We start from the raw sequence: 70,704 nt of genomic DNA on the forward strand, positions 1-70,704 counted from the left end.
AAATAATGGAGTTTAAATAGCAGCTACTAGTTTGCTTCATGAATGAGAGAGTGCTTCTATGAAATCACAGGCAAGTTTTGACTTGCAGTAACTCTTCTTATAAATCTTTTTTTTTTTTTCTGAGTTATTGCTAAGAATGAAGTCTTGTGCTATTTGGGTAAGTTGAGTGCAGATGCTTCTATTTAATCAAGAGCTATTTCATGATTACAAAGATTTTTCAGTTTTCTTCTGAGCACTTCTATTTATGAGTGTGTCGATCTTGATGTACTTAAAACTTGGATTTATGTTTTTTTCCTCACCAAAACCAGTAGAAGGAACTGATAAAGCCTATTCTATTCTAAACAGCCAGGGAACCTTAATTATGATGATTTCACATGAGTTTTTTTTCCCTTGACTATGCTTTTTAATTGGTTTACTACACAGAAAACCATAGGAAAAACATGTATGATCAGCAATCTGCTGGTTTGTTGGTTTTGCTGGGTCTATTTGTAAGCAAACCTGAATACTGTCTTATGTAGGTAAGAAATGTTTGGTTGCTGTCTTTTGACATTGTCTTGTTTTTAATTAATAGTGGAATAAAGGATAAAAACTTCATGCTGCATTATGAGGTGAGTTTTTACTGTTACAGCTTTCTGCATAATTCACAGGATGGCTCCATGTCTTGCTTCTAAAGGTGAAATTGATCACTTCTAAGGATATAAATTATCTGTAGATTTTCTAAAATGTATTAATTCTAATTAATATGTGAATTTGTACTGCAGTTTATGGACAAAAGTGCTGGTTTTCTAAAAAGCAGTAGGTAATTTGCAGTTTTATACAACCTTTTTAGTAACCAATATGGTTAGCCCCTGAAGAACGGGCTATTACAGAAAGCAGGGTGAACCTGCTGTATTATTTGTAGTAAACTCCTGTTCAGCTGACATACTACACCAAAAGTAAATAAGTGCTTTTACATCTTAGATCTCTCTCAGCCTTTGGAACTTGCCCAAAGTATTTCATACAGGCAACAGGCATATCTTGTTCCATTATCTGTATGACAGAAACAAGATTCCTGACATGTTGTTTGACAAGTTTAATTGGAGTAAGCTTGTTGTGGTGTTGTTAAACTACCTTGCAACTGCTTTATTCTCTCTTGCTCTGTGGAGGTAAAACATTCAATAAAAAAAATACCTAAACTTGTCTTGGTTTGGAAACTGAAGTGATTAATAGAAGTCATGTGGTGCTTTGATTTAGTCTTTTCTTTAATTTGTTTTTACCTTGCAATTCACTAAAACTTAACTTTTTTTTAAGGGTTTGTTTCAAAACTGAGGAAAAAATATTAGCTAATTTTCTATACACACTTTCTTGTTGGTTTTTTTTAAACTTCACAGTTTCCTCCTTATGCAACTAATGAGATTGGCAAAGTTACTGGTATGAACAGAAGAGAACTTGGCCACGGTAAGCAGACAAGAGAAATGCTGTTCTGTAAGCTTTAATGTTTTTGTCTGGTTGTATTTATGGATCACTTGGTGTGTTTTTCTTTTTCATCAGGTGCGTTGGCAGAAAGAGCTTTGAAACCAATTATTCCCCAGGATTTCCCGTTCACGATAAGAGTTACCTCTGAAGTCTTAGAGTCAAATGGTATTATGATTTTCTTATTTTTAACCTTGTGCTAGGCACTAATTTTGGTTCTCAAAAAAAGCTGAAGTTAGACAAACAAGGCATAGGCTTTTTAGGTACGGTATTTAAGGTACGATGTTTAATTTTTAACCTTCTTAAGAGCTCTCTAACCTGAGGTATTTAAAATAAAAAGATGTATATAGAATTAGAATTTAATAGAATAAACCAGGTCAGAAGAGACCTTCAAGATCATCGTGTCCAACCCACCTAAACAACTAAACCATGGCACCAAGCACCCCATCAAGTCTCCTGAACACCTCCAGGGATGGTGACTCCACCACCTCCCCAGGCAGCCCATTCCAATGGGCAATCACTCTCTCTGTATAGAACTTCTTCCTGACATCCAGCCTAAACCTCCCCTGGCACAGCCTGAGACTGTGTCCTCTTGTTCTGGTACTGGCTGCCTGGGAGAAGAGACCAACATCTGCCTGTCTACAACCTCCCTTATATGTTCATGGACAATGGACCTTTCTTTCCATTTGTCTAACAATGCAGTAGCAGAGAAAGGGAAGGAGTCCCCTTTGCATCTTCCTGCAAAACCCACAGATTTCTTATATAGAGTATTTTGTAGTAATTTTGATGCTTGGTGAGATTGATTTTTTGTTAGTGTTGGTATCAAAAAAAATTCAAACCATATCGCCCATTTCTTGTTAAAAACACTTCCATGACAGGAGCTTCCAAATTGTGGTTAGTTATTGTAGTATGTGTATTGCTGCACAGTATTTTCTAGCTAGCAGCAAGCTGTCAAACTGCCACTGAAGAATGTCTCTAGCAAGTTTTGTATCAGATACTTCTGACCAATGTTTAATGCTTTCTTTTTCCTCTGTATTTTAAACTCTGTAGGGTCATCTTCAATGGCTTCTGCATGTGGAGGAAGTTTGGCATTAATGGATGCAGGTACAAAATATGGCACTTACAAGGATAAACTACGTATAATAATGTGTTGGGATTTGGAAATGAGATTATAAAAAAGTATTTTTATTTACTAATATTAGGAGTTCCAGTATCAAATGCAGTGGCAGGTGTAGCAATAGGTCTCATTACTAAATGCAGCCCGGAAAAAGGAGATATTGAAGACTATCGCTTGCTGACAGACATCTTGGTGAGTATTTCTGGCATGTTCATTTTCTTACTGCTCAATTCTGTAAACTACCCATTATGGGCAAAGAATCTATGAAATGCCAAGTCATGTTTCTTACTTTTTTGGTAATTATTCAAGCTTTTTCATTTGAACTTTCAAACTCTTTCCAATAAATTTTGTCTTTTCTCTGGGGAAAAGGAGATTAGTAATTCTTGCATACTTTACTGAGAACCACAGTGTAGTGGATGGAGAGTGAACACTTGGCAGAGTTTTGGTGAAGGAAAAAGTGACATTATCATGCTGCTTAGTCTGCTTCTTGTGGCAGCCACTGATAGTACAGAATCAGCTGTGGGTCTGTTCAGAAATTAGTCCATGAAAACTCTTAATTTACAATGATAGAGGGGAACAGTGTTAATCCTGACCAGCAAAATACAGCTGAGGAAAAGCATGTGAGTCTCAGAAGTAATTCCACGTCTGCCAAAATATTTGTGCCTTATTGAAACGTAGAACATACTTGAGGTGTTGTGAAACTTCACATGGGAATAAAGTTACTCCAATTTACTTTCTTTCTGTCTGTGCTCCTAGGGAATTGAAGATTACTATGGTGACATGGATTTCAAGATGGCAGGTACTAATAAAGGAGTAACTGCCTTGCAGGTATGGTACCGTTAAATCTTCCTACAATGTAATTCCAGGAACTTACCTAAAAAAGCTTTCCTTACACGTTCATGTAACTTAATTCTCCTATTAGGTTGATCTAAAACTGCCAGGAATACCAATAAAAATTGTAATGGAAGCTATTCAACAAGCTACAGGTAGGTCTATATATGTATTTGCACACACTTAATAAAACTTCATTATAATAGGTTGAAATAGCAATATTTTAGTAAGAAAGCCTTTTTAAATAAGGGTTAGAACTAGTAATTCATATTTGGTAGTCTGTCACTTCAAGAAGTTCAGCTGACTTTCCAGGTGAGTTTATCATACTCTAACTAATGAAAGCTACACTCTGTTGTTCTTAACAGCAATCTCATTTATTTCAATAATACACCAAAACAGAACGGTGTGTGGTTTTAGGCTGTAGAAAATCAATAAATGTTCTGAAGGCATAGGTTTTGTGTACTCAGAGCAGAGTGTTGTACTGCAACACACATATGCTGCCTGAATTGTGCTGTTACAATAAGTTCTCAAGCTCGGCAGGAGGCAGATGAGTTAACCTTCATCTGCTTTGTAAGAAAAAGTTAAAAATGTATTTTAATCTTCCACCAAACTGTTTATTTTTCCTTCCTCCTCCTTTCCTTCCCTAACCCCCACAGCTGCCAAGAGGGAGATTTTACAAATTATGAACCAAACGCTGGCAAAACCCAGACCTAACAGGAAAGAAAGTGGACCAGTTGTAGGTAATGTTAGTTCTATGTTGCTAAGAATTCATGGTTTTTATAATTGTAATCTTTTTAACAATAATCTGCTGCTTAAACCTCCTTTTTTTAATGCATGTATGTTGTATGTTTCTTCCCTTTGAGGCTACTTTTCATTTGGGTTTTTGATTTTTTTATTGCCATGTGGGACAGCTATTTTGCTATACACCAGAAAACAGAATTAAACTGAGCCTATGTGAAGCTCTCATAAAATCAGACTTGGATATAGCTGTCAGTATATTGGTATGGCTTAAGGTAATTCACACTCATCAAAGTGTTTGTATCTTATGCTCTAATTTATTTTGGTAATTGCATCAATACTTAGCAAATAATACAAGTGACTATGGAAGGTTAAAATCTAAATGGATGTGACTTGGTTTTTTATGATAGCTTTCAAGATTATTATATTTAGCATTTCAAAGTATTTTTTAAATGGTTTTCTCAGAAACTATCCACGTTCCACTATCAAAAAGATTAAGATTTGTTGGTCCTGGGGCCTATAATTTGAAAAAACTTCAAGCACAGACAGGTAAGACATTCTTGCTTCCTGTGATAATTTATCCTAATGTTTTATTAGCATCTCTTCTCTATATGTGTATTAGTAGTGTGGGGTTTTAATTAGTGGATTCTGGTAGCACAGGTATTGCTAGCATAGCTATTGCTGAATCTTAACACTATCTTTATGCTCTTTCAAAAACTAAATAACTGAACAGAAATTTCCCAAATTGTTCTGCAGACCACAGTAGAACTGGTGTCTGTGCTTCAGCAGCAGCAACCTAACCAGTACTCATCTGTACAAGTCTTATCATGAATGTGCTGAAGTACAGATTAAATCTATGCAGCTTCTCTTCCTATAAACTAAATCTTTTGCTGTGGTTGAGAAGGGGACATTGAGCTCTTTCCTTCACTGCTTGTTGACTGTTTTCCTAGGATTGTGTGAGAGCTTGTGTACACTGTTAACACACTGGCATATGTTAGAAATCCAACTCACTGTCCCATGGTAGGAGTGCTCTGTACCGGGGCTTAAACTTGCAGGAAGTAGTGTGACAAAATTTTTCTGATCTTGTTCTATTTTTTGGAATAATTCTATTTTGTTTGCACAATGATTTGTCCTGCCTGACTTTAAGTGCCACATTCAAAGGTGGTGCCTTTTTCACTACCATTCCCTAAGCATGGCAACTGATGCTTTGAGATAAATGCAGACTGACAGGTCGTTCAGAATTAGGCCTAGAGCTTGACATTGTGGTTGCCCTCAGTAGCAAATGAATGACATTTATAAAGTATTAGGTATTTCTGTGATGCTACACTATTAAAAAACCTTTGTTCAAACTTTGACTTCCATCAGCTGTTAATGAAAATTATGGGTTTATTTAAAATATATCTGTGAAATTAACTTATGAAAGCCAAGATTCATTCACAAAACAGCAATTCTCCCAAGAATTTTTTCCTGACATTAAGGATTCTGATAATAATTTTGTGTTCCTTATGGAATGCAAATTTCTCCAGGTATTTGGTAAGCATATCTGTAATGTGGTTTCCATTGTTAGGTGTAAAGCTGTCCAGTGCCTCTTCTGAAGAATAGTCAAAATTATTATGACAGATCTTAATGAGTCTGTGCAAAGAATTTTGCTCTATGCAAGTCTTGACTGAGTGCCACTTTTCCTCTTGCTAAATCAGTAGCAATGTTCACCTCAAGCCTCTCAACTTCTGTTTCCAAGGTGTAACTGTAAGTCAGCTGGATGAAGAGACATATTCTGTGTTTGCCCCCACACCCAGTGCTATGCATGAAGCAAGAGAATTTATCCGTGAAATCTGCAAAGACGATGTAAGGGCAGACTTTTGTTGTTACCTTTTTTCCAATCTGCATTTGGTGAATTTGTCTTAACTGTTTTCTTTCTTTCTTTCTTTTTTTTTTTCTCCTTACAGCAGGAAGTTAATTTGGAATTTGGTGCTGTTTATACAGCTACAATAACTGAAATAAGGTATGAAAAGTACTCTGGAGTTGAATTAGAATAATTGACTTTTAAAGAATGCCAAACTTAGCTAGTGTGACATTGGCACCTGTAGCATTCCTGATGGTTTCTGTTGAAAATACTACTGTTTTTTAATAAGACTGTTCATTCTGTATTAGAATGTCACTATAAATCATAGAACTTAGGGCCCTTTTCTAGTCTTAGCATCTGAGAGAGATGGTAGGAATTTGCTTTTCCCTTTTCAGTCCCATATTAGTCTTGAAAAAAAGTTGCATGCACTTTCTGGATGCACTTATTACTAAAAATAAGTAATTACTTATTAATTACTTAAGTATTTAGTTCAGGGCAGTAATTTGTATTAACTTCCAGCCACTTCCAATTAAGAAAAAATGAGGTAACATATTGTGGTATAAAATTTTTTAAAAGGGAGGAATAAAGTTTTGCTTATGAAAGGTTTCCTAATGCTTGCTTTGGAATCAATACAGAGTAAATAACAGAGACTTGCATGGATGTATTTTGAAATAGCTATCCTGTTTTCTCTTTCAGAGATTCTGGAGTGATGGTAAAATTGTATCCAAACATGACACCAGTGTTACTTCATAATTCACAACTTGATCAAAGAAAGGTAATATGTGCTTAAACAGGTATAAACTAGACAGTTATGTTTGGTTTTAATTGAGTCTCACTACACATAGTCTCTATGAGCTTTAACACATGTATTGTTGTTCTAGAGCCCATTTTCATGCTAAAAACTTAGTTTAGCAGCACCTTTTTCTTTAATGTCTGCTTGCTCTGTATAAAAGCTGCAATCTAAATGCTACAATCCAGCTGTTCTTCAGATCTGCAATACCCTTTTCTAGATGACATTTAGAAACTGTTGTACGTAAGGTAGTGTTAAGCTGCTATGATTGTCTGAAGTGTGCTTGGAAGAATCCACAGAAGTATTTTTATAACTAAGATTGCAAAATTAACCATATATTTTTTTCCCCCCAAATCTTCCTGAAATGCACTGTGTTCTAGATAAAGCATCCTAGTGCTCTGGGATTAGAAGTTGGACAAGAAATTCAGGTAAATCTAAGTTTAAAATGCTAACAGACTTCTACTGTTCATAGAACCATAGAATTGTTTTGGCTGGAAAAGACCTTTAAGGTCATCAAGTCCAACCATTCTCTAACTCGACCAAGTCTGGTGCTAAACTCTCCCTCAGCACCATATCTAAACATCTTTCAAAGACCTCCAAGGATGTGGATTCAACCACCTCCCTAGGGAGCCTGCTCCAGTCTTTGAGAACCCTTCCAGTCAAGAAGTTTCTTCTAATACCTAACATAAACCTCTCCCATGGTGCAACTTGAGGCCATTTACTCTTGTCCTATCTCTTGTTACTGGAAAGAAGAGACCGACACCCACCTCACTCCAGCCTCCTTTCAGGGAGTTTCAGAGGGTGAGAAGGTCTCCCCCTCAGCCTCCTTTAGTCCAGACTAAACAACCCCAGTTCTCTCAGCCAGTTCTCAGAAGACTTGTACTCCAGACCCTTCACCAGCCTCACTGCTCTTCTCTGGACCTGCTCCAGCACCTCAATGTCTTTCTTGGAGTGATGGCCCCAGAACTGAATGCAGTGCTCAAGCTGTGGCCTAACCAGGGCCGAGTACAGGGGGACAATCACTTCTCTGGCCCTGCTGATCATACTGTTACCAACAGAGGCCCGGATATTGTTAGCCTTCTTAGCCACCTGGGCACAGTCAGGCTTATGTTCAGCTGGCTGTCCATCAACATCTCCAAGTTTTTGTCTTCTAGACAGCTTTCCATCTACAGTTCCCCAAGCCTGTAGCACTGTGGGGGGTGGTTGTAACTCAAGTGCAGGACCCAGCACTTGGCCTTGTTGTAGCTCATACAGTTGGCCTTGGCCCATCAATCCAGCCTCTCCAGGTCTCTCTGCAGAGCTGTCCTGCCCTCAAGCAGATCAACAGTCCCACCCAGTTTAGTGTCAAGTGCAAATTTACTGAGGGTATGCTCAATTCTCTCATCCAGATTATTGATAAAGATATTAAAATGAACTGGCCCAGTACTGAGCACTGGGAATGCCACTTGTGACCAGCCACCAACTGTGTTTAACTTCAGTCACCACCACTTTGGGCCTGGCCATCCAACCAGTTTTAACCTAGTGTTGTGTCCACCTGTCCAAGCCATAAGCAGCCATTTTCTCTGGGAGGATGCTGTAGGAGACAGTGCTAAATGCTTTGCTAAAGTCCAGGTAAACAATATCCACAGCCTTTCCCTCACCCACTAAGCAGGCCTTGTCATATACAAGGAGATCAGGTTCATCAAGCAGGACCTGCCTTTCATAAACCCATGCTGACTGGGCCTGATCACTGGGTTGCCCTGCGTGTGCTGCATGATGGCACTCAAGATCATCTGTTCATGACCTTCCCTGGCACCAAAGTAAGACTGATAGGCCTGTAGTTACCGAGATCCTCCTTCCAGCCCTTCTTGTAGGAGGGGGTCACATTTGCCAATATCCAGTCAACTGTGGCCTCTCCTGTTAGCCAGGGCTGCTCATAAATAGAAAATAACTTGGTGAGCACTTCTACCAGCTCCTATCTTGGAATTTTAACCAATTTTTAATTTTGTACTTATGAAGAAAATATTTTGCCATATCAGATTCCCTTTTTGGTGCTTTGTAAAAGCCTGATAATTCCAAGTGTGATGTATTCAGCACCATACTCTTGCTGTCTGGGCAAATGACGAACTCGACAGAGCGATACAGGCTAAGCAATGCCTATTTATGACTTTTCTGGTATCAAATTGAAAAACCCCACCCAAAACACCATGTTTTGAGGAAAATGATATTTCCAGTTCTAAGTTGGTTAGTCCCAAAGTGATTTGTGTTCTAAACAGGTTAAATACTTCGGACGTGATCCAACTGATGGTAGAATGAGGCTTTCACGTAAAATTCTACAGTCCCCAGCCACAACTGTGCTTAAAACCCTGACTGACAAAAACAGTATTGTCCTAGGAGGTACTGTTCCACAGTCATCTACTTCATCTCAGTGACAGGTAAGGCCAGAGGCACAACTTCAGGTAACTCAGTACTGCACTTTCTTTACAACTCTTGTAAAGAATTTTACCAATCATTTGTTTATATCCTACAGTTACCCTTCAGTGGTGTGCAAATACTGCTGGCCAGTCATGTAGCAGCATGTCATAAGTTAGCAACTGCCCTTTCATGTGCTGCAGTGAAGAGCCTGATACTGTAAAATTGGTTCAAATGCCTTAACTATTTAGGCATCCTAGACAGCTGACTTTCTGCAAAAGAAACTTATTTGTTAATCAACATCCGTGTAGCCATTGCCTCTTTTCTGCCTTGCTGCTAGGCAAAGAGAAGGAAAAAGCGAGGTTCTTCACAGTTTGGAGCTAGTGAACACTTCTCAGTCAATCTCAGTCAATTGATAGACTGCTCAAAGCTCTTCCCTGGAACAAGTTTCCTAGCATGTATTTTACTGTTGGTAGACTTATACCTAAACTTTTCCCAAAGCTGTTCTGTATGCTTTTTTCAATGTGTCTGGTTGTGAAGTCAAGAGTAATTAGCACAGTGAAGCTGGCAAGTGAAAATGCAATGATAACTTCACATGGTGTTCTCAGACTGATTTCTTACACTAGAAGAAAGTAAAATTCACTGAAGATATTTTTTTCAATGTGTTTTGATTTCATGCCTTGATATAATTAGTTGGTTACCAGAGTGTTTTCTGTCTCTTTCAGGGAAAAAGAGATGTGATTGTGGAAATACAAGTGACCTTTGCTAGAATCTGTAGATGTCATCACAAGAATCTGCAGGTGGAACCATATTTTAAAACAGACACTATTTATGCTTGAAAGTGATGTAGAACTTGGAAGTCATAAAATCAATTAAACACTTTCAAAATAAAAATAGAAACAACCATTGCTCTTGTCTTGTGTAGCAAGGGTGAGAAGAGAACCCAAGAGCATGGAATTTTATAGACTGAAGAGCAGGCTGTTTGAGTAGGTAAGATCCTTCTCACTACCATCTCAAAAGCGTAAAGATGAGAGGTGCTTAAGAATTATTTCTGGGCAGAAGGAATTAACTTTCATACTTGGTAGAGAGGCACAGTTGGCTGAAGTTTTACTGGATTTTCAGTGTACAAGACTGAAACGTTGAGCAAAACATAAAGATTTAGAAGTATCACCTTGAATGTGATTAAAGCAGTTGCAGAAAAATACATCAGTAACCGTCATAAAGTTCAGACTTGCTAAAATATATCAGCAGAAGGTGGACAAAACAAAGAACATGGCTGAAACATCTTTATTGTCTGAGTTCATTTATACTGAATTTTAAGATATGTAAGTAAAATAATTGTTTTGGAGTGGTTGATAAATCCTTGCCCTGAATTCCCCTCAATAAGAATGTCAGAATTCCTCTACTGATTGTTTCATCAGTGGGCACACTGATCTGTTTTGTACTTCAGAACATTTCCCAGGGGCCCACAAGAACTTCTTTTTTTCCCTACTGTGAAGTCCAGGCTGAAAATGAAAGAGGTGTCCCTTTTGATCTTCACCAATTTGTATGTAGACATAATAAGAAAATGAACTACCCACTTGATGGCAGATGGGCACTGAATCTCCTGAAAGAAAAAACAAAGCAGGAGGGAGATGAGAAATGTGAATGTACAGTAAAAATGTTTGATTTTGGTTTTGGTTTTTTCCCCCTAAGTTACAATATTAAAGAAGAAAGGAATGACTGGCCTGCTTCTTTGTACTCTGTCTGTCTTTCACCATGTAAGATTGAAACAGTTTTCCTTAGCAATTTCTTCCTTTTCTTGAAGGACTGTATTCTGTTATTTCTTAGTAAGAATTCCAATATCTTTGCTTGCTTTGACTTAATTAATTAATACCTCATTTGTTACATACCCTGGATAGTGTTAATGAAATTATGCAGGGATATGTTTCCTAAATAGAAACATAGATGTTTCTGTTTCTCTTTATTGTTCTCCAAAGCGGACTTCCCCAGACAAAGTGATTTTCCAAGATTTAGCTGTTTTTATGGAGGGCTCTGCAGAGGGACCTTGACAGGCTGGACAGATGGGCAGAGTCCAACATGATGGCATTCAACAAGCTCAGGCATCAGGTGTGGTTGGAGAGCAGCCAGGCAGAAAGGGACTAGGGGGTACTGGTTGACAGCCAGCTGAGCATGAGCCAGCATTGTGGCCAAGAAGGCCAATGGCATCCTGGCCTGCATCAGAAATAGTGTGACCAGCAGGAGCAGGGAAGTCATTGTGCCCCTGTACTCAGCACTGGTTAGGCCACACCTTGAGTACTGTGTCCAGTTCTGGGCCCCTCAATTTAAGAAGGACATTGAGACTCTTGAATGTGTCCAGAGAAGGGTAATGAGGCTGGTGAGAGGCCTGAAGCAGAAGCCCTATGAGGAGAGGCTAAGGGAACTGGGATTGTTTAGCCTGGAGAAGAGGAGGCTCAAGGGTGACCTTATTGCTCTCCACAACTACCTGAAAGACAGGTGGGAGTTGGTCTCTTCTCCCAGGCAACCAGCACCAGAACAAGGGGACACAGTCTCAAGCTGCACCAGGGGAAGTTTAGGCTCAAGGTGAGGAGGAAGTTCTTCACAGAGAGAGTTGTTAGCTATTGGAATGTGCTGCCCCAGGGAGGTGGTGGAGTCACCATGCCTGGAGGTGTTCAAAAAGGGATTGGACGTGGCACTTGAAGCCATGGTTTAGTAGTCATGAGGTGTTGGATGACAGCTTGGACTTGATGATCTTTGAGGTCTTTTCCAACCTTACTGATTCTATGATTCTAAAATACAAACTTTAGAAACTTGGTGGGGGTTTTTTGTTTGATTTTTTTTTTGTGGTATTTTGTCTTGTTGGTTTTGTTGTTGTTTTGTTTCTATAGCCAGCACATTACCAGTAGCATGCATGCATTTGAATCCATGAAAACAAATTATTTAGGAGTCAAAAGAATCCCATTCTTTCCCATTAAGGTATTTCTTGCTTGCAGTAACAGTATTAATGATTGATGTGGTCAGTGGTGGTCTCAATAAATCAGCTATTGGAGTGCTGAGGCATTTACTCTGTTAGATGACAAAGTAGGAAAAACCCTTTTGTTTCTGTGGCAGAACCTGTACAGTCAGCCTGCACTTGTAATGAGTTTTAGGCCCTATGGGAAGGGGTGGAAAAAGATACACTTGGGAACTGTCTGGGAGGAGCACAAGCCAGCAGCTCTTACCTGAGGAGAGAAGCTTGATGTGAGCCAAGAGATGACTAAGTCTGTGTTTAGTCTGAACCTTCCTGGAGGGAAGGGAGGCTGGCTTCATACATCCCGAGTTCAACTGGGAGCAGTCAGCAACAGCAGGTTGGACTGTGGCAGGACGTATTTGACATTCAAGTCCTATCAGCTATGATCAGAGAGCAGGTAGGTTAGTAATACTTGAGCTCAGCCTTATTGCAGTAGCTGTTTTTTCATGTTTGAAATAATAATTCTTTTTCTTCTTTCCTCTGCTGCCCTAGATAATTAGCCTCTGTAATGATCCATCTTAAATAGGGTCATTGAAAGAGAGTGCTCTAAAGAGTGAAGCTGGGCAGTTGCAGCATTACACCAGGTCAAGAGGGATAGAAATGCATTTATTTGAAAAAACTGCAGTTTTCCTACAGGTGCAAAGTGTCAGGAGCTGGCCTGTGTAAACAACAGCAATACATTTTACAAGTACCATAGTAAAAGTGTTAAGAGCTGGCCTAATTGTACTTCTGGGCTTATGTGCTGAAGGGAATGATAGTCTTCATTTCAGTGCTTTAGGAATGAGTTGTCTGTCTTGCTTCTGAAAACAACAAAAAAGATCTTCTTGCTGCTCCATGTTGTGACACTTGATGACATGCTCTCTCTGCAGCCCACCCTGACGAAATTCTTGGTTTTGATGAGAAACAGAATCCAAACAGCTATAGATTGTTGCTTTGTGATAATAGGGACAGATGAGCTAATGGCAGGTGCAATACCATAATGAAAAAGTCCTGCTTTGATTTCTCTGAATCTTACAGTGCAGAGATTCAAATATGTTACTTTCCTGGGCTTGTATTTATCCTGGTTTTAAATCAGCTGCATAAGAGCTGTTTGGGCAAGTCTTGCCTATCTTCTTCGGACAAATCCCCTCAGACTTGACTTGTACTGGTAAAGGTGACAAGATCATGCTGTGGTTGCTAACACCGCAGGCTGAGGAGTCCTGCAAGATGGTCAGTGCATAAAGGAGCCCCATGTCCAAAGGAATGTAAGCCAGGTGTGTTCTGAGCCAGCCTTCTTCCACAGAGGTCATTGAGGTCATGCCTGGAGAGCTCAAGGATTTATTTCACAGCTTAAACAGAGAAATGGTTTTTATGCCAGTTATGGTTCATATATCTCATACTCCTTCTATAGGTATTCACCATGATATGTAGGCATTCACTCCAGAATATTCTGCTGTGGTTTCTTGCTGTTCTGCATATCTAGAAATGTACTGCATTTGATCTTGAGTAAGAGGGATCATACTTAGTTTTATGTACTTGGTATGAAGAGCTAAAAGACACAGAAGCGTTGCAGAGGTGAGAGGAGAGTTTCCAAGTGGTGGATGTCCTGAAGCAGCACAATGCTGGCTGTTGGGATTTGTGTTTCTTTTTGTGTCTTTTCTTGATACTGAGCTTTCACTGAGGCAGATATGTTTATGATGTGTAAAACTTTGAGGGGGGTGAGGCTATGTGATACGGACAAGTCCACTGACATCTAGTAGGAAAGGTTTGAGTGGAGCTCAACTGTAAATTGCTTAATGTGACTCAAACCATAGTGAATCCCTTAATGTAATGTGACCTTCTGGACAGTTAATAACTTCAGTTTATCCATAATGATATAATTAATTTCCTAAAGTATATTCCTATATTATATATAGTAAAAGATAAGTGTATATGGTAGCTCTCAGAGGTATTACAGTTGTCGTCTTCTGCAAAGAAACCTGGTGATAGTGTGTATTCAGTGGCCTGTTTACCATTACCATTAAAATAAGGATTTGGCTGGGTTTGAACTCTGCTACAGCAAAACTCCATTAAGGGTGCTGCTCTTAACCTTTCTTAGAGGTGGGTTGTTTTACAGGTGTTGAACAAGCAGGCTGACCAGTTCTCAGACACATGAAATGGCAGTAAATGTTAAGGAGGACTGTTACAGTGCTGGAGCAAAAGCTAAAGCTTAAATGTTACAGAGATGAAAACTGGCAGCATCTACCCAGAGAACATTTGCCTAATGTATTGAAAAGTTGCAGATAGTTACTTATAGAGGCTTATTCTATAGTAAACCTTTCCTTGTACACCAGAGAAATGCCAGTCTTGTAAGAGCTATACCGGTGTAACTGCTTTCACCATGAGGCAAGAGCTGGAAAACTTTGGCTTTGTCTGGGAATGAGACACACCCTGGCCTGGGGAGCACTTGCCCTCCCCTCCTTCCTTTCAGAGCCTGAGAGATTTTGTTCTGAAACACTTTTAAGTTTCCCTTCCTCCCCAAAGTTCCCACTGTTTCATACAGCTTGGTTTCTTGCCGCTTTTATATCCGTTTTCCCTATTTCCATGCAAACACTGAAATGTAACTACTCTTTAGTATTATTCTTGGTACAGTGGAAACGTGTCGCTCATTTTCAGTATGGACAATGAGAGTTACGGACTCCACAATGCCTGGCAAGTGATCTGTCTTCAGTTGTACGGCATTTGTAAAGCCCAATTAAGCGTGCTTCTCTCATTGAGAAGCTTCTCTGATCAGCTTCATCTTCAGTTCAACTTTTTTGAGCTTTACAAAGCATTGGAACATGCAACAAATGGCACATTATAGTTTATGCATTACTAAAGGCAAAAAAGGTTACTGCTGTTTTGTGAGGCGGGGGAATCCTTTTCTTCCCAATCTTAACTCCATGTCTTGCAAGCTGTGTTACTGCTGCACGGGCTTGTCCTGAACTTAACCCTGCTGGGAATCTGTCTTTTGCCCAGCCTTTGTGTCATGGCGGTAGCCCTCTCCACACGTACAGAGACGGGGATGCTTTGTCTGTGTTCGTACCAGCCTGTAGGTTAGCCTTTAAAATAGGTATATATTACTGTGTTGTTCACACGCTGCCCAGGAGCTGAGACGTTACACAGCTGAGGAAAACGGATACGCGTGTAACTAAGGCTGCTCCCACCCTCCCTCTGTGCCGGAAAACTACGCCGTGGGGCGCTGGGGGCTGCGGGAGAGCTGGCCCCGCCTCGTCCCGCCCCACCCGCGGCCGCCGTCCCGTCGGCGGTGCGGCAGCAGCTGCCGGCCGCCGTAGCCCCTGCGAGGGGAGCCCGTGGCCGGGCTGAGAGGAAGAGAAAGGCGGCGAGAGTCGGGTTACAAGATGGCGGCGGCGCTGCGGTAGCTGCTGAGGCGGCGGATCAGCGCGAGCGAGGGCCTGAGCCGGAGCGCGGCGTCGCTCTCGCCTTGGGGGAGCCATGAAAAGCGGCGCGTTAAAGGCCCCGCCGTGCCCCTGAGCACCCCGGCGGCTCCGCTTCTTTGCCTATCCGCCATCGCTCCATCGCCCCCCGGAGGCGGAGCGGGCCCGGGCCTGGGCCCCGGGGCCGGCGCGGAGGCCCGAGGCCGGGGCTGCACCATGTCGGACACCCGTCGGCGGGTGAAGGTCTACACCCTCAACGAGGATCGGCAATGGGACGACAGGGGTACCGGGCACGTCTCCTCCACCTACGTGGAGCGGCTGAAGGGGATGTCGCTGCTGGTGCGCGCCGAGTCGGACGGTGAGAGCGTGGCCGGGGCTGCGCGGAGGCCTAGGCCCTTGCCGCGACCCGGGCCCGGGCCTTTTCCTCTCCTCGCTCCCCGCGGTACAGGCCTGCTCCCGGTGCCACTCGCCACCGTCCTCGCAGGGGTGACACCCGCCGCTGCCGGGCCTGGCTGCTGGTGTCTCCACTCGCCGCGTTTAGTGGGGAAGATCCTAGGGGGCTATTCTTGTTATTTTCCCCGGTTTTCCTTAAGTTTGCGGCTCCGCACCCCACAGGCTGCAGCAGTGGTTCCTACCGCTGCACTAGACTTTCTCCCTTACAGCCTCTCTTTTGATTGTAGAGAGATGAAGTTGCATATGACGACATCTTGTTCGCTTTCAGAATAATGTTGCTTGTTTTCCAAGTGCTCTTTTCCTCCCCATCTTTCTGCTGCTTGTTTGTTTCCCCTAGAAATTCCCCGATTGTTTACGAGTTTTATGGCGTTGCTTAGGCTTTATTGCAATTTAAAATCACCTTAAGGGTCTCTTTTGGAGGGGGAAGGGCACAGGCTCACACTTTGTCAGCCGACAGGTGCTAATGTGCTAAATAAACCACCTAAGACTGGTATAAGTTACCCTGGAGCTGTTGCCAGGCTACATAAACTACTTGTATACACAAGATAAGGTCCTAGGGTTTATAGTGTCTAGATGATTCACTTCTGAAGGACAGTTGAAGGAAATAAAAGCAGATGACCCATGTGGCTTCTGGGGCAAAAAACATAGCATGCTTGGCATCGTGTTATCACGTGTGAGTTCCTGTAGGTTTGTCAAACAGCCTTTGAACAAGCTACTTCCCACAGTATGTTTCAGGAGTAAAAAACAACCACTACTGTAGAGAATTAGTACATTTTGATATGGATATTTGTGTTAAATTTTATCTTAAGGCATCCTGTTTTAGGGAGTTATGGTTAAAGAACGTGATTAGGTTTCTGCATAGTAGGGATTAGGTTGAGCATATGTGGATGCACGTTGGTGCTTGTCCTAAGATGCGTGGACTTACCTCGTTAAACTCTTCATACCTTTTCCAGGTTCGCTACTGCTGGAATCGAAGATAAACCCAAATACTGCATATCAAAAACAGCAGGCAAGTATTACTGCTAGGCTTTATTTTTTTTCTCATTGCTGATGCTGAGAAGTTGTTTGGTGCTCCAAGTAACGGCATTTTTCAGGAAAAAGGCAGTGTCACGACATGACATAGTCAGTGGTGTTTTTCAGAGAGATGTAAAACTTGCTTAGAAATCTGTAGGTGCTATAATACTTCATGTGTTGGTCTCCTAAAAATAAAACGTTTTGGACTCAGGCTTTAAAGAGAATAGATGGATAAATACTGAACTTATTACAGGAAAAATAGTTAGAAACATACGTGCATAACTTCTGTTTCCCATCCCAAACTGTTTTGGAATTAGGAAGGAGAAAACTCTGCCAGCTGTGTTGCAGAGTGTTTATTTCTTGAGTTCTTTTTGAGTCCCCTTTGTGGGATTTCTCTCATTGTTGCTGTTTAGTTTTTAGTTTAAGCCTTGAAAACTTAGGCTATTGTAAGTAAACAGACTATCTGTGTTGAGACTTAACTTGCACTTTGGTAAAACAAAGAAGTAAACCAGTTGAGGACTATGGTAATAGGTCATCTTTGTGTAATACACTGAAATAATGAAGTTACTAATTCTCTTCTGCTTTTGTTGCTTTTTCCTTTTTCTGCATTAATTGTTGGTGTCTCTGCTTACATTGTTCTCATGGTTCTTACTTTTTTTTTCCTTTCTATTCCTTTGTTCTGCAGTAGTTGCTCTGTTCCTTTTGCTGAGTGTTTCGTGCTGCTTTTCATTGTGGTATGCAGAAGTGTTACAGCACTGGTAATCAGTAATTTTGTTCTTTGAAAATAATGAAAAGTCTTAATGATTCTGTCTTGGTGACAGGTTGTGTGATGAGATTTTGAGGAAAGACTGTTGATCACAGGTTGGCTTTAGTTTAGGAGTGAGTTGCAGTCTTGGGCTCAGCTTTTTTTAGAAGGCTGTTTGCTGTGGTTTCTGCTTTCCACTCATTGGGTATTGGTGGATTTAGTCAGGTAGATGACAGCTGTAGGCCATACTGAGGAAGGAGGATGGTCTTCACAGAGCTCTGCAGAGTTCTGCAAGTCAAGAGCCTTGAACTTCTTCCTGTTTAGTAGAGGAAACACACAAAGTGAAACACACATGCAGGTTATGATGCTGTAAAATTCTGAAGTGCCACCTGTTGCAGCCTGCTTTCAGGAACTTCATACAACTGAGTATTTAAAAGCCTTTGCTTAAATCACTTGAAACTTTGCTACCAATTAAGTAGCTTTTGTTTGGGGGGAAAGTCTTTGTATGTTGTAGTTTTTAAAAACTCAGGTTAAGATTTATATTGGTTGGCTTTTATTACTGATTCTAGTGCTTTTCTGTCCTCATGGCTGCCACTCTGGGACATGGTTTAGTAGTCATGGTAGTGTTGGGCCGACAGTTGTACTCGATCTTAAATCCAGCCTTAGTGCTTCTGTGATCCTATGATAAAGTGTTTGCTTCACTGTTTTCTCTTTGGAAGACATTTGGCTTCATTTTTTAAAGATGAGTAATGATTGATAATTTCCAGAGATGGGTTCTAGGTTTGTCTAGCCTCTGAAATCATACAGCTTTTAGTTGGCATACTGAAGTCCTCAAGTTTTATGTGCGTCCTGATGAGTGGAGTAGTGAAAAGTTAGACCTTGAGAGGTCAGCTTTCCTGAGGTCCTGTCTGGAATATTGAAGTCTGTTGTACAGGTAGCCTGAAGACTTGGAGGCTGTACTGATCCACCCAGGGTAGATGCCTGTAGGTGGGTGAAAGCATGGAGGGAGAGCTCTCTTTCCCCCTTGTCAGAGTTCAGATGCAGATTTTCATTTATGTGCTGATCATCTTGGGTTTGGGGAAAGCCTGCAGCTTGATGGAAAGGAAATGTGCCTTCATATCTGCGTTATATAAATTACTTGAATGGACTTAGAAGGTAGTTACTGCATAAGTTGTGATTTTCTTAACAACACTGTGAAAAAGAAAATGAGATGATTTTCAGCTGCTTTGCATTAGTCTGATTTACAGTATTGCACTGTATATGCTACATAGTACTGGCTGTTGACTACTGAGATGGAATGTAAGTGCCAGGCAGCTCAGCATGCAGCATAAAGAATCTCTAATTGCATGTATGCAAAGAGCATGGACCCTGAAGAGCTTTAGATCCCCCTGGATTTTGGGGCATAGGCCTTGGTAGCTACATACCTCCAGTGGACACTTCATTGGCCAAAGGGCAGCGTGGACTAAGTTCTAGAGGCTCAGGCACCAGCAGGTTAAAAAGTTGTTGCTACACTCATGTTCCACTGTCTGCTTGAGGTTGCAGTTCCCTGGCAAAACTTTGTCTTCAGTGACAAACCAGGGGGATCCTGGTGTGCTGTGTTCCAGCATATCAGTTACTTGAGCTGCTTGGCTGTATGACTTGAAGCTGCCTCAGAAGCTGTTGCTGTGAACACTGCCTCCTTTAGGTGTACTCTGTCCAGTCTCAGATTTGAGATGAAGAGCATATGCAAATACTGTCTTTTGCACAGAGTTGCCATCACTCTTGTGACAACAGAGCAATTTGCTTGAGGCAAAATCAAGAGTTAGTTGAAGCTAGGATTTGACACATTTATGCAGGTGCTGTTAAAGCCATCCTAAGCAGTTGCCAGGGGGCTGCTTCACTACTCTTTTATGCTCACATGAGTATTCATGTTACTGTCTGCTGGGTTAGATGTAGAAACTGATTCAGTTGAAATAGTTCTTGTTGCTGGATAAATTTTTATCAGCATGTATTCCTCCAACTGGTTCACTGTACAGAATGCTTGTGCTGGAGAGCTGACAGGGCATGTAGAAACAAGATGAGGTGGAGTAGCAGACATTGTGCAGGTAGTGCTAACACTGAAGAGGGATTTGAACTACTCTTGGGTTAAATTGCTCTGAGTTAATCTCTTTCGTGTTTGAGTGAATTAAGGAATATTGCTGTTGCTCAGTGATGAAGTAGCATCGCAGGTGCTAACCTGAGCAGATGGGAGTAGTAGTCTCATGCAGCAGCTAGGTGTAGAAGCTGTCTGTGGTCTTCCTGGGTTGTCTTAGGTCATGCAGGATGAGTAGAATTTATTTGTCAGACAAGTAGATTTTGTATTGGCTCTTGACAATTACTTTCTGATTAAATTCTTTTAGTCTGAAAAATATTTTTGGATAAAATTACAGAAGTTGTGCTTCGTGTGGGCAGTATGGATTGTAACAAATACTGTTCCACAACTCCAGAATTCTCTGACAGTTTCTGAGTGCAGTCTCCATGGATGCATGGAGTCAGTTACTGCACTGTATCTCTCACTTGAATCATTCTGGGCTTCTTCTTGTACATGTCCTTCTTTGTTCATTGAGGGACCTAAGTCTCAGCTTATCTGGAAGTGCATTGATGTTGAGTGTCAGAGCACTAGAAGGTTCACAAAACATTTAAAGATAAATATTTCAGATTTTGGGTTCTGTAGCAGCTGTAAAATCGTACTTAAGACTCTTCTTTTGAGGACTCTCTCAAATAGACCCAGATCAGTGCCCACAGATGACAGTCGTAGTTTTTTCCTTAGAGCCCAGTTCAACTGCTTACTCTAAAATGGCACACTGTAAACATGAAGGTTCAGCTGTCTGTGAGCTGGGGATGAGGGTGGACAGCTGCAAGCAAAAACTGTTAGCTGCACCAATTGTGCACGTGAATTGGAGCCCGAAAGTAGGGACACTACCTATTAATATTTGTGACTGTAGGACAAAAGTGTAGTACAGGCCACTAGAATAAATAAGCTAATTCTCCTGAACAGCATTAAGACCACAGTGCAGCATGCTCTGATCCTCCCAGGAAGAGAAGACTGTCCCCTCACATCCCCCAGAGGAAATACTCAGGAGTGCTCCCTGACCTGTGTAAGCCTAGATAACTGCATTAACACAGGTCTGCTGACTGACAGCAGGTTCAAGAGCAGCAGTGATCTCTCAGTATTAATTATGTATTTGTCCCTCTGTCTTTGGATATGTGAAGGGTGGTGACTGGATACTTGTTATGGATTGGCCTTTTCATGTAGCAAACTTCATTCCTTCCTGTCATTAGGTGTACAAAGGGAACAAAGAAGTACTTTTGGGTTAAAGATGTGAGAGGGTAATGGCAGCATCTCTTTCACAGTATATAACATCATCACAGTATCACCAGTATCTGGGAGCGAATCGGAGCACTGTTTGCGTTTGGTTGCTAAGCTTAAAGGTATCACTTGGAATCTTTTGTTTACAAAAAAACTATGCATAAAGAGTTAAAAGCCTTGCTAAATTGTGAGGTAAATATTGACTTTCGTGGATGTGGGAAGTGAATTGGTCTATAAGGACTGTTAAGCAAGGGCCTGCTGGTTTTAAAAATCAACAAACTTGGTGGAACATTAATCATTTTGATGGAGCTTACCCAGTGTACCACAGAACTAGCAGAAAGCCATTCAGTTTGAATGTTTAACGTCCTGTAGGATGCCCAGCACAATTTCTCACGGTGCAGTAGCAACTATCCTAATAAAACCTCATAAAAACCCCTTTTTAGTCTATTCAGAAATTTCAGTGAATTTTCCAGGTACCCTGTGCAAGTGCACAAATTCAATTGATAGAGGCCGTAGTAATAGAGGAAAATAAACTTCTTCAAATGAATGCACCTGTTGGCAAGATGTCTGTAATTTCAGTAAGAACTTCAGAGTTTTATATTACTCAGTTTGTAGGTCTTTTAACTTGTAAAAGAATCTGTTCACATTGGTTGGGCATTATTTCTCACATTGCTAAGGCTCTGTTGAATCGTTTCTGAGGACGAAACACTGTCATCTTGTTTTCTTGTTTCTACTTCATTAGACATGAAAAGACTTAAATTGTTACATTGCAGGTTTTCTGAATCTCCTGCAATTTATGCATTCTCTTGTCAAGACTTGGCTCAGAAGTATGTTGCAGAAAAATGCCATTATAAGTGTTTTGCATATGAAATACGTATGAAATTATATTCAAGTATATCATATGTAAGGTAATGGTCATAACATAGCAAAAATGAGATATGTCATTGTGCCAGAACAGGTGAGTTAATATTTTAGTTTCTTTTGTTCTTTTTTGACAAATCTGACTTCAATATAAATTTCCCCTTTAGCCACATTACTTAATAGAGTACAGATTACTATGCATCATAGACCTGTTTCAGAAACAGTTGGGTTCTTTGTTTTTGTCTTCAACAGGACACCCTGATTGTTTGGTCAGAAGCAGAAAACTATGATTTAGCACTGAGTTTTCAAGAAAAAGCTGGCTGTGATGAAATCTGGGAAAAAATCTGCCAGGTACAGTTAACTTGAAATTTTAGTGTCCTCTGTGACTTCATGTATTTGTTCTGTAATTTGTAAACCTGCTTGTAAAATAAGTGCATATTCATCATTATGTCCCAAGTTGTTAAGTTGCCACTTTTTAGAGCAGGGGTGGTTGTTTTCAGAATAGAATCCCATGCCTTTGAAAAATCACTGTGATGGTGCAACTCAGGTGCTGGGCATTTTAGGGATTTTTTGTTGTTTTTTGTGGAAGAGGGGAATGCCAGTGTGCCATGTTTTCATTCTCACAGGCAGCCTTAAGAGACTGCTTGTTGGAGTGCAGTGGAGCAAATGAGGTGCTGCTGCTCTGTGAGCTCAGGAATCTCAGTGATTGTTTGTTTTGTTTTTCCCCACCAACAAGACTTTAGGTGTTACTGACTCTGTCTCTTGTAGGTATTTGAATTTTTATTATATTTTTTTTGCTGTGAAACAGTTTAGATTTCAGACTTTCATCAGCTCTCATTTTTTGTTCAATTTCAATATTTGTGGCTTGTGGCATTTTCCTGCCTTCGTTGTTGGTCTTTTTGCTGTTTCATTTCATGTTGGTATAGCTACTGAAAGGAGGTTTTGTTATGCCATTCTTTTCTTTTTGCAGTTTGTCCTTGTCTCTAAGGTGCCTCAGACTTCATGACTGCACAGATGTTGTTAGGGTTTGGTTTAGTTTGATTTTATTACAAAATCAAGGATGATGGTAGTGACTGTGTAATGTAGAGGCAACAAGTTTACTCTTCTGCTTGGCTACACATTTTTCAGGCAGCTGAGGGTGTAAAAGTTTCTTCACACATACTAATTGCAGTTACCAATTTGATTAATTTTATTTACGTTCTGGGATGAGTGAAGTAACTGTGTGCACTCTTTTTAGGTTCAAGGTAAGGATCCTTCAGTGGAAGTCACACAGGACCTTATTGAGTCAGAAGAGGAACACATAGAAGAAATGCCTGAAACTAGTCCTTTGATCGACCTTCCTACTTGTGAACTCAACAAACTTGAAGAGATTGCTGACCTAGTTACCTCTGTCCTCTCCTCACCCATACGTAGAGAAAAGCTAGCACTGGCCTTGGAGAATGAGGGCTACATTAAAAAACTGTTACAGCTTTTCCAAGTCTGTGAGAATTTAGAGAACACCGAAGGCTTGCATCACTTGTATGAAATAATTAGAGGAATTTTGTTCCTCAACAAAGCAACTCTGTTTGAGGTGATGTTTTCTGACGAGTGTATTATGGATGTTGTCGGATGCCTTGAGTATGATCCTTCTTTGGCTCAGCCAAAACGGCACAGGGAGTTCTTGACCAAAACCGCAAAATTCAAGGAGGTTATTCCTATAACAGACTCTGAACTCAGGCAAAAAATCCACCAGACTTACAGGGTACAGTATATTCAGGACATCATCTTGCCAACACCATCTGTTTTTGAAGAGAATTTTCTTTCCACCCTCACTTCCTTTATTTTCTTCAACAAAGTTGAGATTGTCAGTATGTTGCAGGTAAGTGGGTTTTAACACGGTATCGGTGGATTATCTATAGATACATCTAGCTGTAGTTTCCAGTTTCCAGATTACAGCTCTTTAACACCATGTAAGTTAATCATACACAGTGTCATTTGCATTGTGTTTTGAATGCTTCCCCTTACTTCTGATTCCTTTTATTTTGTGTTTTAAAGGTGGCAGATTTCAGGTGAGTATATTAATATTCTTTCATAAGTTGTAAACTGTTAAATGGTCTCCTTGGTTCACAAGCAGCATACATGTTTTGAGCTGGTTTTGTATAGGTATGTATGGAACAAGCAGCTTTTTGTGTTGTATATCAGAGACGTTTGTGATGTCTATAACAAAATATCTGTGATTGAAAAGAGCATGTTCTGAGTCATTCCTGTTACACTATTGTTGCTTTATGGTATTAATTTCAGATGTTCATAATGTGTAGCAAGTAAGGAGTTGGATTTTTTTCTTCATACTGATAGCCAGAAGTAATGATAAATAAATAACCAACATGTTACTACATCAAAAAACTTAATGAATACTTTGTAGTCAGAAGCATGCTTAAAAGTAGTTGTGTATGACAACCAGGCTGGACTGTGGCAGGAGACTTGGTGAGGATTAACTTCATGACATCTTGGGTACTTTCAGTTCATATTTTGTTGTGCAAACTAATGGATGTCAGAGTGGTTTTGTTCTGTTTCTGATCCGTGTCCTCAGACACATGGCACCTGCTGGTTGTGAGTGTGGATATTCCCTATGAAACAGGAAGATGTGTTGAGGATAAGAGTGGTAGAAAGAGAGGGGCACTGGAGAAATAACATTAGCATAAGTAATATTGCTAAAGAAAGCAATAGAGGACTGGAGGGAAAGAAAGTGAAAACTAAAGAATTGCAGAGAATTGCATGAATAAGCTTTGGGGATTCTTTCTCCTTCTTGACTGAATAGCAGAAAGAAACTAAGAAGTTAAACCTGCTTGAAAAATTAATGACTTTGTGTTACATAAAGATTTCCTTTCTTTTGCATATATTACTTCCTAAAGCTAAAAATAAATTCAGTGTTACTCTACTGAGGCCACAGTCCTGTTCCCCTTTAGAGATTTTTAACTCTGTGTAGTTCTTTATTTTTCATTCAGCCTTTATTGTGCCAAATACTTAATTGTGCCTGAACAGAAACCCACGATTGCCTGTCTTCTTTAGGACTTTCTGACTAAAGTGCTGAAATCTTCTGGCACTTCTTTGCTATTATTTCACTGCTGCTTTTGCTGCAGTGGAGTGTATGGCACATAGGTTTGCCTGTCTGTTTGAAAGACTGCAATTTGATATATGTGATGATTTACAAATAATGTTGATATTTGCATCATTTGAGCTACCCTGAGAATTACAAACTAAGAAGAAAGCACACGTGAGAGATGCTAGTGTTAACATGCTTGAGGAGAATTACGTGGTAGTAGGGACCTCTGGTTCAGGAGTGTTGTCATAGTCCCCTGATGCAAATCAGCTCTAAAGCTCCTTTGGGTTTGGCAAACACAGAAATCTTGTTGCCCTAAATACACTGGCAAAGCTCCCTCGGCGTGCAGTTTATAGGAGTAACGGATTGTGTTTGTGCCTGCCACAAAGTTCCTCTCTGCGTGCTGCCAAGCAGTTGGTTCTGGCACTGCTTTCAGCAAAGGACAGCCCAGTTGGAAGATGAGTGGGAAAAACTTAGACCTGTCCTGTTCTTTAGAAAATCAGGACTGCACTGTGGGGCAGCCTTAGATAAGGAAGCGATCTTTCCCTCAGCGTGTTGCAGTGGGGAGTTTCTAGCCTATCTATTCCTGATTGTGGCACATGTGGGTGTGGTATTTTTCACAGGCTTAAGTAAGCAGTTAAACCCAGCAAAGCCTAGAATACAGCTACAGTGTGCATCTATGTTGTACTCATCTGATGTTGTATCATTTGTTTGTAAAGCACTTCTTTCCCTATAGCTTAAAATCTCGAGGAAGACAATTGTGAACCTTTTGCTGGCATTCCTGTATCTGCAAATGTTCTATATTATGTTAGGGTCATAAAACACAGAGATTTTGATGACAGCACACAGAAAAATAGAGAAGTAAGCACCCTCAACATTGTGCAATGAAGTGTTTATATACATTAATTGGAGTGCTGCTATTCTGTTTGTGTTTATTGAAGTGTTTAAGCTACAGAGTTGAATCGGTACAAAGATGCATGATTCTGTAATGCTGTAGTGTAATGTTACTACTTAGTTTAAGATTTATATTGTATTTAAAAGGTAACAGAGACATTTGCCTTGAGAGAATGCCAAGACCTTTCCATGTGAAGGAGCCCAGAGAAATCGATGTACTGAAAGGGTAGGAAGTGCCCAAACAGCTGAGATACACGATGATGCTTGTCCCAGTTTTCTTGTACCGCTTGGGTTTTAAGCAATGATGTAACTGAAATGCTTAACAAGGAGTGAAATGTTTTCCTACATATACTTTAAAATATCTCTTGGTGTATCTGAATAGAGAGAACAATATTTTTAAAAACTTCCCCTTTTGGGCAAGATGCACTTCTGCAAGTGGAGAAGCTTGTTTATTGAGAGTCAAGGTGAGGGGGACCTGGCTACAGCAAACTGGTGATGTCAATCTTGTCACCCTTGCATAGGTGAACTGAAAAAATACTTGCAACTCTGCAGGTCTGATACACGTGTAGTGAGAACAGCATAGGTGCAGCCTGGTAAAAATTGTATCTTCACTGGTGATTTATAGTGTAGAAGTGAATCTGCTACCTCCCTGGAAGGTCACATGCACAGTGCAGGGAGAGAGACTGTGACAAAGACATTTTTTGTACTTTTGATGTGTGGGGTCTATGTCACATCATAGAGTATACAGGACAAGCCATAAAGCACAGGGGCAACATGGCAGAACAGGAAAGGAAACTGCACCTTCTATAAAGACTAGTCTTTCACAAGGCAGTTTTGGTAGTCCTCACCTGTGCTCAGCTTAAATTTGTCTCTGGTCTCCTGGGCCTTCTTCAGCTGCACAGAATGAGTACTGAAACAGTACACTTGAAATGGTCTTCCTGCATATGTACTCCTGCATTTCCCTGTTGTGATAGAATTATGTGGAGAAAAAAAAATCCTCTTATCAATCAGTTCTAGTGGTTAGGCTTAAATTCAGTCTGGCTTTTTTACAGTGTGAGATCCAATGAAGATCAGTGTTAGAACTTCTAAGAGGCACTGTGTAAGTTGTATTCTTATGTATTATGCAGGAAGATGAGAAATTTTTGTCTGAAGTATTTGCACAATTAACAGATGAAGCTACAGATGACGACAAACGATGTGAATTGGTAAGTCAGTGGACTTGGTGGTTCTTTGGGTGCTTTAAACTACAGAGATGAGGTGGAAATACTGAAACTGTTCTGCAGTCAATGAGACGTTTCTGTAACTGGAATCCTTTCCAGTATAGCTCAGTCTTATATGTGCTCAATAGAAAAATAGTTCTTGCAATGTAAACTGTGATTGATTTGTTCTAAACAATTCTTCTATTGCTGAGAAAGTACTAGCACTAAGCTGACATCCTAGACTTAAAAGTACTTTCTTCCAGGTGCTTTCCAGCATGCCGTTTAACTTCTGTTTGTGACAGAAACGCTGCTTTTTCCCCCCAGTACTTGACTCATTCAAAAAGATAATTTTAAGTTTTGTGACTGGAGATTACCAGCAGTCCCTTAATATTTAAATTACAAACATTATTTATCCTTCAGTAGGTTTACCAGCTTAAACTGCCATGTTAAAAATCTTGCTTTCATCAAGGGGAGGCATCTTCTTTCAAACAGAAGACATGCCAGACGGGAGCGTAACTCCTTTGTATGCTAGGTGTGATGAAACAGCCACAAGGTGACTGTATTCCTTTATGAGGGAAATTGCAACTTCCTTTTTTTATTATTGTTCATATTATTTGGTTTTCCTTTTGATGGTAGGAAGAGAGAAAACTAGAGTACTACCATTCTAGGAAGGCACATGTCAGCCAGTACACAAAGTGAGAAGTTGTAGCACCTTTCCCGCTTCAGGGGAGTTTTCTCAATCCAATACACCTTAAATTACTTTTTCCTGTACCACAGGTTAACTTTTTCAAGGAATTCTGCGCATTTTCTCAGACATTACAACCTCAGAACAGAGATGCATTTTTCAAAACTTTGGCAAAGTTGGGAATTCTTCCAGCTCTTGAAATTGTAATGGTAAGTGAACACTTAAGGCTTATTTTGAAGCAATCAAAAGCTTTGTTTAGCCAGTTCTTCAGTGTGTCGAGCACCTTTATGTCAGTTTGACTCTTGGTCAGTTGTCAGTTGGTCCAAAAGTTGAAGTTTATTGTAACACTCCTAATCCAGAAATGTCCACAGTGTTCTGAAGTAGCCTGACTTCAGGTCCTGTTTTCACTTTGATGAAGTCTGTGGTAAATGCAGTCCTTTTTACCTTGCGGTGTGAAATGGAAAGCTACCCTGCTTCATGTGGTAGCCTGGCTGGTTTTTCTGTTCTTGTTGGTTTTGGAACAGTGCCACAGAAGTATTTTTAGATAATCTTGAACTGTTAGCTTGTTCCTATCCAAAAGATCACATAATCCTGTCTTTTCAGGGGTATAAAGCAGATTAATCTCTCTTAATCAGCAATGTGAAAACACTTCTTTTTTTTTTTTCCACTCCTTTGGTCGAAGCTGCCTTACTATTGCAATTCATCTGTCAGTGGTGGTGGTACTCAGAAACTAGAAATTCAAGGGGGTTTATATTCTAGAGTAACAACCTGTGAACTTAACCAAAGGGTACTGACTGTTACGGCAACACGAAAGTCTTCTAGATACTGAGTGATTAGGTAAAACCTAATCTCATTATTCTTTTCCAGGGTTAGACCAGTGCAGATAGTTCCTATTATGTTAATATTTTAGGGTTAGAAATTGTATAGAGAAAATCAGATAGCTTAAGGAAAAGTCTTAATTCTTGTTGTCTATAGCTGAGTACAGAAATTGTTGTACAAATTGATTTGCCTAGTTGGTCCTGTGGTACAAAACAGTAAGCTATGGATAACAGGTGCCATTACTGTGTTTGTCATAGAAACTGCTGTAATAAAATGTTCTCAAAACTTTTAACTTCCTGCTCTCTGCAGTGCTGGTTGATAATAAATAGCAAACTCAATTGACTCTAATATTTCTTTCTTTTTAATTAGGGAATGGATGATCTGCAGGTTAGATCTGCTGCTACAGATATATTTTCTTATTTAGTAGAATTTAGCCCATCCATGGTCCGAGAATTTGTAATGCAAGAGGCCCAGCAGAGTGACGATGTAAGTAAGAGCGGTTTGGGATTTGGATACACTAATGTCAGAGCAAGCGGGAAAGGAAAGGGCAGAACAAACCTCTTCAGGATTTGGGCTACAGTTAGCCCCAAAGTGCAGATACTGAAACACTGGGAAAAGTACATTTAGAAATTTCTGAGCATGTTGGTGTTCCCTGGGTTTATATTTGGATGGTTGTAGATCTGTCTAGCAGGGCTTTGGGGTGAAGGTGGTTGTCCTTGGCAGAACTCTAGTGTTTAAATACAGCTTCAAATTTTTCTGTTTCACTTAAATTTTAAGAAGCAGCCTAATGCAGTAACTAGGGAAATCATTCCACAGTTGGAACTGTCTAATTATTTTCTGTGTGGGTTTTTTGGGGTGGGTTCTTTTGCAGGATATCCTCCTCATCAATGTGGTCATTGAGCAGATGATCTGTGATACTGATCCTGAGCTTGGGGGAGCTGTTCAGCTGATGGGGCTTTTGCGTACTCTGATAGACCCAGAGAATATGTTGGCTACAGCTAATGTAAGAAAATACAAAGGGGTAATGACACTTTACTGTCTCAGCAAGATGATACCTGATACACTCTCTATTACTGTTGTTGTGGGCAAAGGCTAAAAAAACATCAGAAATTTTCTTTGAAAGCTATGTGTGGTCTGTTACCAAATTTAAACAGCATGAAAGCAAGCTAAGATTTCTATATAGCTTTTGATAATGAAAGGCATGGGGCATTGTACAAGTATTTATTAAACCAAGCAGCCTGTGCTTCAGTGAAATAACACTGAATAGAGGATTGTAACTCAGGTAGCTGAATGAAAATAGTAAAGAGAGTCCAAAATAAGACTAGATCTATATTTTAATACCAGTGGAACAGTAAAGACACAGCTTCATCAGACTGGTGCCATACTGAAAGATGTATGTTCTTGAATTCATGTGTGCATGTGTGTTTCAGTGCCAGAGCAGGACATTTAGAGAAATTTGGTTTAAATCTTTACTCATTCCTTTTTTTAGCTGCTTGCATTCTGAATCCAAACCAAAGTATTTGTAATTCAGTGCATATTTCATGTAAGAGAAGTCATGTGGTACCCTATATAGAATATAGGGAAATGGATCAAATGATAGTTTCTTCTTGAGTGTCAAACAGTATGCACGTTGTTCCAGATGAAATGTCTGCACTTCAGAATAGTTCAAGCAAACTTTGTCAAGCGCTCTGAGTCGCCAGTGTACGTTCAGTCTCTGTTTGCATCCACACGGGGGAGTTTTTGGTGATAACTGGGTTGGGTTATCGTGTCTCAGGTTGTTTTTTCACTAAACGAAGAAAGGCATCTTCCTGGAGGGAAGGCAGTGAGGGAGGCACAACTGAAAAGAGACAGGCAGATTTGAAGGAGCTGATAGGCTGATATTACTGCTATTGCTTGTTCAAACGGTTGTGTACAAATGTCAGTGACTAATAAAGTTGTATTTGTTGTAGAAAACAGAGAAAAGTGAATTTCTCAATTTCTTCTACAACCATTGTATGCATGTTCTTACTGCACCTCTTCTGGCTAACACATCAGAAGATAAATGTGCAAAAGGTAATGTTGTTTTGGTTTGGTTTTTTTCCCCTTAAAGTCTTAGTGTTTTCAAGTGACTTAACCAGTGATAAGCCTGCAGTACACCTTGAGAGTACTCTTGCTGAAAACTGTTGTTCCTCCGGTGGCAGGATAATGTGGGCAGATGTACACAGCCTTGCAGCTTTAAACAATGTTATCTTTTGTGGTGTGCTTTGCAAAATGTGTATCTCCTGTGTAGTGTTAATTGTGTGCAGGTTTCACTAGTATCATTTCAGAGAATCTTTGCTGTTAGGCAAAAACCAGCTGTAGTTCACAGGTAGTTTCCTCTAAAAGGTCATCAAAATGCTGTGAACATTCATCAGTGATTACTTCAGCACTGGCAGTGCTCAGGTGATAAACTCCGAAAACTACTTTTCCCTCCATTTGCTGCATCATGGCAATGTTGATGGAAATCTCTTGAAAGAAATGCAACTTGCAGCTCTGTTGTCCTGTTTCTGTCATGTTTCTCTTTTTTCCTGGTAACAATAAAAGAACTGGAAATCAGTAGTTTACCTTTAGTAATTTACAAACAGATATTTAACAGCTTCTGGGGTCAGGCATTTCTCTGGGTGCTCTTTCAAAAGAGAAGATCAAACCAATATGTATTTGCTGAAAATGTTTCTTTCATCTTGGCCATCTTCTGCTATCAGATGTTAGGTTAAAAAAAAACATAAATCAGTGTTCTAGGCCTTTGATATGAAAAGAAACCTATAGAATATCTGTAGTACTCACTTTATAATACTGTTTGAAACACGCAGAGTAGCATTTTCTTCAGTTGAGGTAGGAATAATATCCCCAAGTGTTAGGTTGAATATTTTCACGTAGCTGAATTAGAAAGTTTGTCATGTAAATCAAACCCAAAAATCTCTTCTGGCACGTGTTCCTGCTGTGTGCTCATTTCCCAGTAGCTTACAGGAACTTCTGATTTGATGAAAAGGTTGAACAGATGGATCAACAAGGCTTTGAAAACCTTTTTCTGATCTTTGTTTTCTATTTCTCAGATGCAGTAGTTGGATCTGCTAAGAGTAACACAATTTGTCCTGGTAAGTTTTAATTGCTCTTGAGTTTTAAAACTTTTGTGTATGGTGGGTTTACTTAAAAAGAAGCTAGCCCTGTCCGTACTTAATTTTTCTCAGTACCTTTTATTGAAATGGATGTGGGTGCTTTGTTTTACTTGGGATGACAGTAAGCTGAAGGAGCATTTACATCTGCTTTTGAGTTAAGTGTTTCACTGTTGTTGGGGTTTTTTTCCCTAATCATCCTTGCTGCTGACAATTTAAATCATTGTTAGCAGAATGTATACTAACAAGTTTAGATATTCATCCATGTAGGCTGCTCTTCAGAGCATTATGAAGACACTGATAATCAGGTTCACACAAACACAGATCTGACTGGTTTTCTTTTAACTTCCTACTGCTAGTCTGGGTCGCTGTAACCAGGAATTCACTGATCTGGTAGAAGTCCCACTTGCACTACAGAGAGATTTTTGCAACTTGGTAAAAAGAGAAGCCCGGGACCCAATGTCCCACTCCCTAAAGCAATCCAGTGTGCAATTAGAACCACCTCAGGAACCCTAATGGCTCGGTGATGGTTTGGTGGATAACTTTTCTGGGTTTTTTTTTATGCAACCTAATTAATTTTTCTTGTAGATAATTATCAAACAGCACAACTACTTGCCTTAATTTTGGAGCTGCTTACATTTTGTGTGGAGCACCACACATACCACATCAAGAATTACATTATGAACAAAGATCTGCTTAGAAGAGTGCTGGTCTTGATGAATTCAAAACACACATTCCTGGCATTGTGTGAGTATGGACCTGTTGTGATTTCCTTCTTCAGGGGGTATGTACTGTGTAGACTGTGTATGAATGCAGATGGATACTGAAGTTCAAAATTCATCTTAATTTCCTATTGATTACTGACTAGCTGATTGATAATGTTGGAAAAAATTGAGATGTCTGTTTGTATAGATCAGTGTAGATTGTGGTGGAAGGAGAACTGTTGTATCTTTTGTCCACAGTGATCCTTACAAGTCTTTATGCCAGTAAGGATTGTTTGTGGAACAGCCATACTGCCATTTCCTAGTAACATCACAAATCCAGTGCTCCTTGTGGAGAGAATGAAATTTTGTCAACCATAGTGTTTAAAAACCAGGAGCTGGTTCTGGGAGGTGAACACCGGAGAGCACCAGGAATAGACTAATAATTTAATTTCACCTGTGCTATAGTTTATTGCTGCTGTATTTCAAAAGGAAACAAATGGACCCTGATCAGGTTCCTACACCCAGAAAAGCCAAAGCATGAAGGCAAGGTTACCTGTCAGCAAGTGTTTCTTCTGAAACCTGTAATGCTTGTGGTCTGGGGGCACGTCTTAATCTGAGTAACATCAGCGGGGTTTCCTATTTTCCGGGAGAAGTGGATTTGAGCTCTGGCACGTAGCTATTAAAGTACTGAATATCTTTCTTCATGCAGGTGCTCTTCGCTTTATGAGGAGGATAATTGGCCTAAAAGATGAATTTTATAACCGATATATCACCAAGGGGAACCTGTTTGAGCCAGTTATAAATGCTCTCTTGGATAACGGAACTAGGTACAATCTGCTCAACTCTGCTGTGATTGAGCTGTTTGAATTCATCAGAGTGGTAAGTTAGGCAGCTGCTTCAGATCGTACATGTTTGGGGTATCTCAGGTGGCAATTGTGGTTTGTGAAGGCAAAGGGCAGTTTTCAGCCACAGGTATTGTAGTTGCCAGCTTTTCCTGCATGAGGAAAGTGCGTTGTGCTTCCAGGTGCCGGCATGCCATGAACATTAGCATTGCCTGACAAAGCAAGGCTTGTTACAGGGTGACTGACCAAAAGGTTCCTCATCCCTTGAGTGTTGCCCTTGTTCACTGAGGTCTAGAAAGAGAAATGAACCTTATGGGGAGATCAGGGCATGGCTGAAGTAGGCTTAACCCTGGATCACAAGTGTCATGGCTTAATCCAATTAGCAGAAATAGAATTGGCACAGCACTGAGATTCTTGTCCATTTGTATTTGGAAATCATCATTTCTATACTTCAGCTTTTTCATTAAGGAAGTGTCTGATGACTTCACATCTGTTCTTCACAATAATGTGTTGACTTTGCCTGTTAATACTGGAGACTGGAACTCTGTTTTGTTCTTATGCAGGAAGACATTAAGTCCCTTATTGCACATATAGTTGAAAACTTTTATAATGCACTTGAATCCATCGAATACGTTCAGACGTTCAAGGGGCTGAAAACAAAATATGAGCAAGAGAAAGACCGGCAGAGCCAGAAACTGAATAGGTACGACCCAGTCGTGTTCCGAGACTTACACTGAATGCCATCGTACTGGGTAACGTTCTGCTGCTGCGGGTTGGGGTCTTTTATTTCAGACTGGACATGAGGAGGAAGTTCTTCACCATGAGAGTGGTGAAGCCCTGGAATGGGTTGTCCAGGGAGGTGGTCGAGGCCCCGTCTCTGGAGGTGTTTAAGACCAGGCTGGATGAGGTTCTGGCCAGCCTGATCTAGTGTGGGGTGTTGGGGGGGGGGGGGGTTGGAACTAGATGGTCCTTGTGGTCCCTTCCAACCCTGACTGATTGTATGATTTCCCAGAGGGCAGAAGAAGTAGAAGGCTGGGGTTGGGGTGGTTTTTCATTCTTGATGAAAACTTCAATTAGAGTAAACTTCATCTAACGTTTCTTGTGGTCTACAGTAGTACAGTTTGTATTTGTCAGTGTATTGAATGTTACATTCAGAAAACTCAGCTTATGTGAAGAGCAGAATCTTCTGTCACTCAGTTATGATTCACTCTGCCTTACTGCTGCCTGGGGTTCTGGTGAAGCTTATGTTGATGGTAGAACCAAGGACAGGGCAGGACTGCCCTCTCAAACACACTGCATTTATTCTGAAGCCTCAGAAGCCATTTCTGATCCTGGCCAGCTCGGAAACAGCAGCAACATTTGAATGACTTGTTGTGTGTCTCTTACAGTGTTCCATCTATATTGCGTAGCAATAGATTTCGCAGAGATGCAAGAGCTTTAGAGGAGGATGAAGAAATGTGGTTCAATGAAGATGAAGAGGAAGAAGGTGAAGCTGTTGTACCTCCAGTTGAGAAGTCAAAACAGGAAGATGATTTTCCAGATAGTTATGAAAAATTTATGGAAACTAAAAAAGGTATTCATGTGATTTCAGCTTGTCAGCACTGGAGGCACCGTGTGCCAGACATGGGGAGTGTTGTGTAAAGAAACCAGCTGCTTGTGCATCATGAGCAGCAGTAGGGCTATTCTGTGTAGGGATTAATTGCTAGCACATCTTTGTAAGGTAGTTCAGGGCTAAAATGATGAGTTAAATTGCTCCCTAAATTGCATGCCTCTAGTTTAAATGACATTCCAAAGCAAAACTTGCCATGTGCTTGTGTGTGCTAGGTAGGTGAGCTGTGTCCCTGGCATCTGAGCAGCTCGCTGTGTAAGTGCTTTGCCAGAGGTCATAGAGGAGTCATTGATGTAAACCAAATCAAAACAAAAAGATGGCTTTTTCCCTATGATTATGCTGTGATGTGGGTTGTACTCCACAGTGTACAGCTGCTACTTAAGTATGAAAATGTTTGTCCCTCAGCTAAAGAGAGTGAAGACAAAGAGAATCTACCAAAAAGGACTTCAGCTGGGGGATTCAAATTCACTTTTTCCCACTCAGCCAGCGCAGCCAACGGTGCAAATGGTGCAAACAGTAAATCTGTGGCAGCTCAGACATCACCAGCAAGCTCCAACAGCTCCTCTTCAAAGAACACAACCCTGACCACAGCAGTGACGGCCACAAAGGTGGGAGAATTCATACAAAAGCTGCTGTCTTCACCTAGGGCAGCACAGCAGTGTCATGAGGCAAGGTCAGCATTGGCCTCTAGGCAGGATATCTTCTTCACATATAGAATCATCCAAACCCTGCCTAGATAAACCCTTACTTAATTTGGAGATTGATTTAAGGGGATAATTAGGAGGGACTGGAGTCTGGTGGTAGTGTGGTGGGCCCAGCTTAATCTCACATCTGCCTAATGTACCTGCTCCCCCTCCTCAGTTTTAACTACCCAGTTGCTGCTTTCTGTGTGGTACACATACGAGACTTCTCTCTGCATTACGTTAGTGTCATCAGGGAATTAGTAAGTGTTTTAAGGCAGCTGGAGTAAGGCTCAGAGAAGCTGGGCAGTTCAAGTTCAAAACCATTCTCAAGACAAACAGATCTTCAGATGAAAAAGGCATCATCAGGAAGCCGCCTGCAGCAGCCTTGTGTGTCCCACACAGGTTGCCCGGGGTTAGGTACTAACATTGCACATTTCTAGGTATTCAGTGTGAGATTTTCCTATATGTTTTTAATTGGCAGGGAAGTCTGGTTGGCCTAGTGGATTATCCTGATGATGAAGATGATGATGAAGAGGAGGAGACGTCTCCACGGAAAAGACCTCGACTGGGTTCATAAAAGAAACCAAAACTTTGGAATAAACTATTATTATGGGGTTTCAAATGCTGCAACTGTTTTAAGAGCTAAAAAGGATCTGATTCAGAAAGCTTTCTCCTATGAGTACATAAGATAATACAAGGAGTAGCAAAAGAAACTCTCTGTATCAGCTAGAAAGGGTTAGTTCTGTAAACACAAAAGCTTCCAAGGAACTTAATGTCTTTCTAGTAAGTAAGAAGTCTGCCACTCTGGCTGTCAAACAAACAAAAAGCAACCAACAACAAAAAAAGAAAAGAAAAAAAAAAGCAAAAATAATAAAAAGAAGAAAAAAAAAGTGGGTTAGTATTCAGAGGACCTGGATGATGGCTTCTCAGCAAGGACAGTCTCAGGTGTGGGGAGGGCAGGGGGAGGGGAGGGGGTGATAAATGCTTTTTAAAAAAGAATGCAGGGTTTCCCCAGTGTTTAACAGAACTAGGACAAAACCCAATAAATGCAGGCTTGAATTTTGAACCTGGTAATCTTAATTTTGTAATGGTGCTGTCAGCTGTGTTCCTCCTTGAGACAGATTTTAAGGGAAACCCGAAGGCTGCATAAGAACAATCCAGATTTGGGACCACTTACTTACCAAGTAAATTGTATTTCTCATAGCTGAGAGGGAGGGACGCTGCAGTTACGGCGCACGTTAAGTTGTTTAAAACAGTTAAAACAATGTTTTGTTTCTTTTAAGAGGAGAAAAATGGAAGCTGGATTCAGAAAGGATGGTTTTGCTTAAGATTAGACATCCAGTAATAGCTATGCCAAGGAACGATCATTTCCAAAGCGTCTCCAGGAGCTGCTTGTCTCGCAGTGGTGCTGTACGTGGCACCTCCCAACAGCTGGCAGCTTCACGGTGCAGAAGATCCCAGATTTGAGTTGCTTCCTGTGTTGTGAAATGAGCTCTCTTCAGAGCAGTACACCATTTCCCTCTGTGCAAGTTTGAATTGCATGATTGAGGTGGTGATAAGAAACACTAAGAAGTTTTTCATAGTGATGAACACCAAAGTCACTTTTAGACCAAGATGGAATTGTTACTAATGGAACAGCATCTTTGAGGTACAGTCAACAAGCAGCATCTGAATCTGGGTGTAACATGAAAGCTGCTGCTTCAAAACTAAAAGCACATTCCACATGGTAGGTGAGCAAACCGCAACAGCGACGGGTGAGCTGAGAGAGGCAAACAGTCCAGGTTTCATTTTCAGCAGCGACTGAACTGTAAATATTTTAATGTTAGTTTGCCCATACATGATCTGAGATCATGATGAAGTGAGAGGAAATTAATGTGTCAGAAATGTTACAATATGAAACCAGCTGCAATCCACCACATAGATCACTCTTGTAATAGGTGTTATGGGTCCATTTCTCCTGGAATAGGTTGAACTGAAGCAGTTTCTCTGTTTTGGAGATTTTTTTTTTTGTAGTTACTTTTAATTTAGCTATTGTTTGGAAAAAGATGGGCTGTCTGTGTAGATATGAAGTATAGTTCGTTTTTTTTCCATAAAACAGAAGTTTATTTTGTATTAAAAGTACCACTGTACTTGTTTTACACCATTTGTATACATGTGGTGATATTAATGCTGAACTGTACAATTCAGGAATTAAAATGTGACCCTGTAATTCCATAATTACTGCTTTGGTTTGATTTGTTGTACAGGGCAAGGTAACTCAGACTTCTAAATGTGGCCACCTTAGAGTGTTTTTTAAGATTAGTAGTCCAGGCAGTTTTAAAGTAGCTCTATACAGCTAGATGGAATGCCAGAGGGGATGTGCGAGTCCTTCCTGCCACATAAGCTAGGCACAAGCCCTCTGACAGATGGCAGTTGATGTTTGTGGACCTGGGGACAATGGTATTGCTCTTCATCTGCTCCAGGCGCCTGAGAATGGGACTCTCACCTGTGTGCTGGGATGCTCTTTCGTCTCTGAACATTGGGATCCGAGGAAGAGCTTGCTGGGAGAGTGCAGGTGCAGTGTCTTCATCATCCTGCTGCCAGTCATCTGGTTTGTTTCCTGATGGGTCTTTTTTCTCCATCAGTAACAATGATTAACTTCCTCCAGCACCACAGATGCTACTTGAGCAGCAGTTACACTCTCTGTGCCTTTACTGACCTGAGGCTGAACTGCACTGCCTGGTCTGTGAACCCAAGTTGTCCTGGTTAATGGCTACCCAAAACAAGTCCTCTGAGGGTCTCCGACTGAAGCATGTGAGTCCTTACTCTGTTCCCCACCACCTCAACTCCTCCTGGAAGTACTGTCAGGAGCATTAAAAATGCAGTCAGACCAACCTGAGGGGTGTTTTTTACAGCAAACCCAAGAATGTCACAAATTTTTATAGTTGCTAGAAAAAGACTGAAAAACCAGCCTCAGCTCTCCCCTTTCACGTCAACTCACATCCCTGTAGAAGGTGATGACAGCTTTTGTCACCGTGGGGCATGGCCCCTATCAAAGCTGTTCCCCAGTCTGACCTGGTGGGTGCTGCCAGGGTCCTGGAGTGAGCAGCCATATTCCTGTGCCTGGGGTCCTGTCCACTACTGCTCTTTTGGAAAAGAACATCTGCCAACATGTACCAGTTACAAATGCTATTTTAATAAAAAGTGACATGAAACCCAGATGGCTTGGGTCATTCCTTCTACTGCCACGTACTGGTGCACTCAGCTACGCACTGCTGTGGTGGAAAGACCAGCCTCTCTCTGCTTTGAGACTGTCAAAAACATACTCGCAGCAAAAACAGCCCTTAAGAGTGGTGAGCCGCCCCAAAAGTAAGTACAACAACATAGTCCAGTGTCTCTGTGTCAGAAGCTGTGTTGCCTGTTGTTCAAAAGGAAGATGGTCGTAGTTGCAGCCCCCTGTGAAGTTAGATTTTGTTAGTGCTGCGCTGCTGGAAAATACTCATTTAGAGTATTCTAATGACCAAAGTTCTAGGTTTAAAACTAAAAGTTAACATTGAGAACTGCTCACCTAGGAATTATTTTACCAAAGCTCAGTGTCTGCTTTTGTTCTACACAGTAGTGTAGAAAATCTTTATGTGCTGCAGTGATGTGAAATGGCCTCATTGCTGAACACGCTCTAGTGCAAGTCAGTGAGGTTCCAGTCTTCTGGAAACTGAGTGGGTTTAGTATATTTCACTGTAGCTTTAAATATTTGAAGTACCAAGTTTCTTGTCTAAGACTATTAAAACTAATCCAAATTATTGAGGATATTTTTTTTCTAAAATTTGTGATTTCCTGACCTCCTATGCCAAGTGCCCTGCTTGCTGGATGAGGGAAAGACTCTGGATGTTGTTTGGTTGGACTTAAGTAAAGCTGGGTCCTGCATTTGGGCCACAACCCCATGCCAGGCTACAGGCTTGAGTGTCTGGAAAACTGTCCAGCAAAGAAAGACCTGGAGGTGTTGATGGACAGTTGGCTGAACACAAGCCACTGTGTGCCCCAGAAGGCCAACAGCATCCTTGCCTGTATCAGGACCAATGTGATCAGCAAGCCCAGAGAAGTGATTGTCCCCCTGTACTCGGCTCTGGTTAGGCCACAGCTTGAGCACTGCATTCAGTTCTGGGGCCATCACTCCAAGAAAGACATTGAGGTGCTGGAGCAGGTCCAGAGAAGAGCAGTGAGGCTGGTGAAGGGTCTGGAGTACAAGTCTTCTGAGAACTGGCTGAGAGAACTGGGGTTGTTTAGTCTGGACTAAAGGAGGCTGAGAGGGAGACCTTCTCACCCTCTGAAACTCCCTGAAAGGAGGCTGGAGTGAGGTGGGTGTCGGTCTCTCCTTTCCAGTAATAAGTGATAGGACAAGAGTAAATGGCCTCAAGTTGCACCATGGGAGAGGTTTATGTTGGGTGTTAGAAGAAACTTCTTGACTGAAAGGGTTCTCAAAGACTGGAGCAGGCTCCCTAGGGAGGTGGTTGAATCCACATCCTTGGAGGTCTTTGAAAGATGTTTAGATATGGTGCTGAGGGAGAGTTTAGCACCAGACTTGGTCGAGTTAGAGAATGGTTGTACTTGATGACCTTAAAGGTCTTTTCCAGCCAAAACAATTCTATGGGTCTGTAATGAGCTGCTTGAAACTACCGCTTGTTAATAACTTCTTCTTTTAGTTTTTCTGCCAGCATTTTTCTCTTCTGTAGCAATCTTTGCTTCTCCTCTGACATTTCCTAAAATGAAAATGAAAAAGCACTGTAATTAACACAGAGTTTTCCAGGTGGGTGTTCTGACTGCTAACCAGATGCAAGAGCCTCATTGGAGAGCAGGCCTTCAAAATCACCTTCTCTCCAGAAGGATTTGTCAAAATGATTACTGTTCCTTTTGTTGAACATGGGATCCCAGGCAAGAGAAGAGGGTCCTGGGGCTTAAGTTTGCCCTCTGTAAAGAGTAATGACTTCTATTTAAAAAACCAAAGACGCTATTACATCGTGTGTGTGTGAGCTTTACAGTGCTCAGTAACTTCCTCTGTTGTTGAGCACTCTCAGGCATCTCTCCATAGCAATGTAGATCAGACCGTTTGTGGCAGATTGCTTTGTGACAAACTTTTTTTGTTAATGTTGCTTTTGGTGTGGGTTTTTTTCCTCATAAAGACCTCTATTGGTAGGGAGTTCTTCTGTCATAGCATTCTGGGTATTTTTGTCTATACTTTCTCCAAGCTTTACTACTTTTTTCCCCAAAGTGTATTTTCCATCATCCCCATGGTAACAGGATTTTGGTGATTTCAGCACTTGTTTTAAACCATGGACTGTGGTGGTTAATCCACCGAGTAACTTAAAGTGGCCCTGAACAGAGAACAGCTTTTAGACAACACAAGCCCTTGTGGAGGGGCACCCAACAACAGCTCCTTCTCCTGTCCCACATGCTCCCAACCCGTCCACAGACATTTTTTTTTGTGGGAAGGCACTTTGTAGATGAGAGTAGCCTCCACCCTTCAGAGTGCCTTGTCTTTCCAGAAGGTTTCATCAGCACATCGCTTCTACTCCCGTGGCTGTTGGGTAGAAATCAATAATTTCTTCATTTGGAATAGGCACAAAACTCTAAGAGCAAAATAACAGAGCAAAGCTGTTACCTCTCTAAAGACTTTGGGAAAGAAAAGTACTTTTCCCCATTTCACCTGGAGAGTTAAGGATGTCCAAACAGATCACAGGTCAAGACAAACCCCATATTTTAGCTGTTCATAGTCATTGTGAGTTAGTGATGCTGAAGCAAAAGAACAACAATCACTAATAGCTCTAGCCTACTGCAAATACATGCTTGCTACTTCCCCCATTTGTTGTTTATCCTGTTACAACACTCAGCAGCAGCACTGAGATCACTGAAATCAGCTGTGCTTTTTAGGAAGTAGTCAGGATGATTAAAGTGTTTGAATCCTTCACCTCTTTAGGAAATGATTCCTCCTCCTCTTTCTGGTCCGTGGCTGCTGGTAACAGCACGTTATTTCTTGACTCCTTCTTTGTAGCCATCAGCATATCTCGTTTTTTCTTCAGGTAATCCTCTCGTTGCTTCAGCTGCTGTTCTTCAACTTCTGATAAATTCTAGAGGATATTTTAAAATGAGTTTTCAGGATGCATGCTATGTGAAATAAAAACAGTTACATCTGACTTGCCTCCAAAATCACTAGCTGAAAAAAATCCAAGTTGAAGCTTGAAGCCAGAGCTGTGTGCTAAGAAATTATCACAGGCCAAAGACTGAATGGTGAATTCCATCCTAACTATAGAATGATGAGCTGAACTTTATCAAAGTTAACTGGTGAGTACCATACAACAATGTTTGCATGCTGGTTAAAACACAAAACAAACCCACATGATTACAGTAACAGAAAAGAGTACTGAAATGTAATCTTATCTTGCATTCTGGCTCTGTATTTGGAGGTGGTGGTTGTTGGCTTTACACTTACCGGTCCTTCTCTCCCAGCTTTTTGTGCTGTGTTTTCTGAACACTTTCCAGCTGACCTTTTCTTAGTGTCCTCTTTCCCTTTGGTGCAAGACAGATGAGGTAAGTTTTCTGGTCCTTTCCTTAATGGGCGTAATGGTTCTAAGTCTTCCCTCACAGGTTTCCGAGGTTGCTCTGAACATCAATTTTACAGAGAAAACAATTGGAATATATCAAATAAAAATCATCATTTCTCCCAATATCCAGATACTTCTTCTGACAAAGCAGAAAAAGAAATGATCACATTTCTTTTTACTAACACAACATTCTTTTAAAAAGCAAGGGTACTGTGTTTGCACTGTGAAAGCCACTGAATAATGCTTTACATCATCAGTACTCCTCTTGCAATGAATTGTGAATTGTTGCCAAACACTGCTAAATTTCATATTCACTGTTCCACAATCAGTTCATACTTCCAATTTCTGCCTTGCCAAGCTCAGAGAGTAATCAGCAGCTTAGAAGTTGCATTTCAGCCAACTGCAAGTGTCCAGCTGTTAGCTTCAAGGAGACACATCAGAAAATACTGTATTAAAACAAACAGGAGATGGAGGAAGTGAAGCTCAAGACATGCAAAGCATTACACTGACACAGCTCAGTTAATCCTTTTCAGAACTCACCTTGCCCAGCATGAAGATATAGTGGGAAGCCACCAGGTTTCTGAGTCTGGCACGGCAGAGAGCCCCAGGCGGACTGGCTGGTGGTGCCAGGGGAGCTCTGTGTGGCTGTGGCACAAACCAGGCTTGGGCAACTCCCTATCGAGCCCTGTACAACAGGCATGCCCTGGTCACCACCTGCTTTTTTCCTTGGACAAATGCTGCCTGTGCTGACCCAGAAAAGTGACTCTGGTGTGCCTTTCTGATCTCTGCAGGTCCCAAGGTGTGTTTTGCCTTTCATCCCACTGAACACCATGGCATCTGAGATGGTATCAGAGTTACTGACAAGAGAATCAAAACTTCGTCAGTTGACAGACTGCAGAGCACCCTCTGTTTTCAGAGCTTTACTAAGACTTCTCCTGACTTGACCTACAGCTATTTCTGGGTAAGTTGCTGTTCCTACTATACTTTTATCAGGAATGAAGAGATTTACTGAGTGGTTAAAATACACCTGAAAATATCCATACAGATGCAAGAATCCAGGCAATGAAACTGGAATTTTAATGTGTTCAGTCAGTCTGTAAGATCCACAAGTATCACTGTAACTGAGAACTCTTCAGTTCTGAGCTATGGATTTTTGCTGTAACGCTGAGAAGTAACTTGCATGAGTATTAAGGTACAAGTACTCCCTTGGTTTCCACTGGACAGATGGCAAAGACAGCTCCACCAACCCTAGTGCAGGGTGAACACTACTTAATTGTTTAAGTTAGAGCAAGTAATTTATATTTAGGTCTTCAAAATCGCTTCTTGCTTTTAGTACAGAAAATTACAAGACAGGCTTGTGGAAAGGAGAGGAAATAGTCTTCAAAATATGGGAAACAGACCAGAACAGAAATACAAAACAAAGGTCAAGTTGAAGAATTTGCATTTCACAGAAGTATGTCTGCTGGGAGCCTCGATACCCATGTATACTGCCACACACAGAGGCATGGGTGCAGGCATACACACATCCTAAACAGGTCAGCAGCTTTGTGCTGGTGCTGCAGCACAAACATTCCAAGAGCACCTCTATCACAATCAGCAAGTCCTTTTTTTCTCCTCTCTGTAAAAGCACTGGCTTGCTCATGCTCTCCAGAAAAGAATAACCTACAGAACAATTCACACAATTTTTGCTACATAACTTGGGTAAAGTTCCAGACTATTTAAAAGAGGTCTCTTTGGTAATTAGGTTGGCAAGTGCCATGTGGCAGTTTAGGCTGGGTCCCTCCTGTTCCTGCCATGTAAGTTACACCTCCGGTGTCCTGAGTGTCCAACCCAATCAGGTGGACACAGGAAACAGTGTATGTCAAACCCATAATATCCTGCCCCCTATAAATCCATCTGCAAAGTCATTCTCTTTCTCTTTCTCTTTCTCCCCTCTCTGTTGTCGTGGGAGGTGCTCCCTATCGGGTAATGGTGGAAGAGTATCTGAAGGCCTCTTAGGCCTGGCTAAGCCTAATGCCAGGAGAAGGGGGGTAGCAGTCTCAGACCTGGCCAGCCTGAGACTAGCCTAGCAGTGGGGGCAGAAGAAAGAGCCCTGGTGATTTTTGGATACAGCCTGAGGTGGGGAGAAGGGAAGTGCTGGGAGGCCTTTGGGTGTGCTATAGGGGACTCTGTACACTTTGAGATTCTTTTGTCACTATGCTTGCAACTCCTGTAAAACACTTGCTGCTCTCCCTTGAAACTTGCCATCACTTTTGCAATCCATTTGTGTGAGCCTTATTCTTTTGGTCCTCTCAGGGGCAAGAGAGGATCTCTCCAGCCTCAAACCAGGACATGCCAAAATCCCACTCAAAGCCAAAAAGATAAAATTGAAATGATTAAACAAAAATCTGAGCCCAGGGCAAAACAATTCCCTTTGGTGTCTGATGATGTGGCTTAAATGAATTTTAACAGTTTAAGGCTGGTTCCTGCAGAAATATTTGACTGCTGTCACCAAATGTTGTACAATCACAAGTTAAATCTCTGATGGCCACACACAGGGAGAGAAAGCATAAGTTTTGAAGTGAATGATTCATAGCTGCTTACAGGGAGGATACTGTTCTTAACAGTAATGACAGCATAAGTGCAATAAAGAGAGAGATGGAAACTGTTGTTAGACTCCTGTATTTCTCCTCCAGTTAGAGACAACTTATATGACCAAATAATAAACCAACTCAGGTTGCAGGACATTCCTGCAGAGCAAACAGCCCTGTTTTGAGCAAGGTATCTTCAAGGCTGAGATGGTTTACTTGCAGCCTTGTCCATCTTCCTACAATCTTGAGATGAATGGGACTCTTCAACAACCTGAAAACAGTATCCTACTGCACACTCAGCATTGAAATTTCCAAGAAAAATACCTAATGGAAGTTTTGGAGTTTCTCCAGAAGCATCAGCTGTCTCAGTGGATTCCTTGACCTTTACAGCTTCTCTCAGATCTCCTGGAAAACTGTAGGTAACATCTGGTGATTTACATCTGGCACGTGCCTTAGATTTAAAAACAAACAAAGCCAAGCCTTACATTTCTTGGCACTGTACTGCAGGCATTAAACTGTCAGCACAAAGCAAGCTCCCAGAAGAACTTTCACTTGAAATTGTGGTGTTTATACACTGCATTGTCAAACTGAACAAAAGCAAACTACTTTGTTTTACTAATTGGAAGGCTCTTACTGGCTTATAGTCATCAGCCACCATTTGTTATTGTAGTTCAAAACCTGCTCCCTCATCAACAGTCAGAATTTAGAGTATTAGATAAACAGGTATTTTGTTTCCCAGCTACAAATATATATAATGCAGGGATATTTTTTTTGGTCACACTTTGCCTGTGACTTTCAAGCAGCTGTCTGTCCATAAACAAAGTACAATGCAGCCACAGAACTGTCACATTAAGGGCAAGATGTCTGCCTGTCTCCGAGTCCAGAACTCTTGCTGGAACCATTTGGCAAAATCAACATTGGCCTCTCTTTCAAGTACTCCAATAAGAACTTGCTTTGACACAAGGTCAGAAAGGTGAACTTGCCTTGAGGCCTTTGTCATCTGGCTTGTTTATCAGGAATATTGGTACTCTTGGCTGGTCTCTAAAGATTTGGATAAGCATGCATCTAAATACAACCTGACTTCTTCAAATGAGCCAAACCTTGCATTTCTCAGTTCTTTTGTAAGAAATCTTGTAGAGCAGGTGACTCATTTCCTGGAATCTGACATTGTAATATGGGAAAGAAGAGTTTGTTTACCCTTTGTCTACATAAGACACTAGGAGAGAGGTTTCATTTGGAAGAGTACCCCAACTGTTCCAGACTTGGATTCGATAGCACAGCTATCACTTGAATTCAGGAGTAGGGCTGGAAATAGTGCCAGCCTCGGTCGTATCCACATTTAATCTCCAGGTGGTTTACTTTGTTACAGTTCAGGCTGAAGCAGTGTTTTCTCTTGCCAAATTAGGTATGCTCAATTTATTAATGACAGGAAAGAACTGAAGAGTGATTCCCTTTTCAAACAGATACCCAGCTATTTTTCATCTGTTTTCCCAGCCAAAGGGAGCTTTCTTTACAGCTATGTTTCCACTGTAGTTAATTTCAGCTTGTTTCTAAGCTGCTGAATGCTAGTCTCCATGTACATTTAGTTACCTTTCCAAATGCTCTACTCTGATGGAAACCAAGCAATGGTCTAACTTGGAGAGGATTTCTGCTTTCTGGTGATTACATTCTGGCAATATTGTGCAGACTTAATGAATAACTACATCATCTATGAAGTGATCCTTAAAATTCCTGAAGGATTATGCATGCTGTAATCTTTAAGAAGCTTATACTTCGAAGTCCCTTTGATCTTGACAGCACTGGTAATTCCGACGTTCCCTGCATCTGAAAGGTTGTCAGGATTTCAGAACTCAGATATGGTTAAGGCAAAATGCATATCATGTGAGTTCCACCAAATGACTGATGATTAAGAGTATCATGTTACCATGTACAGCTCTGGTGTCATCCAAAAAACCCAACTGTAAACAACAGAGCAGACCTTTCAAAAAGAAGTGTCAGTAAGATCTCCATGACAGACCTTTTGTTAGCTTAGTATGGTACACATTGCCTTGAAGTGATAGAGTTGACACCAGGACAGGGATATCCAAGCATTTCTTAATCATCAGCATAATTCATCTGGAAAGGTAAGATACTCACTTCTTCACTCCTTTTCCTTTCCTGCTCTATTTCATATTCTTCCTTTGATTTCCTGTAACACAAAATATGAATAAATACTCCAGACATCTTTAGCATCGCTGACTTGCAGTTAAATTTAGCAGGGCTTAAATATCTGAGGACTATCAAAACTATTATGGAATAATGTGAATTTGTCAGTGTCCAAAATACTTCCATTAACTTCTATAAAAATGCACTCTTAATAGAAACAAATCAACATGAAAAACATACAGAACCTACCGTCCTCAGTCTATGATTCCTTGGGAAAAAATAAGTGTGTGAGAATTCTGAGGGCCCGTCTATCCTTTGTTTTCTTTGCTAGTTTAAAGACAGAGAGGGAAGTATTCCAGAAATCAGATGGAAAAAATGTAACTTAATACAACCTGAATGGATACATCTGCTATTACTTAAGATTATGTTTATATATGTGTGAACTGCAAGTGGAGGAGCATCGACAAAAGTCATACCAGTCCCCACACAGTTTCTTAGATCGCAGCAACAGTCACTGAACACAACTAGGAAGGAAGTTTTAGAAAGAATAAAAGCAGAATTCGCCTTTCCAAGACTTTAATACTTAGGGTGTTCCCTTGACTGATTACACTTGATTACAGCAAGTATATTCCTGTTGTCCAGAGGCAATTATAAGTCTACCTGGAGATTTAGGGGGAAATGGGAATTGCAGTGCTTTTAAAGTTACACATCATTCCATGCATCACCAAGACAGTTACGTGGAGCAGTTATCTCTAAATATTCCTGATCACAGCCCATGCCTAGCACCATTCACTTTCTTTTGGGCAGGACTCTGACAAGAACATTCATGTCATTTGTGTGATGAAGAGAGTTTACTGGAAAAGGCTAGAAGAGTTAGGCCCTACACACTTTCATTTTTCTATTTTAAAATAACAAAGTAGGACTGGTTAATTTTTTACCTTAGAACCTCCCTCAGTATTTTCATTTCTTCTTGTTCAATTTCACTGAATACATCAGAACCCTCTGTCAAACAATCAGGCAAGACACCTATGAAGGGGAAAAAAAAAGGCAATGTTTATGCATTTCTCTAAAGAAAATTTTGTCCTCCAATTGGCATCATTCTTTGGGTGGGGAGGAGAAAGAATGAAAGAATAAAAGGAAACAACAAAACCACACCACAAATCCAACATCTAATTCCTGGTACCTGTTTCCAAAAAGGTTCTAGACCTTGAGCATCAAGTTGCTAGCAGCCTAAAGGCCAAGCTTTCTGAACTGTGAAAGTTTTGACATCTAAGGGTAGAGCATAAGCTTTATGTCATACTCTGCATTGACCACTGTATGGGATTTCCTATAGACTGCCATCCAGCCATGGCTGATTGAACCCTTTTCAAACTCAGCTGTTATATGAAACCTGAAATTTAAATTTATTCCCTGAAAAAAACCCATGCATGCAGTAAGAAGGAAAAGATGGGTAAAACTAAAGACAGAGAAAAAAGAAAGGGGTAGATGAAAATCCTTTGAGGAACTATCAGCAGAGTCAGGTGTAAATTATTTTCTCTTCTTTAAAAGCAGGTATGCATCAACATGATGAAGGCCACAACTTCTTTCTCTGTGGGTTTTTCATATTCAACTGCAGAGTGTGAGCTGCAAAGTACAGCTCTGTAAGTAGCATAAGTCAAACTACCAATATGGTCACTGAGGTAATGATTTCAACACTCAAAATTATCCCCAAAATTCTTTAACACAAAAAGTAAGTCAAGTTTCACAGAAAAAATTAAACAAGAAAAGAGAACCCAAAAAATCTGTTAGTTGAAAAAGGAATATAGACAACTGTCATTGAGAATACAAGCCCAGGACAAAATATTGAAATCCCCATTGCAGTCAAATCAGCTGAGTGGTCTCCATTAAGCTGAACTGGAACTGAACAACTATTCTTCATGAGCAGATTACACAGTCATCAAAACAACACTGAACGATGAAAAACGAACCCCCAAATTTACCACTTCTTACCATTTCTTTCTTTAATGATTCTAATAGCTTGCAACTGCATTTCAATATTTTTCTGTACCATCATTTTTTTAAATAGTCTAAAATCTTCTGCTGCCAGTACTGTTTGCAGAATGGCCTGGGGGGGAAGACAGGCACAAAGGTAAAAAACACAGAGAAATCACAAACATCTCAGGCCGCTTGAAATTGCATTAAGATTACTACTCTCTGAAGCATGGGGTTTATAATTAATTTCTCCTGCCACACAAGTTGAGCTAGTGAAGAAAAGAACTTGATAGTTTATGTTTTTAGATCAACATGTCTACATAACATTGCCACAAAACCTGGAGACTTTTGCAGTGTAAGTTTAAAACTGCAATTTATTTGACCTACTGAACAATGGCTTGTTTTAATCTTTGTCTGCTGCTCTAAGTAGACTGAAGGCTACTGTAATGCTGGCAAATATGCAGATAAAGGTGGCAGCAACACCCTAAGTTTAGAGATTTATTTTAGTAAGTTATAAGTATAAAAGGTGAATCTCTAGAAACGCCTGACACCACACAAATATCTGTCAGTATCACAGCATTGCTAAGGTTGGAAGAGACCTCAAGGATCATCGAGTCCAACCTGTCACCACAGACATTTTTCTGGTCAAAGAGACATTATCTCTTTTAAAGAAATCACAATTTTAACAAGAAAACCTCTCCAAGTTTCATCTTCACTCTGATGAATTAGTGAAAACAAAGCTAAAAGTTAATTCTATGTAATTCTATGTACCTGTGAGGTGTGTGTCTTTGCAAGAGGAGATGAAAAAGCTTCTTGAAATTTCTCTTCATTGATTCCAACTTCTTTAAGATAGTCTTCTAGCAATTTTTCAACCTGTAAGAAAATATAAACCTTACTCTCCAGGAAGTTTTTCCCTAAGAATCTTATGTTTTTTTTCCCCATAGTAGTATATATTTTTTTTATAACTCAAAGGAGAATTGTTGTGATAGTACAACTGATTTCCCTGCTATATCAGGATTTACTTACTTTTACAAACTGTTTTAAGAAAGCATTTTTATTGCTCTATTTGATTACTACTTAATGTAGTTTCTCCAGTCCCACTTTTCTACCTTTTCCCCAGCCTCCTGGCTAGTCTGTATGCCTGAAACCCCTTAGGGGTCAGAGCAAAAATGGGCATTGGTCCACATTTAATCAGTTGGTGCTTTTTAACATCAAATATTACCAAGCCTTGTTACAAACAAAAAACCCAAACAAACTTCAGTAATCTGCATGCATTGGTTCAGAGGTATTTCAAGCATGGTCCAAAAACCTCCTATAGCTTTTTCTGACACCAAACTGTTAGTGAACAAAATGCAAGTGTTCTCAACACATTGTGCTGTTTGTCTCTTTGCCAGAAAATACAAGTATTACCAAGCTTTTAAGTCAAGTGTTTTAGCTAGTGGAAAAATATGTGACGGCGTAAGAGATCATCCCGTGTGATAAACTTTCTTGTCTATCTATCTGCTGTTTAAGCATGAAAATGCCCATGACAACTAGGACTCAAAGGATTTCTAAGTGACACTTAGACAGTATCAGGAGATTAGACCTAAAGAACAGAGATAACTCAATTAGAAACACTACATTAACATTAAATTTTGTTTCCTAGAAATCTACCACAAGTAGTCAGTGATGCTCACCAGAGCTTGGTATTCCTGGTAAATTTCTGTGTAAGACAACTTGCTTTCTTCTTCATCATCAAAAACTGTGGAAAATAAACAAAACATACACATATTTTTGAGTTAGTGTACACACCACAAATTAACTTATGCCTAGGAGAGAAAGATTAACCTTTACAAGGTAATGTATTTAATCATATGATAATCTAGCTGATGATTATGATACTAATAACATGTTCAGGCTAAGCATGTACTTCTGGTAATTTAATGTCATTAAAAGTCCAAATTTATTACTGGGAAAACTTACCTTCAGAACAGAAGCAGATTTCTAAGCAAGCTGAGGATCCAGTTGATACATACTTTAAAAGCTAAAATTTAATACATGAACCTCCAGGTGAACTTGTTGTAAGATAGCAGATAACATACTTAAAGCAGGGCATTTCTCTTTCCATGTATTTGACTTAAACCAAATATATTCAAATGCCATCCATTTATCAAGAAGCCAAGGTGATGCAGGAAATCGAGGCCCTGCCTGCTTAAGAGCAGATAACCCAAAAAAGGAGATGTGCTGTAGGTGAACTGTGTTTTATCTATCCTGGTGTAGACAAAATGGGCACCTGTATCGCATACACCGTGTTACTCAGCCATACAAATTTGTATTAAGAACACTTGACTGGAACAAAACATAGAATCATAGAATTGTTTCAGATGGAAAAGCCCTCTAAGATCATCAAGTCCAACTGTCAGTCAATCTAATACACATTCACAGATTGCATAGGGTTGGAAGGGACCCTCCAAGGTCACCTTGTCCAACCTCCCTGCAGAGAGCAGGGACACCTCCAACTAGATCAGGCTGCCCAGGGCCACATCGAGTCTGATCTTGAGTATCTCCAGGGATAAGGCCTCAACCACATTCCTGGGCAGCCTGTTCCAGTATTTTACCACTCTCATTGTAAAGAACTTCCTCCTTATGTCCAACCTAAATCTACCCTGCTTCAGTTCAAAACTATTGCCGGGCTGAACAGCCCCAGTTCTTTCAGCCTGTCTTCATAGGAGAGGTGCTCCAGCCCTTTGACTGTCTTTGTGGCTCTCCTCTGGACGTGCTCCAGCATGTCCATGTCTCTCTTGTGTTGGGGGACCCAGAGCTGGATTCAACACCCCATGTGAGGTCTCATCAGAGCAGAGTGGCAGAATCATTTCTCTTTACCTGCTGTCCATGCTTCTTTTGATGCAGCCCAGGATGCCATTGGCCCTCTGAGCTGCAAGTGCACATTGCTGGCTCACGTCCAGCATCTCATCCACCATTAACCCCAAGTCCTTTCCTGCAGGGCTGCTCTTAATCTCATCCTCTGCCAGCCTGTATTGATATCGAGGATTACCTTGATCTAGGTGCAGGACTTTGCATTTTGCCTTACTGAATCTCATGAGATTCTCTTCAGCCCACCTCTCCCTTCCCTCTGGATGGTATCCATCCTATCCTTCAGTCTTATCGGCCTCTAAGGCACAAATCAGGGACCACCAGGGCTATTAAACCACATCTTGAAGTGCCACGTCAACAGGTTTTCTGAACGCCTCCCAGGACTGTGACTCCTCCACCTCCCTGCGTAGCCTGTTGCCATGCCTGAACCACTCTTCCAGCAAAGAAACTTTCCCTAGTATCTAATCAACTCCACACTGCAGAATAGACAGAAGCAGCAGGAAAGAAACTGAAAGCTAGGATTTGGTGGGGTTTCATTTACATCTTTTCCATGTCAGCAATGAGCAAAGGTAATGCAAAATCTAGCAATCAGAGCACAGGCTTAGAAATAAGACCTCCTTAATCCCCTTACAGATTAGCCACTGTATGTTGGACAAGTCATTTCTCATATGTATACTTTGAAAATGGCAATTCTGTTTAAATTGGTGAATGAGATATATGTGACATCTGATGGAAAATGGTACTGATGCCCATTGAGTTAGTATAGCTTTCACACAGCATCATTTCCCAGCTCACAGCCGTGAGGCACGGTCATTCTGAACCCTGATGAGAGGTCATCGTGCACGATGGCTGTCCCTAAACCACAAAGTACTTGCAGCACTTTCTAATAACCTAGAGCAATGCAATGACAGAAATAAAATCAAGTAGTGCAGGCTCTCTGAATACACAGGGAAACTTGCTTTGAATGACAGAATCTGGAAAACCAACATTAGCTTTTGTTTCATTTTTGCACAGGGGACAATTTCCTACTGAAGATTTTTAAAAATAAATGAAAAGCTTTAAAATTATCTAAGAATAAACTCAAGTGGTAGGAAAAGATAATCTTACTCTTACAAAACTGCAGCTCCTATGCAAGCTCTGCTCCCTCCCAAGTGCGTGAAGACAAGTTACTGCCTCTATTGTCTTCTGCAACTCTTTCCCTTTGGGGTACCTCCCTCACAGCTCTTGCAGACCTCAACCTTGGTCTTTGTTTCTCTGTTCCTTTCAACCCCCTACTGCTCCTTCCTGCTCTGGGTACCTGAGTGAAGAGTAACAGAGACGTTAACTCTCAGTCAGTATCCATACCAACAGCTAGCCTCACCCTGCCAAGGGGATGCATCCAAGTACTCCTCCCCTTCCCTGGCCGCAGCACAACACAAAAAGCAGAGTGGAAAGCCTGCACAAATTGCTCTCTGTTCTCAGGCTCAGAACAGAAAGAGAATGAAGTACCATGTAACACCAGCTGCATTCAGCATCTCCTTTGAGTCAAGTGGCATTAAGGAGTACTTTGAAAGGAGACCTTGGATTTTCTTGAGTCAGGGCTTCTAAATCACAGACTCTTAATTTCCCTTAAGACTGGCACAGTGTCTTTGGTTGCCCAACAGGAACAAAGCTCTAAAGAACCCCAGTATCAGGGTAAGCCAGAGGATCCAGATATCCTGGGAGTTAAACTCATAGTTTTCATGTTAAAACTTAAAATCTTTGTTAGGAGCCTTCAAACAGGGTAAGCATTAAGTTAGAGTTCTTCCTGCTAGTCTGAGCCTTAGAGAAATGAGCTCTTAAGTAAACCTGAGGAAACTCTTCTCTTTCTTCCACCACCTCTGCCTCCCCCCCGCCCCCATCTTCACTGACTGATGGGATGGCTCTGAACTGGGAGGGAAGGGAGTCACAGGCAGCAATATTTGTTTCATCCTTTCATACCCTGTCTTTATCTTCTGGTGCTCAGAACTATTATCAAGCTTATCTATGTCCAAATGTTGTTTCAATCAACTGAAAAGCCCTCTCACCTTACACCATGGATTTTACTTCAGTTTCACAACCACATGAAAGGAAATTAATCAAGCCATGATAAATTAATCAAGTCCCCAAAAAGAGGGAGAAAGAGGAACAGATAAAAAAACTGCTAGGACTGTTTATAAATTGAAATGCAAGGACGTGGCCTAAGTAACTATAGCTCTAAAATACATTCCTTACATGCCAGTTACCAAAAGTCAAAGTCTGTTTTTGAGGAATCACAAATTATTACAAGTAATCAAATTATTGCTAATCTTCTTGTTAAGCTGAAAGATTTTTTTTGTGCACGACAATAATTGTGTCCTGGCAAAATATCCCAGTTCAGGCCCCAGCAATGAAATCAACACAGTACATCTATAGACAAGCAATGAAAATTGCACACATACCTGCAGCTAAAACCTCACACTTATTTAACTGTGCTTCTTATCAACTCTAACATTGCAGGAACACTTATTTAGACTTTTCTTCTTTTTCTCAGTACCTTGAGTGTTGTCCAACAGCACTCTATAGCACAAACAACGCTTTGGAAGATCATTTACTGCAAGCAGTTTCTCTATTTTGTTTCTCTGTTTTCTTATGTAGAAACAAACTGGCAGGAAGCGACCAGCGTATAAGCCTGCCGCACACTACATGGAAATTTACTGAGGTTCCATAAATCTTCTTACTGCCAGTAAATTCCCCTCAACCTTCTAAAGACAGATCATTGCTCCAGAGAGGGATAATCAATTCCTGACTCCTAAACCTAGACCCTTTGCATGATCATCGAAATTCACAACCAAAATGAAGTTTGGGCAGCCTTCCCAAGAGAAAACTGTGAGTCTAAATTTCTCTACTGTTTCCTGGCTGTAATGAGTCCAGCAGCTCTACCTTTCTCATTTCACACTATACTAGGGGGAGGTGTATGTGCTCACAATCATCTTGCCTCATGCAAAGCTTGTGAAGGGCAGAAATGATGCAGGGTAGCTGAGAAGCAACTTGTTTAGAAGCTGTGATCTGCATCAGAGGTGTGTCTGTTTCACTGAATATGAAATAAGTATTCTTCCTGTTACTCAACAGGAGTAATGACAGTAAAAGAAAATGACAGCCCTGCTGAAGCCAACCATTAAAGAAGCTGTGCTAGAACCCACAACAGGATGGAAGAACGGGAAGAGTAAAGGCAAGCAGGTAGAATGCTTTAACAGTAAGAACAATCCTACTTTGAGCTTGATGGTACTAAGCCCCTATTTATTTGGAAGTCTTAGTTTCTTAGCTTCTGTATTTTAAAGTTAAAATTATTGAGTCCTACGTCCTGTCAGGTGATACTAAAGGCACAGACTGTATTCATAGCAGCCACAGAAATCCTAAATTAGTCTATGGCAACACCCTTTAATACTTCTCACATGGGAATGTCTGCAGGCTGGGCAGGATTCAGGATCGTGGGCAATCGGTTCTCAAACGTGCTTTTTTCCCCCCTAATAATTACAAAGGAAAGCTTCCTTTCTTTCTAAAGGGCTTAGGCAATTCAGACTCACCCAAATTGTAATTGTATCTCTAGCACGAGTATCCAAGTGTTCTTTGGCAGCAGAAAATTTGTTTTGTAAGCAGCAGAACTAATTTAGCCAAATCTCTGCTGCAGGTTTCCTCATTGCATACCTATACCTATATAGTTCTCCTCCTGCTCTTTACATGGAGCTAGAGGTCTATACTTCCAGTTTACTCAGCCACCGAATTATTCTGATTCCCTGAGTTACCTCTTGAGGAAGAAAAGGAAGTGCAACAGAGCTGCTTTCCTGCTAAACTCACATGCAGAGCCACAGAAAAGAGACATGATAACCCTTGGTATTTTAATGCTGTGATATTATGAGAGGTACTAATTTACAGTTTCTCATCTTCTAACTGTCAAAACTCACAAAATTGCAGTAATTTAACTTCAGACCTACTCTCCTGTCCTGCCAGCCAAACGTTAATTTTAATGGTTTCCTAAGTAAAGAAACCACTTAGTGACTGAAATGTGTTCAAGGCCTCCAAGTGCTTTCTGGCCACGTTAGGGTATTATGCGCAGCAGAAGGGAGAACTCGTTTGGGTGTCATGCTGTAAGCCCATGCCATAATCCCCCATATGAGCTAATGAACGCAAACTGCCACATCCTGACAGGCGCCTTGCTCAGGGCTGACTTGCTGCCCCGGGAGGCGCTCCCTCCCTCCCTCCCTCCCTCCTGTAACCGATGGGAACGCGCGGGCCATGGCTGCGCAGAGCTTCCGAGCCTCCCCCGAGGATCACTTCCGATCGGCGCCCGCCAGGAACACCGGCATGATGTGCCCGTTGTCTGCACAGAGCCACGGGGGCTGGGCCCGCTGCAGCACAGGTTGATCCCTGACCAGTGTCGGCAGCGGCGATAAGGAGCCGGGTCCGCTGCCTGGCGAGTTCCCCGGCCCGGGAGCCTCCCGCCGTCCTGCAGCCCCCCTCAACCCCGCGACGTGGGCTAAGGCCGCTGCCACGGCCCACGCTCTCAGCCGGCGGCGGGACGACAGGCGAGCAGCCTCCGGAGCGGGCTGACAACTGCAGCGCATGCGCGTCCCTCGCACCGGGAGCGGGAACAGGCCACTCCGCGGAGGGTCTGCGGGACCCTCGTTTCCCTGCCACAGGGCCGAAGGGAGGCCGCCTCGGTCCTACCTGGCCTGGTTCTGCCGCTCACCTTCGCATTTCTGCTCCATGAACTCCAGAATGGGGATGGACCAGGCTGGTCCCCGCAAGAAACCAGCTATGGTGTCCACCACCCACTCCACATCGCCCTCTTCTTCCTCTGCCGCCATGGCCGGGCCGGCAATCGTCGCGGACGCGGCGGTGGTTGGAGCGCCTGCCCGTCGCTATAGCAACTGGCGTCACGGGGCGGGCGCGCGCCTCACGTGGGCCTGGTGACAGCTACGGGCCGGGGCAGCGGGGCGGGCGCGGCAGAGGGGCGGGGGCGGAGGGCTACCCTAATGGTGTCTCTGTAATCAGATCATGGCGGGATGGGTACAGGGGCGCGGAGAGAGCGCGATAGCGAGGCCTGGTGCGGTGTAACTGCCTAGTGCGGACCCAGCCACATACCGTGGCTTGGATAAACTGTGAGCGCCTTGAGGGAGAAGGTGGTGGTTCTGAACGGCAGCGACGGTAATTTAGCCCTCCCTGTTTTAACTGGGGTAAGGGAATGTAGGCCCTGTACACCAGTGCGATGGGAGATCAAGTGTAAAGTCAGCAGCTGCCCGGCCTGAGAGTGATGTGCTCCATAGTACTGAAAAGCTAACAAATTACAGTACTTAAACAGTAACTTAAAAATGTAAAGGTGAGAGTAATAGAGTACAGGAAGAGTTTGCCTCGCCAGGCTGCAACTCCCCCATCGCTAGGGGTAATGTGGATGTGATGGGACAAGACCCAGATAAACCACATCTAAGATGTCCGAGTGCCTTCCAGAGATCCGTGCTTGGTTTCGAATTCTGTCAATCACAATTTTACAGTACAATAAAATTTAGGTTCATATATTTGGCTTAATATAACAACAAATATGTGGAGGATAATCCTGGGTGATAGAAAAATCTAATCCTTATTTTACCATGCACAAAATACTGTGATATTGAGTAACAAGAATAACTCTTAATGTTCACCGTGAGCTGTTACATCCGGTGCTGTAATTCCATATCACGCCCCAGGCCTTAATGGGAACATGGACACTGCAGCATCATTTGTAACTTTGTAATACTGTGAACATCCTAAGGTGTAAAGAACTAGGAAATAATTTACAAGGCAATGTGTGAGAAGGTTTACATTCAAACTTCATTACTTGAGGCCAGTATTTGTGGATGCATCCCTTTCCCTACTAAAATTAGTGTAGTTTCTGTCACTGTCCTCAGGTGTCACACCGCTGAAAGACTGAAAAGTCGTTTCTAATGTTTCATGTTCTTTGCCTCCTAATGTTGGATGACTGATGGCTCAGATTTGATTTCTCACATGATTTAATTACTACTTTGGGCCTGCATGAAAGTATGTTCTCCTCTTGCAGACATAATCAGCTATAAATTGTTCTATAGAAGCAGCATCATTTTAAGTGTGCTTGGCAGCTGCCAGCAGTCACTCTGTTATGTCAGGTGATGCTAGCTCTACTCACTCTGGCAGTAAACAATGTTCATATCTTGATTTTTCAAAACTCTGATCTGCTTTCGTTAAAGCCCACTGCTTGTAATGCTGTACAGTTACAGCTTTAGAAAGTAAGTTGCTTTGTGAGTAGTGTTTTGCACCATAAGCCTCTGCACCACAGTAATCTCTTCTTCCCTAGCATCCCTGCCAAGCATCATGGCCCACAAGTCAGGGACCCTTTCCCACTGGTGGCATGGTTGTCACAAGTGCTGCATAGGTGGGAGGTGGGAGGATGTGTGGCCACATCCCCTCACTGCCACTGCCCCCTAGTTGTCCTTGTCAGATGTCCCTTCTGCCCACTGCTGTGCTGGCAAATCCCTCCTGGTGACAGCTTTACAAGAGGGGGGCAATAAATACCCAACATGAGCTGAAACTGGAAAATTTGAGAAAGGAATCAGGCAGGGCTCAGACCAAAAAATCCTGGAGTTTTATACATCCATAAAATCTGTAACAGAAACAGATGCTTGGAAACTAAACAGCACCTACCATTGAAATGTGACTTCTCAAAAAGGATAATGTGTCTTCCAAGATACCATGTGTTTCATACGCCATACCAGAGAGCTTACAAGGTGTTCTTCGCTTAGCAGAATTCATCTGAAATCTTAAGTGTCCCAATTTCTCTAATCACTGTTGGTATTGAAATTGATTGTGATAAGTCATAATGCAAACCCAGTTCTGTTCTTTGTGTCAGATGCCTGTGTGTCAGTGCAAATAGCTGTGTTACAGCAGCTGCCAAAAACACCCGAGTTCTCTTCCTTCTGCTAGCAATATGCTTGTCTCCAGAGGTCAGATGGGATGTCTTTAACACTCAGCTCTGATGCTGAAAAAAATCTGCTTATTCTTTAAGCATGGGTAATCTTATTTTTGACTTCTTACATAAAGTTTAAAACTTTCATCCTAGTTACAAGAAAAATTGCTAAGGTAATGAATGTGTTTTAGTTTTTAGTAACACAAAAGACAGAGCAGGAGATACTGTCCTGTCTGACTCACAAAAGAGCAATTGCTTAATTTTCTATCTTTGTACAAGTTACTATATCAGACATTTTGACATATTCTTGGTTCATTTCTTTATACATAGTGACAAGCAAATTTCTTCAAGCCTTTCCAGCCTCTGCACAACACAGAATTCTTTCTGTCAGTGCCCAATTCTTATCACCTCCAGTGGGTTCCACTCATGTATAATGTAGCAAGTCACAGAGCCTAAGATATCTTTTCTTCAGCATCCTTTGAAATAATTTGTGCGCTAATAGATTACTTTTTAATTTCCTACAACTGTTTGTCCAGGGAGTAGACCCTGAGATGCTGTAGCAAACTCAGCCTCTGTGTAGCAAAAGTGTACTTGTGCTGTCTTTGACATGTTTTTATCTAACTTCTTCTCGGTGACTTCTCATAAAAAAGATTCTATAACCTACTCTGTATCCAGGTTGTCCTACTAGACCCCCAAAAATAGGACTATCAAATTGAATGAAAAGGCTATGAGAACACAGTGTAATTGTATATTTAACAATGCAGGGGGAAAAGGACATCATACACTATTTAATATGTATAAAGCACTGTGATGTTCTTCTCTGTCACTTTAAAAAGAATGTAACTAGGCTTCAGGCTGAACCTGTGACTTGTTGAGGCCTCTGCATTTGTGTGCTTCATAAATTTTAGGCTGTTGTTTCTACCCTGGCCAAATATGAACAGTTCTGCAAATTGCAGGCTGGCACTTTTATTCATATGACTGTCATGGAAAAGGGTATTACTTCTCAGAGCAGCAGGATAGCACTCTTGGGTATTAGTTTGTGAGGTTAAGCCTCACAAGCTTGCTTTGCTCAGATTGACGTGCTTATGTGCATGCAATTTCTCTTCATCTTCCGTCTGATCCTCCAGAGAAAAGCAGTCCCGAGTCAGTAGCCGGACATTGCTTTTGTCTGAGAACCCAAGTCAAGATTTGGTTTCTCACTACCCAGATGCAAAATATTTACTATAAGAAAAAAAAAAGAGAGACTATGGGAGCCCCCTTGATAGCAGCAAGACTGCTCTTCTGATGGAATCTAGAGTTACATAAAACAGCAGAAAAACCATTTCCCAAGCACGCTCTTAAGTGTGACTTAAGTGTGACTTCTGCATTAAAGATCAACAGTTAAATACTAATCAGTCTGGGTTTGTTTGCAATTCTTTATTGATGAGGTTTTTTGTCAAATTGCCAGAGCTAAAATAGAAGTGAAATTGGTTCTAAGGAACACAAACAAACTGAAGAAGTGCGTAGAGATAAATAAGGACTCATGAGTTGTCTTTTCCTCCCCTTAGGGATATGAACTCCTGCAGGAACTAGGTCAATTACTTTCATTTTACAAAGTGTACAACACAAGCATGTTATTTATTCTCCCACCTATTCCCTCTGTGTAGCAGAAACGGAACTCTTCTGAAATAACAGATTAATTCTGTTATCAGTGTTACTGCACTCTTTATCATCTGAATACATGACATAATTTAGTAGGAGATTATACAGATAAAGAGATGGACTACATCAGGAAACCTATTTTCCTACAGCTTTAGAATAGGTTTTTACCACTAAGATAGGATTTCCCATAAGAAGAGAAGAACATTATAAGAAACTCCATTGTAAAACAGAGAAAACTTCGCTGAAGTTTAATTTAAATTGGAGGTACATGTTTTAAAACAAATTGGTAATTCAATGGAAAATTAAAAAGTGGTTCTCTGAACTGTCAAAGGGCTGAAAAGGGAGGGAGAAAGGGGTGGAAGCTGGCTCACATGAAAGTACAACCAGAAGCAAAGAGAGGAACAAAAGAACAGTCTGTTCTGCAGTTGTGACACCTAACTGTTTTATAAATCAGGCAAAATTTCCCCAGTTAATGCTTTCACTGCTATATACTATGCCATAATCCAGTCTGAAAGCTTAAGAAATATATATCATCATAGCCCAGTCTAAATCTAAATTCCAGAAATACACTGAGTTGAAGCTGACTGCTGTTCTAATAGTTCAAAGCACTTGGAACCATTTTCTTCTTATGAGCAGCACCCCTCCTTGCAAGGGTTACACTTACTGTTTAGCCAGTAACTGATCTCAGACATTCACAAAACTGACAAGTGTTCCCTAATGATTCTTAATTACAAATTAAGACATGACCCTTAGTTAGACTACACTTGGAAGAGTTTTCCTGCCATTCTAGAGTTCAGGAGTATCTTTCACTTCCCTGCTGGAACCAGGAAGGCTATCAGCATGTTGCTGATGCCACCAAATGTTGAGGCTGTTGCCAGTAAGACAAGCCTCATGATCATGGCCAAGTATGGGTATTACACAAGCAGAAACAGCGCCTACCGTAGTCAGGACAAGTCTGTAGCACGTAGCAGAGTATCTAGTTGTTTTGAAAGAATGCTTGGTATTTGTTAACAGCTTATGGTTCCTGTGAAACAGCCGTGTAAATAGTGTGGAACACTTCTATGAGATGATACTGTATTTTGGGCTCACCAGTGATTTCATGTAATCAGTATAATTAGATTAGGGTTGATTCCTATGTAAAGTCAAGGGCTCTGAAGACAGCTCTGACTGGAATTTTCCTTTTGGATTTGCACATAAATCCTGAGCACACATATGATCTGTGATAGCTTTTAAACATTTTAAGTATGAAATAGGATGGTTCTCCTCACAAGGTACTGTTTCTTTCAGCAAGAATTCGACTGTGACAGAGAACCGTCTTTTCTCTGATCTGAAAAAGCTGTCTGAGTGCCAGCAGTTAGAGGAGAATTCAGGCCCTGAAAAATCACAGGTCCATCCTGTATCTAGCAGAAGCAGGATGAGAGTGTCCCAGAGAATTCAAATTATTTTATTGGTTTTAATAAAAAAATAAAATAAGAATCCTGAGTTCATGTAGCAGCTGTTTATTTTATTGACAAGATTCATTCATGGTATCAGTTCTCCACTAGAATTGACTGACTCAAAGTGGGAAGGAAATCTTATCTGAAGTTTGGCACAAAGATCAAAGGTATCACAGAATCACAGAATTCACCAGGTTGGGAAAGACCTCAGAGATCATCAAGCCCAACCTATCACCCAACACCATCTAGTCAACTAAACCATGGAACTAATTGCCTCATCCAGTTTTATTTTGAACAGCTCCAGTGATGGTGACTCCACTACCTCCCTGGGCAGCCCATTCCAATGGCCAATCACTCTTTCTGTGAAGAATTTCTTCCTAACATCCAAACTGAATCTACCCATTTTTTTTGTTGTTGTTATTCCCCCTAGTCCTTTCATTACCTGACACCCTCAAAGTCCCTCACCTGCCCCTTTTCCCCTCAAATCCCAGAGCACCTGGGCTCTGTTGGAGTCTCCTCCCACCCCAGGTGTGGCCACTTGGCCCTCCCTGCCCACTCCCCTTTTTAATTCCCCCCGGAAAGGCAGAAGCCCTAAGCTGAGCCCATCTGGGCTGAGGATCCTCCTCTCATCACTGGTGAGTGCCCCTGGTGCACACTGGGTGATGGTGGTGGTGACAACAAAGGCTGGGGGGCCTGGTGGCCCCCCGGTTGGGTAGGAGGACAATTGATGACCACTCCAATATCCTCCACAGGTGCTGGCTGGGTCTCCTTACTGGACAGCACAGTATGATGGGCCAATATAATTGAGAAAGTTACTTTGTCAATTCTGGTGACTAAATCATTTTGACATTAGCAAACTGGTGTAGCATATTGCAAATGTATCTGTCCCCCTAACTGGAGTAGTCTGGAGATAACACATTCAAACATATTTTAATGTATTTTTCAGACTAAAACTTTTGTTTGAAGTCAGAAATCAAATTATTCATTTGACTAATGCAGTGTTATGACAACAAAATCCATCTCAAGATGCGTTACTATCTCTTATTTATACAGCATCATGCAAGTATGTAGCATACATTCTAACTTTTATACTTATTTCAGCTGGTTTGTCCCCATTGACAAAGCCCTGCATTCACCTTAATGCCCATTTACAGCCCCACCTGAGTCCCCTCCTTCCAGTCCCTCGCTGGCCCAGGAGCCCATTTGAGCTTGCTCTCAGGTGCTGTTTCCTGAATTTAACCTCAGCTGCAGGCAAGTCAGTCTCTGGCTGTTCCCCAAATCTGTTTCTTCTGGACTTTGTGATTCCGGTTATCATTCTGCCTTGTCTGAGTCTCTTCCCTCCTCCCTTTTCTTATGACAGTACATGTTAATATAACCAACTTCACACCCTGCTTGGCTGCTCAGAATGGACTTACATTTACAAGCTAAATATGCTGTATAAAGGTTTGCAGGCTGTGTTGAAAACAGCCATTGCACCTGTGTTTCAGGAAGCGAGCCCACCAGGAATTGTCCTGGGGGCTCTCCCTTTATTCCAATAAACCTTTACTAAACTCCTCTGTCTCTGTTGTGAACAGGAACTTCTAAGTAGAGAGAATTTTTCCTTACAGCTACAACTCTTGAACTGCATGTGTGGTGTTCTCAGCACTGTCTACTGATTTGATTCTTATGTACTAAATTAGTAACTAATACAGCCTTAGCTGTAGTCATAGTCTGCCCTGTTAACCTTACTGACAGCACAGGACTAAATTCCTTCAGAGTTGACAGACGTGTGATGCTGATTTTGATTTTTTACCTGACTAGAAAGTTTATACTGCTAGTTGTCTTAAGAGATGGTAAGTTGATCTAATTTTTAACTTTCACTCTGCCCTATGTTCTAACCTAAAGAATGCAGGAATAAATTGCCAGATGTTAGGGTGTATTTCTTGTGGGATAAGAGTGGGGAAAATGTCAGGGAAGGTGACTGCCACAAGTCCTTGATAATGCTAAACAAAAATTCATAGCTTTTGAATCTGTATATGGATTTTTGGGGAAGCTCTTGTCTGGTTTTTGAGCTTGTGGAGCTTTCTATGCAAGCTTCATATCCCTCTTGGGAATCTCTAGCATCTTCAACCAAGTGTCATGCAAGCTAAGCAGAAAAACTTCTATTGCATAACCACGAGTTTAATTTTCTAACATTTTAGGAAATACATACTTTGATTGCTCTTTAGAGTTACCCTTAAAATGGCTATTCAGCACTAGGATCCTGAAGTTTTATCTGAGCATTTATGGAGAGTGAAACTAGTCTAGATCTGAAGGCTGCCCAGCCTTTGAGGTCACAATCTGTGCAGTGCAAGGGAGAATCTTAGAGGCAACTGTTACAGACTTGTGTATGCTTTGAGTACTTTAGTCCTACCCTTGGGCTTAGTTTTGCATTGGCTTTCAGGAAGGCATTTAGTACTGCACAGACAGAATTGCTGTTTCTGTGGATTCTTTGGGAAAAGCTAAGCAGAGTTTGCATTCTGATTTTTATGATCCACATTTCAGTTGCCCCAAGAACTTTGGCTAATTGCATTGTATTGTTGCTTATAAAAACCAGGAAAAGAAAACAAAGAAGACAGTGCTGTAGAGTGCTCCACAGAAACTGTTCTTTGTATTTCAGAAACAGAAAAATCAGTAGGATATACAATAAAGAAATACAGATGGATGTGTTTTGTATAAAACACTGTCCTGTTTCATAATTTTCAGGTGTATAGAACTTGTAACAAGTCAGGTATTGGAAGAATTATGCAAATTAGATAAGCACATTACATATGCTAGAGAGCATCAGCTTTTGCCAATAAGCATTCTCTGTTTTCCATACTAACAATTAATGCTTTGTCTGTGGCAGCTCATAGTTGTGATTAAGCCACCTGTTCAGGGTGACTTTTCAGATCTGAGAAAAGCTCATTAATTCCAAACTCATCACACCACCACGATAGCCCTAGTTATCTCTGTAACTGACCATCCAACAGCTTGCAGATGTGATAGGCACTGGTCGATAAGGTTTTTAAAGGGCCCTCCAGTTGCCAAGGCAGTAGATGGAGCCAGTGTGCCTGTTTCAATTTCCAGCTCTGGATGTTAGGTCTCTCAGTTTGTAAGTAGGAAAAAAGTTATGCTGCTGTTCTGCTCTGGCAAGGTTTTGTGACCCAGTGATACAAAGGCAGGTGAGTGGGGGGACTGTTGGATTCTAGCATCACTGGAAAAGATTTGTCACCATAGACAGCACAGTGAAAATAATAGCGTTGTTGCTGTGGTGTTGCTACACCACTCTCGCTGTGGTATTTCCTTTTTATTGTCTACTTATGTGCCACCTAATCAGCCTTGTACCAGAGGCTCCATTTGGAATGAAGCAAGAGATGATACTGTGTTGTACCTAGCTAGGAGCATTGTTTCCTTGAGCATCTGAATACAACTGCCACTATGTGTGACAACATGAAGGCACAATAAAGCAGAATTGGGGGATGAAGAGTGGAGCCTTTCACGACTTTATAGACAGACTAAGTGATAGTGGCATAAGCAGGGTTGCTTGTGCCCCTACTTGAAGGGCAGACTGAATGTAGAATTCCAGTGCATGCCTGGTTTTCATTAAGCTTTCTGTAACTTTTCATAGTTGATTTTAAGAAAGCACCATGAGTTATTTATGAACTAGTTTGCATTTGTAGACTGTATTCAGGATATGGGATTTTTACTTCTGCTTTAATGTTATGATTAAAAATTCCCAAATAGGCTAAAAACCAAAGCAACCTCAAAAACACAAACATGAAACTGAGCTTTTCTATTTTATCAAACAATGCTGTGTGTAACTGGATTCTTTTGTGACTGCATCATGGATTATCTCCAAGTGGAGCTCAAAGCTGAGAGCTATGCTGTCATTGCACAGGAGTTATTCCACCTATTGTATCTTACTCATGTCTTTTCAATCTTATGAAACGTTGAGTGCATCAAAACTTTCAAACACTCTTTACAGAGGTATGAGCAAGCAGGCTATTTAGAATTTGTAGAAAACAAAGACAGGAAATTCAGTGGCACAAAACTTAGTAATTTTGATTTAATAACAATGGAAGGCAGACCAAGTGAGGTTCTTGGTGCATAAAACTTTGTACTGTGGCCTTTTCTTTCTATTGCTAGTTCTACTTCCTCGAGGGGTAGAAGATTGAATGCTGCCCTGCTTTTCAGCTGAAGGGATCAGAGATCAGGAACTGGCTTTTGTTTTCAGTAGCCTGTACATAGGCTGATAGAACAGTTTGAGGGAAAACTGCTATACCAAATATGAAGAGGCTTCAAGGAGCTAATAAAGATGAGGCTTATAATTCCTTACCTTTTTATTGTTGGGTTTGGGTGTCTTGAAGTTTTGTTATTTTGGGCTGGGGTGGCACATGCTTAATGACATTTTCTTAGTTCCTTGTGTGTGGCACTATCATAGTGTTTGGTTCCTCAGAGCTCAGTATCTGCTCTTAAGCTCTTGCCCCAATTGGCTGTAGTAGTTGTCTCTCAGCCAGGTTTTATGGTGTTCTGCCATTTTGTATATTACCATAGTGGGCTGGCAAGCATGGCTTTGAGGCTCCCAGGGTGAAGCTAATCCATGCTTTTTGTACTCTTACAGAAATACTGGCAGGATTTTAGGCCTTAAGGAGAGTTGGATGGAGCACAAGGGTTGGGGGAAGATTAGAATTGCATTTGAAACTCTGATAGGAGTCTTAATACTGTTAATTTGCTTAGTGTGATAAAGTAGAAAAAGTGCTTCTTGGGGAAAGCTGACAAGAGCAGGAAGATAGATTTTGATGCTACAGATCAGAAGACTCCTTGACACTTCACTTGGACAGGCTTGCAATTTTAGACCAAACAGCAAAGCAATTCTGCACTGCAGTGCCACAGCAGTAACAGAGTACTTGTACTTAAGATTCAGCTTTGCATTCCCTGCAGAAACACACATGGTTTTCAGTGAAATAAATACAGTGCAGCATGTTTGGTATTAATATTACTGGCTTCTTGCTGTTTGTATGCTTTTTCTGTGCAAGAGTACTCTTATATGAGAAAAGTGTGTTGAAAGCTTTTGTATATTCTCCAGTAGGAAAATTCCTACAAAGGCCTCATGTGGTGGCCTGTGCTGTATTGTAATATGTAATATGACAGAGTGATCCAAAGTGGCCTTCAAAAAATGTTTACCTCCTTGCTATATATACAATGAATGCTTTCTGTGGTAGGATTTTTATTTGTAAATCCAGGATGCCAGAAAATGTAATGGATGGGGATGAGAAGTACTCTGAGGCTGAGCCAACTTGAAATGTTGGATGAATGAATCATGGAGCAAAAGGTACTGTTTAATTCTGAAGACAGCAGTGATGTTGCCATCAGTTCATTCACCACTGACTACATGAGTGAGTAGGTTTGAGGCAAAGTCATCAGGACAGGGAGCTCAAAAAGATAAGGTGATCATTTGTGACAGGCTTAGTGACATTTTGGGTGGTTAGGAGAAGATGACTTGAAATATACAGGACAGGACTGATTTTAAACTAAAGAATCCTTTGTAGTCACCACTTGGCTTGTCTGCATCCACATCATCTTCATAGAAAGTCTGTAGAAATGTTGTAAAGGTGTGCAACTTCTGAGTGTCGTTGCTTTGGGGGTGGTGGTTGTTGTTTGTTTTTATCGGTTTGGAGTCTTGCTGGGGTTTTTTGTGTTTTGGTTTTTCAGTGGCCGACAGAAGTACTCTGATCAGTTTCCCTTTCAGTTAACACTACACACAGATAAAAGAAATCCCCTCAAGGGGGCATTGTTGGTTTAAGCAGAATTTAGAATAAGAACAGTTTCATCATGATTTTTCTTTGTAGTACAGTAACAAAATAGTTTAAGGAACTCCTGGAGTGACTTTCAAGTCACAGTTAAAAATAATAAATGTTACATAAGGCAAAGAATCCTCAACTATATAATTCTGGTCTAAAGTAAATGTAGTTATGTAATTTCATAGAATCAATAAGGTTGGAAAAGATCTCAGAGATCATCAAGTCCAACCTATTACCTAACACCTTGTGACTAATTAAACCACAGCTTCCAGTGCCATGTCCAATCCTTTTTTGAACACCTCCACGCATGGTGACTCCACCACCACCCTGGGCAGCACATTCCACTGGCCAATTACTCTGTCTGTGAAGAACTTTCTCCTCACCTTGAGCCTCAACTTCCCCTGGTGCAGCTTGAGACTGGGTCCTCTTGTTCTGGTGCTGGTTGCCTGGGAGAAGAGACCAACTCCCACCTGTCTGCAGCCTCCTTTCAAGTAGTTGGGGAGAGCAATAAGGTCTCCTCTGAGCCTCCTATTCTCCAGGCTAAGCAACCCCAGCTCCCTCAGCCTCTCCTCATAGGGCTTGTACTCAAGACTTCTCACCAGCCTTGTTGCCCTTCTCTGGACACATTCAAGTGTCTCAATGTCCTTCTAAAATTGAGGGGCCAAGAACTGGACACAGGACTCAAGGTGTGGCCTAACCAGTGCTGAGTACAGGGGCACAATGACTTCCCTGCTCCTGCTGGTCACACTATTTCTGATGCAGGCCAGGATGCCATTGGCCTTCTTGGCCACCTGGGCACACTGCTGGCTCATGTTCAGCCTACTGGCAACCAGTACTCTTAGGTCCCTTTCTGCCTGGCTGCTCTCAGCCACTCCATTCCCAGCCTGTGGCACTGCATGGGGTGATTGTGACCAATGTGCAGCACCTTATGCTTGGACTTGTTGAATGCCATCATGTGGGACTCTGCCTCTCTGTCCAGCCTGTCAAGGTCCCTCTAGAGAGGCCTTCTACCCTCTAAAAGATCAACACCTGCCCCAGCTTGGTGTCACCTGCAAGTTTACTAATGGTGGACTCAATCCCCTCTTCCAGATCATCAGTAAAGATATTGAACAGGATGGGGCCCAAAACTGACCCCTGGGGCACACCACTAGTGCCTGGCTGCCAGCTGGATGTGGCACCATTCACCACCACTCTCTGGGCTCAGCCTCCAGCCAGTTCCTAACCCAGCACAGAGTGATCCTGTCCAAGCCATGGGCTGACAGCTTGGCCAGGAGTTTGCTGTGGGGAACAGTGTCAAAGGCCTTGCTGAAGTCCAGGTAGACTACATCCACAGCCTTCCCCACATCCCCCAGGGGGGTCACCTGATCATAGAAGGAGATGAGGTTGGTGAGGCAGAACTTGCCCTTCCTAAATCCATTTTGGCTAGGCCTGATCCCTTGGCTGTCCTGCAGGTGTGTTGTGATTGCCCCCAAGATGATCTGCTTGGCCCTCAGGTCAGGCTGACAGGCCTATAGTTTGCATGTTCATCCAACCCTTCTTGTGGATGGGCATCACACTGGCCAGTTTCCAGTCATCTGGGACCTCTCCAGTGAGCCAGGACTGGTAGTAAATGATAGAGAGCAGCTTGGCCAGCTCATCTGCCAGCTCTCTCAGCACCCTAGGATGGATCCCATCTGGTCCCATGGACTTGTGGGTACCCAAGTGGCTCAGCAAGTCCCTAACTACTTCCTCATGGATTGCAGTGGGATTATACTGCTCCCTGAGCCTATCTACTAGTTCAGGAGGCCAGGTATCCTGAAGTCCTTCTGCCTTCAAAATGGAGGCAAAGAAGACAGACTTTTAGCTTTCACTTAGAATAAGATTACACTAGGAAGAGAGACTTACTTAGAAATATGGTATTTGAGTTACCTGTTTCATTGCTTTTCTTATTCCTCTTCAGCTATGTTTTTACTATAAAAGCAGAGGGGAAGTCAACTGTCACTCTGTGTGACATTATGGATTTCCTTCTGTTACAGACTAGGATACATAAATTGAAGAGAGCCATAAGTGACAGTGAAAAATGTGATACTTATGGAAAGAATTTATTTGGTGATTTGGAGGAAGCTTCCCACTTGGTGTCTGTTTCCCAAGCTCATATTAATTTAACTGTAATATATATCTAATCCTGTATGCTGTTAAGCTTCTTTTTCAACCTCTCAAACAGATGGATTTATCTTTCCTATTACTGTTCATAAGTACTGGGATAATTATTGGCTCTGAATTATTATTAAGAGCAAACATATAAATGTTATCTATCATAACAATGCCATCATAAAACAACCCAAGGAAAATTGCATTAAACCCCTATTTATACTTTTTATCATTGTCTTGCTGCAAGTACATTTAGTAAGTAAAACTGAACTATGTCTTGAGCCCTTCAGTGAGAAATACCTTAGAAGAAACAAGCCTTGTATTCTTCACAAGGAAGATTAGCAGTTCCTAAATACCAGACTAATTTCTCAAACACAATCCATGTTCCTCTAAAGGAAAACACAGTACTTCCTAGTACTTTCTTCTTAGGTGCTTCCACTTAACTATACCAGGACAAGGCAGAAGCAATACAAAAAATAACTAGACAAGAGCAAAAGGTCTGAGCTTAGAGCAGAACAGTTATGAAGTCGAGTCAGTCTGAATCATTTGCAAGAGTGTATTCACTTGGTGTGGATCAGCTCTGTGTTGTTAAAAGCCTCAAGCTGGAGGTGTAAGTCACCTTTTTAAAGGAACTATGGATGAACTGGGTAAAGTACCTCGGGCTCAGACGCTGATAATTTGAGCTAGAGGTTACTTGTAGGCTATTTCCACTATTAGCACCCATGTACTCTGCGACATCTGCTTTCTGCCACCTGCTATCTGTTCTGCTGGGCTCCACATGCATCACCCCAGGATGAAAGCCTCAGCTCCAGCAGAGATCTCATCAGAGTCAGAAGACCTCTTGATACTTTCAGATAATGATGATTATTAGTGTCACCACCCATTTGGGGTGACTGGCAGCCTAAACTATGGCACAAAATTGGCTATCCTCATTTGTTAATTAATTTTGTTTGTAAAATACTCCTCTGAAGGAGAGGGAATAAATGTTACCATTATGGACTTAAATAGGCTTTCAGA

The 70,704-nt window shown here is 41.4% G+C and overlaps 3 protein-coding genes across 5 annotated transcripts in view; 2 read left to right on the forward strand and 1 right to left on the reverse strand.

Moving 5' to 3' along the window:
* Positions 1-10,065, forward strand: part of PNPT1 (polyribonucleotide nucleotidyltransferase 1) — an 18,942-nt gene extending 8,877 nt beyond the window's left edge. For both annotated transcript variants that reach the window (XM_068153280.1, XM_068153281.1), the window contains exons 15-29: positions 572-608; positions 1,371-1,437; positions 1,531-1,620; positions 2,503-2,556; positions 2,655-2,761; positions 3,326-3,397; positions 3,492-3,555; positions 4,057-4,140; positions 4,604-4,687; positions 5,877-5,983; positions 6,085-6,140; positions 6,678-6,756; positions 7,152-7,199; positions 9,027-9,185; positions 9,888-10,065. In XM_068153280.1, coding sequence (XP_068009381.1) covers positions 572-608; positions 1,371-1,437; positions 1,531-1,620; positions 2,503-2,556; positions 2,655-2,761; positions 3,326-3,397; positions 3,492-3,555; positions 4,057-4,140; positions 4,604-4,687; positions 5,877-5,983; positions 6,085-6,140; positions 6,678-6,756; positions 7,152-7,199; positions 9,027-9,182 — 1,105 coding nt within the window. In that variant the 3' untranslated portion in view covers positions 9,183-9,185; positions 9,888-10,065. The remainder of the gene's footprint in view (positions 1-571; positions 609-1,370; positions 1,438-1,530; positions 1,621-2,502; positions 2,557-2,654; positions 2,762-3,325; positions 3,398-3,491; positions 3,556-4,056; positions 4,141-4,603; positions 4,688-5,876; positions 5,984-6,084; positions 6,141-6,677; positions 6,757-7,151; positions 7,200-9,026; positions 9,186-9,887) is intronic.
* Positions 10,066-15,431: 5,366 nt separating this feature from the next.
* Positions 15,432-37,830, forward strand: PPP4R3B (protein phosphatase 4 regulatory subunit 3B). Of its 2 annotated transcripts, none has more exons than XM_068153283.1 (16): positions 15,432-15,925; positions 16,974-17,029; positions 22,221-22,319; positions 23,206-23,826; positions 27,069-27,146; positions 27,918-28,034; positions 29,014-29,130; positions 29,516-29,647; positions 30,594-30,696; positions 31,716-31,757; positions 32,364-32,522; positions 33,189-33,358; positions 33,885-34,024; positions 34,710-34,894; positions 35,414-35,538; positions 36,095-37,830. In XM_068153283.1, exons 1-16 carry the CDS (start codon positions 15,784-15,786, stop codon positions 36,188-36,190), a joined length of 2,382 nt encoding a protein of 793 aa, XP_068009384.1. In that variant the 5' UTR covers positions 15,432-15,783; the 3' UTR covers positions 36,191-37,830. The 2 variants fall into 2 exon arrangements, with proteins under 2 accessions (XP_068009384.1, XP_068009383.1); XM_068153282.1 differs by having other exon boundaries at positions 15,436-15,925; positions 35,336-35,538.
* On the reverse strand, positions 36,487-56,614 carry CFAP36 (cilia and flagella associated protein 36). The gene is made up of 10 exons (XM_068153284.1): positions 56,454-56,614; positions 50,551-50,615; positions 49,646-49,747; positions 48,893-49,007; positions 47,842-47,929; positions 46,895-46,946; positions 45,083-45,209; positions 42,077-42,246; positions 41,556-41,714; positions 36,487-40,349 (listed from the first exon to the last, which is right to left on the reverse strand). The coding sequence occupies exons 1-10, from the start codon at positions 56,569-56,571 to the stop codon at positions 40,263-40,265; spliced, it is 1,083 nt and encodes a 360-aa protein (XP_068009385.1). The 5' UTR covers positions 56,572-56,614; the 3' UTR covers positions 36,487-40,262.
* Between the last annotated feature and the right edge of the window lie 14,090 nt (positions 56,615-70,704).

The sequence above is a fragment of the Melanerpes formicivorus genome, unplaced genomic scaffold (assembly GCF_026170545.1).
Source record: "Melanerpes formicivorus ecotype bairdi unplaced genomic scaffold, bMelFor1.0.p_v2 SCAF_25, whole genome shotgun sequence".
NCBI lineage: Eukaryota > Metazoa > Chordata > Aves > Piciformes > Picidae > Melanerpes > Melanerpes formicivorus.

Coding starts and splice junctions, on each gene's coding strand:
- CFAP36 (XM_068153284.1), bottom strand. CDS start 56,571: ATGGCGGCAGAGGAAGAAGAGGGCGATGTGGAGTGGGTGGTGGACACC. Junction 50,616..56,453: donor CATGGAGCAGAAATGCGAAG/GTGAGCGGCAGA, acceptor TATTTTCCACAG/TTTTTGATGATGAAGAAGAA. Junction 40,350..41,555: donor AGGAATCATTTCCTAAAGAG/GTGAAGGATTCA, acceptor TTTTCATTTTAG/GAAATGTCAGAGGAGAAGCA.
- PPP4R3B (XM_068153282.1), top strand. CDS start 15,784: ATGTCGGACACCCGTCGGCGGGTGAAGGTCTACACCCTCAACGAGGAT. Junction 17,030..22,220: donor CTGCATATCAAAAACAGCAG/GCAAGTATTACT, acceptor TGTCTTCAACAG/GACACCCTGATTGTTTGGTC. Junction 29,131..29,515: donor AGGCCCAGCAGAGTGACGAT/GTAAGTAAGAGC, acceptor GTTCTTTTGCAG/GATATCCTCCTCATCAATGT.